The sequence below is a fragment of the Neolamprologus brichardi genome, chromosome 17, assembly GCF_056152115.1.
Source record: "Neolamprologus brichardi isolate AB-2024 chromosome 17, ASM5615211v1, whole genome shotgun sequence".
Taxonomy (NCBI): Eukaryota; Metazoa; Chordata; class Actinopteri; order Cichliformes; family Cichlidae; genus Neolamprologus; species Neolamprologus brichardi.
Window position 1 is genome coordinate 37,089,310 of NC_142120.1, and position 69,549 is coordinate 37,158,858.

General features: G+C 45.5%; 5 protein-coding genes and 1 non-coding gene across 10 annotated transcripts; 5 read left to right on the forward strand and 1 right to left on the reverse strand.

Moving 5' to 3' along the window:
• Positions 1 to 4,134: 4,134 nt before the first annotated feature.
• glt8d2 (glycosyltransferase 8 domain containing 2) lies at positions 4,135 to 14,529 on the reverse strand. 2 transcript variants are annotated; one of them, XM_087830588.1, is made up of 9 exons: positions 14,491 to 14,529; positions 12,989 to 13,081; positions 12,669 to 12,852; positions 12,426 to 12,543; positions 12,255 to 12,339; positions 10,668 to 10,780; positions 10,358 to 10,524; positions 4,614 to 4,726; positions 4,135 to 4,537 (listed from the first exon to the last, which is right to left on the reverse strand). In XM_087830588.1, exons 1-9 carry the CDS (start codon positions 14,507 to 14,509, stop codon positions 4,362 to 4,364), a joined length of 1,068 nt encoding a protein of 355 aa, XP_087686714.1. In that variant the 5' UTR covers positions 14,510 to 14,529; the 3' UTR covers positions 4,135 to 4,361. The 2 variants fall into 2 exon arrangements, with proteins under 2 accessions (XP_087686714.1, XP_087686713.1); XM_087830587.1 differs by having other exon boundaries at positions 4,135 to 4,726.
• A 3,816-nt stretch (positions 14,530 to 18,345) lies between these two features.
• ankrd16 (ankyrin repeat domain 16) lies at positions 18,346 to 24,827 on the forward strand. 2 transcript variants are annotated; one of them, XM_006806519.3, is made up of 7 exons: positions 18,346 to 18,831; positions 19,675 to 19,895; positions 19,971 to 20,013; positions 20,374 to 20,482; positions 20,586 to 20,747; positions 22,446 to 22,524; positions 24,627 to 24,827. In XM_006806519.3, exons 1-7 carry the CDS (start codon positions 18,494 to 18,496, stop codon positions 24,776 to 24,778), a joined length of 1,104 nt encoding a protein of 367 aa, XP_006806582.2. In that variant the 5' UTR covers positions 18,346 to 18,493; the 3' UTR covers positions 24,779 to 24,827. The 2 variants fall into 2 exon arrangements, with proteins under 2 accessions (XP_006806582.2, XP_006806581.2); XM_006806518.3 differs by having other exon boundaries at positions 19,675 to 20,013.
• On the forward strand, positions 18,960 to 19,047 carry trnay-gua (transfer RNA tyrosine (anticodon GUA)). The gene is given in 2 exon segments: positions 18,960 to 18,996; positions 19,012 to 19,047. It is a non-coding gene; the product is annotated as a tRNA-Tyr (tRNA).
• A 1,038-nt stretch (positions 24,828 to 25,865) lies between the features above and the next one.
• Positions 25,866 to 38,044, forward strand: gdi2 (GDP dissociation inhibitor 2). Its single transcript, XM_087830570.1, has 10 exons — positions 25,866 to 26,037; positions 31,750 to 31,857; positions 32,121 to 32,220; positions 32,334 to 32,468; positions 32,564 to 32,762; positions 32,879 to 33,010; positions 34,670 to 34,769; positions 35,268 to 35,439; positions 35,584 to 35,783; positions 36,921 to 38,044. The coding sequence occupies exons 1-10, from the start codon at positions 25,993 to 25,995 to the stop codon at positions 37,071 to 37,073; spliced, it is 1,344 nt and encodes a 447-aa protein (XP_087686696.1). The 5' UTR covers positions 25,866 to 25,992; the 3' UTR covers positions 37,074 to 38,044.
• A 724-nt stretch (positions 38,045 to 38,768) lies between these two features.
• asb13a.1 (ankyrin repeat and SOCS box containing 13a, tandem duplicate 1) lies at positions 38,769 to 40,798 on the forward strand. 3 transcript variants are annotated; one of them, XM_006806516.3, is made up of 6 exons: positions 38,769 to 38,846; positions 39,288 to 39,475; positions 39,665 to 39,821; positions 39,897 to 40,031; positions 40,246 to 40,437; positions 40,515 to 40,798. In XM_006806516.3, the coding sequence occupies exons 1-6, from the start codon at positions 38,804 to 38,806 to the stop codon at positions 40,670 to 40,672; spliced, it is 873 nt and encodes a 290-aa protein (XP_006806579.1). In that variant the 5' UTR covers positions 38,769 to 38,803; the 3' UTR covers positions 40,673 to 40,798. The 3 variants fall into 3 exon arrangements, with proteins under 3 accessions (XP_006806579.1, XP_006806580.1, XP_035770573.1); XM_006806517.3 differs by having other exon boundaries at positions 39,909 to 40,031; XM_035914680.2 differs by lacking the exon at positions 39,897 to 40,031.
• A 1,292-nt stretch (positions 40,799 to 42,090) lies between these two features.
• Positions 42,091 to 46,555, forward strand: LOC102790233 (ankyrin repeat and SOCS box protein 13). Its single transcript, XM_087830516.1, has 6 exons — positions 42,091 to 42,211; positions 44,659 to 44,846; positions 44,936 to 45,092; positions 45,164 to 45,298; positions 45,557 to 45,748; positions 45,999 to 46,555. Exons 1-6 carry the CDS (start codon positions 42,169 to 42,171, stop codon positions 46,124 to 46,126), a joined length of 843 nt encoding a protein of 280 aa, XP_087686642.1. The 5' UTR covers positions 42,091 to 42,168; the 3' UTR covers positions 46,127 to 46,555.
• The last annotated feature ends 22,994 nt before the right edge of the window (positions 46,556 to 69,549 follow it).

The window sequence follows — 69,549 nt, forward strand, 5'->3', positions numbered from 1 at the left end:
AAGATCCAGTCTTCCTGCCCTGAACCTCAAACTAACTCTGGCTGCTTTCCTCAAACTCAATAACAGAAAATCTCTTTGGGTGTCTGGAACGTTCTGTTTGACTGTTCCAGGGCTGATCCCATTATCAGAAAGGATGAGATAGATATTTGCTGTGTCAGGACCAAGAGTCACATCCACTGCATACTTCGAGGCCCTCTTCACTTCACAGTTACTGCACAGCTCGTACATTTCTGAGCGTCTCCTGCAGCTTATCAACAGTTCTCTTTCTGCCTCCACATAACGGCTCAACTTTGCCCTCGGTCCAGTTTTCGGTGGATGGAACCGACTTCGGGAATGGGAAACTGCTGTCAGTCTGTTCCTCCTGCAGCTGTTTGCATAACGTGAGCAGCAGAAATAAAAGTGCAGTTTAATGTGAAAAACAGGGACACGAGCGTCGCCGTGTAGCGTGCCGTAGTTGCTCAGAAGCTGAGTCTGCATTGGAACGGTGAACACGTCCAGACAGATGGAGCACAGACGCTGCAGGCAGGAAGCTGCTCTTACATCTATGAACAAAAGCACATGTTATTACAATATCAGCAATAAACAAGCAGACATTTAAAGTAGGGAAATGCAGAAATAAAAGCCTGGAAACTGCAACACAGATGAGAAGAGACGTGGGCAGAAAAAGGATGCGTTAGGCGTTTTTCTGACCCTGTCCTTGTGAGCGTACTCCCTGTTCTTGATTTCTCTTTGATTTCTGGTTCAGATATGCTGACTTCACTGGCTGTACTCAAAGTCTGTTTGCACTTCTTTACAGAGGATCCTGTCACTCCTCAGAGGTGATCCAGCTCTGCTATTTTATAAGTGAAGCCTGAAGCGTCCACGTCCGCTGCGTTCCTTATACGATGCAGTCGGACAGAGCTGCAGCGAGGACACAAAAATAAATGGACACACAAAACAGACAAAGCTTAACACTGAAGGAAAAGTTGGAAACGTACACATCAGTGGATCCTACACAGATCCTACAAGCAGATGAAGAGAACCAGATTAAACAAGGAAATAAAAATATTTTAGTTACTCCTCTCTTTAGGGGAAAGTGACCACGTGTGTGAGGGCGAGAGCTCAAGGACAGAGAACATAACAGTTTCTCAGCATGTCTTTATCCCGTCTTCCTTCTCTCCGGTCCCAGCAGATGGCCCCGCCCCTCCCTGAGCCTGGTCCTGCTGTTTATGAAATAAGATCACCTTCATTAGTCGCACACGTGGGAAATTTATTTTGTTACAACAGAAAGTGACAGTGCAAAGTTACATAGCAAACATTAGAGAACACAGCTGTACAGAATAGAATAATATATACTACTGAGTAAAAATACAACTTTGTTAGAAAAGAGTATTGCACGTGGGAGCAGTGGGGAGGAAAGACCTGTGAAATCTCTCCGTCCCACACTGTGGGTGCTGCAGCCCCTGAAGGAGCTGCTCAGTGCTGTCAGTCTCCTGCATGAGGGGGGAGATGTTGTCCAAGAAGAATGACAGCTTAGCCACTAGAGGTGGGAATCACCATACATCCCACGATACGATATTATTGCAATTTTTAAAAATATTTTGCGATATTCAGATTCTGTACATAAAGGTAAACTTTATCAATATTCATTTTCTCTAATATCAAAGTCTCACACTCAGTCTTTCTCTCATTTCAGTTTTATTGTTGACAAACTGAACGGTTTGTATTACAGTCTAGTCCAACTTAACTGAATCAACCATCTGGTACAATTATAGCTATTCTGAACTATGCAGTTTATGAAAACTATGCAGCCCCTTCAGCAACTGAAGAATTTGAAAGTAAATTAAAACAAAATATAATTTTACATTAAATAAAAAAGTTTTAAACTTAATTAAAATAAAACATGTCTTAAATTAAAATAAGTAAACTGTCATGTTTATTGCTGCCAAAAAAAAGTTAAACACATTTGGACAGTGAAGGAATGTCAGGATTCTTGCTCAGAAAAAGGATCAACATGCTCTGAAGTCAGAGCACAAAAACCTTTTTGTAACAAAGTATCGATTTCTGCTGTCCCTGTATCCATACATTATTAGCAAACAAAATATCACCATACTACACAGTATCGATTTTTCCCCCACCCCTATTAGCCACCGTTCTCCTGTCACTCACCACCTCCACTGGGTCCAGAGGGCGTCCTAGAACAGAGCTGGCCCTGTGGATCAGCCTGTTCAGTCTCTTCCTGTCCCCAGCTGAGATGCTGCCGCCCCAGCAGACCACACCATAAAGGATGGCTGAGGCCACCACAGAGTCATAGAAGGTCTTCAGGAGTGGGCCCTCCACTCCAAACGACCTGAGTCTCCACAGCAGGTACAGTCTGCTCTGCCCTTTCCTGTAGAGGGCGTCTGAATTATGAGACCAGTCCAGTTAAAAGGGAGTTTTTTCTTCCCACTGTCACCAAAGTATCTACCTTACAATATAAAGCACCTTGAGGCGACTGATGTTGTGACCTGGTGCTGTATAAATAAAATAAACTCATTTAAATAGAATGAGGTGCTATGGTCAGGTGTGTGTTTGTTTTTTATGTTGTTCTCAGGAGGAATCATGTGTCTGTCAAATGCTCTTCAGTCAACTGCAGCAGTGACAGTCGAGTACAGACACCAGGAGCATCACGCCCTCTGGTGGCTGTAACCAGTAACGGAGCTCATGTTGTGAAAGGCACAAATCTGGAAACTTCAGGCTGCCTTCTGCTCACACGTGACGTTTGTGGGGCTGAACAAGTCAAGCAGTGAGTGCAACATGAAGCTAAAGAGTAATAACAACAATAGAAAGTGCTCGTCCCAGAAACAAATCCACTGTGACTTCTACTTACATCCACTTCTTGCTGTGAACTTTGTCGCAGTTTCAAACACGCATGAAGTGATTTTACCTTTTACCATCATATGAACTACCCAGTGTGCCTGGATATATTTATATCTGCACTGAGCCACTTTTATAAAAGGCAAATTAAGAAAAGGAAACCTAAATGGTGATTGACTTAGTAGATGTTTGGTTCGATTGAAAATCTGACTGCACAAATGACCGCCGTATTCTGTCTGAGGAAGCATGAATGTAACGACTGTTCGCTCACAAAGGTGAGACAGAGAAAAGAGGCATGAACAGAGTCACTGGATTCATGTTTGGGAACGACGAGTGTGCCTGTTCAAGTTCACATGAAATGTGTCTGACCTGCTGGGGGCGCAAAAGAGACCAGCACAGCCGTCGTTACAGGGCGGACACAGGTTGTATCCCAATTCAGGGTCTGCAGCCTTAAAGTACGCAGCCTCAACAATCCTCAAGGGCCGCGTACTTAAAGACCGCTAAGCCCGGAAGTGCGAGGCTTGTGAAATGGGACGGGCTAGCCTCCGTCGCGCTGCCCAGGTTGCCTAGCAACCATGATACTGACAGCTGGAAACGTTTCATACAGCTTTGTTTGACAGAAATGAAGGAGAAAATCTTTTGTTCATTTGTTTGTTTGTTTCTACATGAGCTTTGATCATTCTCTGATTAAGCTCAGCTATTGAACGGCGAATATTTTAAAGTAAAGGCTTTAAAACCAAGTTAGTACAAACGTCACTAATGTCACATGACTTTGCTGACATGTGGCCAACAGTAATGTTTTAATGTTCTTCGTTATTAAACATTTGCACATAAATAAGTGACATAATATTCAGTACTTACTTAAGTTTACTCTTCGGGCGCCCCTCATCTGCCATTTTTTTCAGCAAAATTATCCACACCCACCGCCACGCTATGCATTCTGGGATATGTTGGGCCACGAAGTCTACACCGCCACGTCCTTAAAATTCAGGGAAATGAAGGACGCATTTGAGGGCCGCATTTCGAGCAGCCTTTGAATTGGGACAGCCTTCGTCGCGTCGCGGTGACGTAATCGGCCTTAAAATGCGGCCTTTAAGGCTGCAGATCGTTATTTTTGAACCACCTTTTCACAGTCCTCAGGGCTCCTGGGGTCTCTTAGCCCATCACTGGAGCTGCACACTAAATGAAACGTTATACTAATGTATCAGTAATATATCCTGGGTAGAAGAACTATACAGATATATGAAGCAGTATGGAAAACATATAAAGATAAGAAACAATCTGAAATGTTAGGTTTGAAATACAGTTTTTATGATGCGACACGTTTCACAAACACACAACAGTTCAGTCTCTTATGTTCTCTTTGAAGCCACTGCTGAAAGTAATGAGTAATATTTGTACCTGCGAGTGTTTCCAGTACAGACACTCTTTAGGTCACAGTTTGGTGTTTTTCAGTGTTACATTCATGGATTTACTCTTTCGTCACGTGACCCTCTGACAGGTCCTTGGTGCCGCCGCCACAGACCTCAGCTGTCGTCAGGACGTTCCAAAGAGAACCTTCCAGAGGGGTCTGGGATGAACCACTTCTCCCAGCGATCTAAATGCACAGCAGGGTAATTCCAGGGCTTGAACGGGCCATTCCAGTGCAGGAGGTGCGCCTCCTGGAGGAAGCTCTCTGGGTGATGGACATCCGGACTCCAGCCTGGACACACAGCGAAGCTTTTTGGAAACTGAGCTGACGCTGGCACTAATATCCCAGCTGTGTGTGAAGATCTTACCCAGGTGCCTGACGTGCCACAGAGGGTCCAGTATCGTGTATTTGTCATGAAACACGATTAGCATGGGTGGGGTTGCCACGCCCCCTGCCATGGCACTGCTGTATATGTTCTGTCTGTTGGTGAGAAGGGTTTAAAAATCAGATGCTTCAAGTGGCCAGTGAAAACAAAACAAAGAGATTTGTTATACACCAGTGAGCCTGCATCAGCTACGTCTGCAAGGCTCCGAACAAAACAGTTTACATCACATAACCTGCTAATGGGATCAATATGCTCGTGGGGGGAAGGACTTTTTAGTCCTTAAACCTAATCAATGAACAAGAACAAGTGACTGAAGACAAACAATACATGAACAAATGAAAACCACATAAACAAAGATAAAAAGATGGAACTGTGTGTCACAGCACGCATGCAAAAGGACTCTGTGCATAATTCAGACATGCCGACCACATCTGAAAGAACTCTGTAATTGGGATGAAGTAGGAAAGACTTTTGTGAGCTGAGTAAAGTTCAGTTCCACTCAGCGTGGCCACAAGCTGCATGCTCATTCATGCAAACGAATAGTTATGTCTATAACTTCTGTTCCCTGAAGGAGAGGAACGAGGTGCAACACATAATACGGGATATCACGCCCTCGCGTGTCCTGCCTGAAGAAACCTTTATTCACGCCTTTAAGGCAGATGGCGTGTGATGACACGCGCACGCCCCCACCTGCACATATAGCCGCTGTCATCACAGTCATCCCTTGATTGCCGCTCTTCACCGAGCCAAACTGCTCAGTGGGGCCACCTTGTGTTGTACCTCGTTCCTCTCCTTCAGAGAACAGAAGTTATAGACATAACTATTTGTTCCCTTTCAGTCGATTCACTCGGTACAACACAAAAGTATGGGACATATATACATGCCCCACAGAGCAGCCACCGAACCGGAATCGGACCACCACATCCTTAGTGAGCGGTAGACCCAGCAGAAAGGACAGCATGAGCCACTGAAGGGCCTGTAACGTCCAACCGATAAAACCACACAAAAGTGTGCGGTGATGCCCAAATAGCTGCCGCACAAATATCAGCTACAGGCATCCCTTTAAAAAGAGCCCATGAGGTTGCCATCCCCCTGGTGGAATGAGCTCTCACCCCGTGGGGCAAAGCAAGACCTGTGGTGCTGTACGCTGGTGAGATAGCTTCTATAATCCAGTGGGACAGCCTCTGTTTGGACAGAGCTCTGCCTCTGTTTGGATTAGCGAAGCAGACAAACAGCTGGTCACATAAACGCACATTCTGAGTGCGCTCAATGTAGGTGCGGAGCACACGCACTGGACAAAGAGAATGCATCCTCCTCTGCTCCTCAGGTGCAAAAGGAGGGGAGCAAAAGCTCAGCAACTCAAACTCCATTGAGTTATAAGATAAAATAGGCAGCATTTGGACGCAATACGACCTTGAGACCATCAGGAGACAACTGTGTGCAGGAGGGATGCACAGAGAGCGCATGAAGGTCACCCACTCGCTTTGCTGAAGCCAAAGTGAGAAGAAACGCAGTCTTATATGAAAGAAATTTCATATCCACAGACCCAATGGGTTCAAACGCCAAAGACCACCAAAGACAAGTCCCAAGCAGGGACACTGGACTTAAGCACGGGCCTCAGCCAGCAAACTCCTTTCAGAAAACGTATGGCGAGGGGATGTGCACCTGGTGTCACCCCGTCAAAGCCAATATGACAAGCAGATATAGCTGCTAAATAAACCTTAATTGTTGAAAATGAAAGGCCCTTATCCAGCAGCTCCTGCGGGAATGTCAAAACACTGAAATGGGAGAGTGTGGCGGTCCTGGCACCATTGCTCAAAGGCTCGCCATTTGTAGGCGCACAAGCCTCTAGTAGATGAGGCCCTAGCGCTCTGAATTGTCGCTATCACACTAGGTGGTGTGAGATTAGGTTAAAGAACATGACCCCCTTCGCAGTATATTCTTATAGTATGTTAGACAAAATGTCTCAGTATATTTTTGGTAGTAGGATAGACAAATGTTCAAGTATATCTCTGGGGATTAAAAGAATGTGACCATCCTTTGGGTACTGTTAGACAGGTGGGCGCCACCATTTATCTGCTGTGAATGTTTTACACTGTTTTCTTGTCATGTCAGACTGCTTAAATCATTCTCTGAGAAGGTTGCGTGTGAAGGACCTTGGTCCAGTGATAGCAAAAGCAGACAACATTCTGTGCCCCCACTCCTGTAGGAGGTAGAAAGACAGGGAGCCCGAGGTCATAACTTAGGCGCCACGACAGATAAGAGAGTGTGAATGTTTAGGTTTACGACCAGGTGGGGGCCAGTAGAAAGTATAAGAAGCTGTGTAACACATCACCATTTTGAGACTTGCTGTGACCCTCTCAGGCACCTCTCCCCATCATGATGGTTGTTATGCTCATTGTGTGAAAATTGTATGGAAATAAAAGATTGTTGATTGAGCATTTATACACCGAGTAAGTGTCCTTCCTTCAGCCCAAAGATTCAAAGAACTGGGAGATTTCAACAGTGGCAAACCCTTAGCAGTCAAGTTTAACCTTTCAGCAGGTAAGCATGAAGGTGCCACAGAGATTTGCCCCTTGCCAAATAGATCCCTAATCTGAGCCACTATTAAAGGGTGTAACCTCCATGCTCTCACCAGAGGACCCCCCTGGAGAGAAGGTCCGGCCCCAGGTTCAGGTGGCTCGGGGTATGGGTGGCTCTTAGAGAGAGAAAATGAACACCATACCAGCAGAGAGCGAGACAGCTTCAACAGGGGAGGAGTCCGTCCTGACTAAGACATGCTGGCCCTCCAGGACTGGATGGAAATGCTTTAGAGCTAAGAACACTGCTAACAGCTCGCATCTGTGGACACCACCTTGCAAACAACACCCTCCCAATCCGAGAGCCCTGATGCAGCAGCCCGGGCTCCCTCCAAGGACGGCGAGCTGGCAGCCTCCTTAACGCGGTTACCGGCAGCCTCCTCCGGAGGTGACGCGATGCAAACGGTGAGAGAGAGTCCAGCGTTGAAACACTCTCATTTTTAACAGTCCAAGTGGCACTACGGCGATCATAGATGCCATCATGCCCAACAAACGTAATATGGTCTGGAAACGCAGCTGAAACTGAGCGAGGCAGCGATGAAACGCCGCCACTCTGTGCTCTGACAAACGCACGCGGCTGGAAAGCGAGCATATTTCCAAACCGAGGAACGAAATCTGCTGACTCGGGATTAGCGAGCTCTTTTGAACGTTCACAGAGAACCCCAGTGTCTGAATGTGTGACAGAACCAGTGACAGCTGCGTCTCCGCCTGCTCTCTGGAGCAAGCTACGAGAGCCCAGTCGTCCAGGTAGGCTAAGATGCAGATGCACCTCTCTCTGAGGGGCGCTAGCGCTGCCTCGGCACATTTTGCAAAGGTGCGAGGAGCGGGCGTCAGCCCGAACGGCAGCACTAGGTACAGAGGATGTAATCTGTGGTGACTCTGACCTCGTTAAGAAGAGGTGCCAGCGGGCTGTCATCAGGAACCAGCGATCCGAGCACATTGCCTGGTACGTCTGGAGCATGGTGACGGAGCTCATGGCGCGAGCAGTGCCGGCCTGAGCCCGATAAATCTTCTGCAGCTGCGAAGCAGAGAATCTGCAGTGCTTGGACGGCAGAGTTGTGGGGCCGCCGACACCATGGTTATGGGACGGGGCCAGATAAGCAGCAAGAGACGGCTCCATAGGGCGTAGGTTAGCTATTCCATGTACTGTCCATAGCCGGGCACTGTGACGATGGTAGACAGAGGTTTGTCCCATGATGCTGTTAGCTCGCAGACAAAGTCTGGGAACATGGGAAGGCAGTTTTTGGCTGCTGCGGGCTCCGGTGGGAATAAAAAACCCGCGAACCGCGACGGCTTCTGAGCTGGTGGAGGAGAGGGCCAGTCCACCTGCAGCTTCTCAGCAGCACGGCGAAACAGGGAGAAAAGAGAGGTGTCATCGAGGCCGGGGGGCACAGCAGCGGCGGCACATTGGGCCGACAATGAGCTCTCCTGCTCATCCTCCGACAAACCATGGATGTCCAGGCCGATGACCAGCACGTCATCGTCTTCCTGGGGAGCGCTGACGGGCTTCAGACAGCGGAGCGTCCCAGCACTTTTTCCACAAACGTCACCCGTCTTTCCAGGGTCGAGCGCCGGAGCTGGCGACAAAACGCACAGGCTTCGGGCTCCGTCAACGCTCTCCTAGCGTGGACGATCCCCAGGCAGACAGGGCAGGCATTGTGCTGGTCGCTGTCGTGCAAAGAGAAACCGCATCCCTGAGGACAAGGGCGAACAGAAGGTTTCTGCTTTGCTCGCTTCTTGGAGTCCATTCCAAAATGCACAGCAAAACGCTGCACAGCAAAACTTGAAATTAGCGCTCTGCGGGCAGCCTACACACCAACTAACACTGGAGACTAACACTAGGGCTGCCACGATTAGTCGACTAGTCACGATTACGTCGACTATCAAAATCGTCGACGACTAATTTAATAATCGACGTGTCGTTTGAAGCTTTGTAAGATCCCAAAAGACGCAGGAATAAGTAGTAGGATTTAAGAGTGTAATAACGGACTGAAACAGAAGATGGCAGCACTGCATGTACAAGGATGCCAGCTGCCGTTAAACCCCGAAGAAGAAGAAGCTGTGTCCCAGAATTCATAGCGCAGCCCAGCTCAGTTTCCAGCAATGGCGGCAGCTAGTTAGTTTTAATATTACTCTTATTATTCTTTCTGGGTCACAAAATAAACGTTTAACATATTTTCAGGCGAGAATGTAGCTGTGTAAACCTCAAATATCTGCTCAGTTTATCAAGACACCACATATTTTCAAAAGCGCTCCGACGTTTTCGGAGACGTCTGTTAGCCACTAGCTCGATAGCTAGCCGGGGGCTAGGCTAACTAGAGCCGTGAGAACACCGGACTCCCGGCAAATCGTTTTCAAACCCACCGCCGTCTTTCACTACTCAGGTTAAACATGATATATAAGTCACTTAGATAACTTAAAAATGTTATTGTTTGGCTTTTTCCAGTATTTTATTTGTTCCTGAGTAAATCGGTTTGGCTGAGATTAAAGTTATAGTTTTTACACAGCTGAATAAACGTCAAGCAGACAGCTGATTATCAGAAGTGTGAGATGCTCCAGAATTTACTCCGGTGTCCTGTTATATTTTAGATAGCAAGGAGTTTATTAAACTTCACCGAAACAATCTGCAAATTTCATTAAAATTTAATAAACTATCATCTTGTCTTTATTTTTAGTTAGCACATACCATAAACACTTAAAGCTGTAAGCTAATGATAGTTATATAAGAGCAGATGCTGCTGGTGCAATAAGCTGTACGTTTTACGTCCAATGGATGATGATCGGATTAGTCGACTATCAAAATAATCGTTTGTGGCAGCCCTAGCTAACACCAGCAGGGGCAGCCCAACTCAGCAGAGGTGAAGAGCGTAAGAACTGACGACTGTGATGACAGCGGCTATATGTGCAGGCGGGTGTGCGCGTGTCATCACATGTGAATAAAGGTTTCTTCAGCCAGGACACGCGTGGGCGTGATATCCCGTACAGGTTTGCTGTGCATTGTCGACGTATAGACAGTACCGTATAGAGATCTAAAATATGTAGCATTTGACCTTTGACCTCTCTTTCAAGGTAAAATAAGATCAAACTTTCATAAACCAACTCTACTGTTCATATTGGTAACATTTGACACCAGTTTAAGGAGTTTACCTGAAATTCTCCTCCATCCACTTCTCCAGCTCTTTGGTGACCTTCTGCTTCTTCCACTCGTTCATATCTGCCACAAAGACTCCAGGGTTGAAAGAGCAGTCGCTGGGGTTGATGCCCAGGTCTTTCACTTCCTGTTTCCTGTAGTCCAGGAAGCCCATGTAGGTTGTCTAGGGGACGAGCTCAGAGGAGAGAATACCAAATAATAATGACTGAATCCCTCCCACATGTTACTATGTCAAATAAAACCTCTTTAATGTGAGATTTACACGAGGCATAAAAGTCTAAAATAACAGAAGCCGTAAAAATCCACCTGCATCCCGACGCTGCGCACCATCTCGTGTGTGGAGGGGAGGTCGCAGTCTGTGGCGAAAGCAGCCGCGTGTCCTGGCTTCAGTTGGATATTAAACAGATCCCTGATGTCACCTGAAACACAACCAGACTGCAGTGCTGTATCTGTCCCCATCCTGATACTCGTCACACTTTCATGTTTCAGATCCTAAAACTCATTTTAATAATTAACAAACAGAACCCGAGTAAAGCAAATAATGATGTATTTATTGAGAGATCTTCTGGGTGTAGTTAGTTCTCTAGGAGCCAATAAAGTAGTGATGGGTCGTTCGCGAACGAAATGGCTCTTAGAGCCGGATCTTTGACGTGAACGACGCGAGCCGGCTCCTTATTGGGAGCCGTGAGTTTTTTTTTTTCTTTCTCTCGCCCTCTCTCTCGCCCTTTTTCCCGCTAAACTCCGCACGCGCGGCCTGTACTTTGCGCTGGGCAGAGGGGGGAGGGGCGTTAGTTACACTCGCAGTAGCACAGGAACAGAGCCAGAGAAAGAGAGCGAGGGACAACAACGTCACATTAGAAAGGTATAGTAATCATCCACTATTTTCAGTTGCAGATGATAAAGGATTCAGAAATCATGCAGGCCCATATGACAGAGAATGTGCATCTTCTTTTTGTTTTAATATTTTAATTTATATTTAATTGTGTTGTGGTTTGCAGTGTTTTGTGTTGTTTCACGTTAAATTTGTTTAAAAGGAAAAAGCTGAAAATTTAAATAGTTAAAAGTTTAAAATGTAAATAGTTGTTTTTTGTATTATATGATTTATTTATTACATTTTATGTGGAGTGAATAAATAAAGTATATTTATGGTGGCCCTTAGAGACAAAACACGTACAAAAGACAACAGAAGTGCTCCAGGATGCTAGGGGGCAGTGTTGAGCTTTTGTTACCTAGTGGCTACACAAGCCAGCAAGTACCAACGACCGGATTTGGTGTGTGGTAGTAACAGGTAAATGAATTTTTTTTTAAATTATTTGAATATATATGAGTGCTTGTCTATAAATACACAAACAATACACATATGCTTTCAATTGTGTAATTTAAGTGATCTAGTAGCTCTGCTTTGGAAGTTCAGTTCATGCTAGAAATGTGTTTTGGAGTTTGTACGTGTTTTGTCTCTAGGGGGCACCGCATATATTTATATATAAACATATATAAATAAAACCACTTTTTTTTTACATTAGTAATTCCATTTCTGCATAATTTTATATTATTGTTAATGATTAAATAATTAAAGCAACAAAACAACCTGAAGAGCCGGTTCGGAGCCGAAAGAGTCGGATCTTTTTAGTGAGCCGAGCCGAAAGAGCCGGATCTCTAAAAAGAGCCGGAAATCCCATCACTACAATAAAGGGCTCCTTTGACTTCACTGGGTGTCATGTCAGGGTCGACCTCTTAATTCAGCCGTTTAATAACTCTGTGTGACGCTGCTCGTTAGCACAGTTGTGTCTAATGTAGAAGATTACACATGTGTGTAAAGATTATTTAAACACTTATTGAATCATTCAGTTTAATATGGAGTCATTTTATCAGACTGATTGTAGACATGCGTACCCTGCACGATGATGTCATCATCTAAGTATATCACCCTGGAGTGGAGGATGTCGAGCAGAGGGAGGTAAAACCGCACAAAGTTGAGCTGCAAAAACAAAGTTTTTTATTTCTTTGAGACAGAAACTCTGTGCTTGGTTCGGCTGATGGCACGGATGCAGACGCAGCACTCACGGGATGTAAGAGATCAGGTCGAGATGAATCTGGCTTCACTTTTCCAACAAGGACCATCGGGTTAAACTCCACTATCTTGTAGCGGATGCCTTTGAGTTTTGTCTTCTCTATGTACCTCCTACGTGACACAAAAGGAAGATTAGGTGAGAAATACTCACTTTGGGCAACAATACTGGGAGAAAACCACTGATGTCCACATTTGGAACAAAGTGCGGTTCATATTTTTGTAGTTCAAAGACGCACCTGGTGAGTTTGACAGCATCACGAAGAGTCACAACGTAGAAGAAAACACTGGCGTCTGTGTTGCTGATGATGCTGTTGATGGTTGCCATGGAGGCACCCATGCGCTCCTCTGATGCACAGATGACGACGGGCACGACATCATGCGCTTCTGCAGCGTGTTCCTGAGAAACTTTTTTCCTGTTCTCTGTCAGGAATCAGGAGTTTAGACTGGTTTAAGCTCAATCTCAGTGGGCTCATTTTCACTTAAAGTAACATATTTCACATTTGGAGCATTAGTGAGTATTTCTCAGATTAAGTAGTGAAGATCGACGCTGACGCACCTGAGAGTCTTGGCCGAGTGGAGGCTCGGAGCAGTGTACTGCGCAGGAGGAGGCACACCATCAGCACCAGCAGCACCAGCAGGATCCGATTGACTGAAACGCGATCAGTCAGAGTTTGAGTGCAAAACTAAAGAAGTTTGTCTCAAAGCAGATTGATGCCATAAAACAACAAAAGCTGTCTACGTTTAGAAGGAACATCATAAACCACAGACTTGTGCCTGACCTCATCTGTCAGCTTCTCCATCATCACGTCCTCCTTTGAAACGCTATCACATGCTCTCTCTACATCAGCAGAGACAGAAACTCCCTCTGACCCTCTCTATTCCTCTCCATCAGCTGATATCCTCATGTTGTCCAGGATCAACATTGGATCTGACCAATCACAGCATTGTGACATCATAGCCGTCCACTCAGGGAAACAGGTCAGGATGTGGTCAGGGCTGTGTGATGTGATGGTGTTTCCATCACTACAGTGTGATTGGTCACTTGCGATGTTGATCCAGGAACATCAGCACGGCGACATCAGATTGAGCCTCCACCAACACAGTCAAAGCAAAGTACAAGTAAGAATAATAAAAAATAAAAATGAGGCTCTTTACTTTGCGGCCGATGGCTGAGCCAGACAACAGTCTGATGTTCATTAGCTCAGGTCAGCTTAAAGAGACTGAAAGCTTTAAACCAAAGAAAGAAAAAAGACTTCACAGAGACACCGGCTGCAACAATAGGCAGGTAACTGCTACCTTTATGCTAGCAATGGTGATTCTCAGTCGCACAGCAAAGAAAGAGAATAAATCATCCCATAAATAATTAAGTGATTATCAGCTGTTACTATAAACAGTAAAACATGTCCATTTTCAAAATGCTTTGTGTATTTCTTAGTTTCCTCCAGCTGCGAGACACACCAGAGAGGAAGGAGGGTCTGCAAACACTTACAAAGCTTACTTTGGTTTTTGTGCAGCTGTATCTAGTGCTAACTGGAGTCTGCACAGCATCCTAACTCTAATTGTCCACGGATTATTGAAAGCACTTAAGGATTGCTCTCACAGTATGAGAATCCAGTTACCAGTCGATTTAAGCGTTAAAGGTTTGGCTAGTAGAAGGTGGATTTCCTGAAGGCGAGTAAAGAGGAAAATTTGCCTTTTCTGTAGAAAGAAAACAGCGTGAAAAATACTGGAGTTACTGAAATTTGCACACATGCAACTTTTACTTTTTAACAACCGCATGCAGTTCAGGGATAACTCGTTACAGCCTGCTGCCATCTGCATATCCCATTCCATAGATATTTGGTGCATGTGCACGGCTGCTTCCTCTTCCTGGGGAAAATGAGGGGACCTTTACTGGCAACAGCTGCCCAGTGGATGCACAGTGGACGTGAATGCAAAGCACATGCAGACAACACAATCTGCTAACGTTACTTCTCAGCTACAAGAACATGTCAGCTAACACTGCTGGACAACATGAATCAGTCTTTATCCATTTCATCACACTTTGGTTACACTTACTTTTTCTCAGGAGAGCCATGTTTTATATTTGCTTCCAGGGACATCTGCACACACACCAAAACAGAGAAGGAGAGAGCTATGAAGCCACTTCTGAGAAGCAAAAGATGAAATATTTTGTAATATGACTGGTCCCTCAGGGAGGGGAGCCCTGAAATGTGTTTTTATTTCTAAAGATGACAGCTCTCATACGTTTGCAGTGCAGGGAGTGTTACTGTCAAACAACCTGCTGACTGCTGTTTAGAAGCAGCGTCTTCTACAGCTGTGAATAATCTGAGGTAACAGAGTTCAGCTTTAACCCCACGAACACAAAGCAGAGAGGCCGTCTGTGCAGAACAACCAGTCCTTACGTGTTCCTCTCTCAGCTGCTCGCTTTAGGGGTCACCGCAGCGCAGCATCCGATCTCGCCCTAAACATCACTCCCACTCCTGCCCGACCTCATCAGTCTTTGGCTGCTTTTTAGTCATTTTGGGGACAGTACCTGACAATACTGGGAGGGATATTTCTTTTGTTTGACCTGTCACTCAACACTTACTATTAAAGTGTAAAAAAGGCATCTGGTCATAAAAGCTTTTCCCATTTCTTTAGTTGAATCTGCAAAAAAATGCCCAAAGACATAAAGCAGTATTTTACATAAACAAGCTGATTCCCAAAGAGCTGACACATGCTGTGTACACGTGGACGACAAATGAGTGGCAGGCCTAAAAAACTATTTGAATCAAATGAAGAGCATGAGTAAAATCCAGCAAATGCCTGACCTGAGGGCTGGATCTGGGACTTCGGCCCATCTACCATTTGTCAAAGTCTCATTAGAAACGGCCTCAATTCAAATTGTTGTCCGTATGTATGGAAGAGGTTAGGGGAGAGGTACAGCAGTGAGAGTCCAGAGTAGGGCTGCCACAAACGATTATTTTGATAGTCGACTAGTCACCGACTAATCAGATCATCATCCATTGGATGTACAGCTTATTGCACCAGCAGCATCTGCTCTTATATAACTATCATTAGCTTACAGCTTTAAGTGTGTAAGGTATGTGCTAACTAACAATAAAGACAAGATGATAGTTGATTAAATTTTAATGAAATCTGCAGATTGTTTCGGTGAAGTTTAATAAACTCCTTGCTATCTAAAATATAACAGGACACCGGAGTAAATTCTCGAGCATCTCACACTTCTGATAATCAGCTGTCTGCTTGATGTTTATTCAGCTGTGTAAAAACTATAACTTTAATCTCAGCCAAACCGATTTTCTCAGGAACAAATAAAATACTGAAAAAAGTCAAACAATAACATTTTTAAGTTATCTAAGTGACTTATATATCATGTTTAACCTGAGTAGCGAAAGACGGCGGTGGGTTTGAAAACGATTAGCGAGAGTCCGGTGTTCTCACGGCTCTAGTGAGCCTAGCTCCCGGCTAGCTATCGAGCTAGTGGGTAACAGACGTCTCCGAAAACGTCGGAGCGCTTTTGAAAATATGTGGTGTCTTGATAAACTGAGCAGATATTTGAGGTTTACACAGCTACATTCTCGCCTGAAAATATGTTAAACGTTTATTTTGTGACCCAGAAAGAATAATAAGAGTAATATTAAAACTAACCAGCTGCCACCATTGTTGGAAACTGAGCTGGGCTGCGCTATGAATTCTGGGACACAGCTTCTTCTTCTTCTTCTTCTTCAGGGTTTAACGGCAGCTGGTATCCTTGTACATGCAGTGCTGCCATCTTCTGTTTCAGTCCGTTATTACACTCTTAAATCCTACTACTTATTCCTGCGTCTTTTGTGATCTTACAAAGCTTCAAACAACGCGTCGACTATTAAATCAGTCGTCGACGATTTTGATAGTCGATGTAATCGTGACTAGTCGACTAATCTTGGCAGCCCTAGTCCAGAGGCATGTGTAAAACACGGGGGAGGCTCTGTCACGGTGTGGTGTCGGGATCGTGTCAATCTGGTGGGATTAGGAATGATAACAGTGGAATCGTAACACTAGCAGCAAGGAAGCTCGTATCTCTGAAGAGTGTGACGTAGACAATCATTCCTAAGCCAATAGGTTTGTTTCTAAGCTCAAACAAAAGCTACAGTGAAAAGTAACACAAAAATAACTTTACATGAAAGCAGAGTGATGTGACCAGACACAGATTCAGTGAGACAATGGCTGACACGTGGCTGAGTCCAAAGTATTTCCTTCCTTTTTGGTGCCGGCTCCATCAGGGCATGTGTTTGCCTACCAGCCTTTCAAACCTTTATACAAATACAACAAATGCTCACACAGTGAATGGAGGGGGTGAAATCTCCCCTGTCATGAGACAAATAAGGGATTCTTACTAACACCCCATTAATTATGCTTTAAGTTTAAAATGTAAAATCTGCCCAGAGAGGATGGCAGCTTGATTAGCTCATAATGACGCCTACTCTGCAGCCTTTCACCAGAGCTGCTGTCAGCTGAAATACAACAGGACTTGCAGTTTGTGTCCTGCATTTGTTTCTGGTTTATTTGCTGCTCTTCAGAGAATTCAGAAACATCTGGAACTGCTTAGCTTTAGCTGGGAAGAGCAGAGCTGCCCAACAGCTGGGCTGCATTTGAACAACTCATCATTTACAGAAATTACACTTTAGTATTCTTGTATGTAATATGTCCTCCTAATGCATCTCAGTGCAGTTTCACATTGTCAGTGTCAGTTTATACCAGTGCCACAAAATAGTCTAACAAGTGAGTGATATTAGATTTAGAAAACCACGTTTTCATCATCAGCACAAAGTCCTCACAGTGTGTGAATGTGTGATGGTGCAGTGCAGAAACCATCCCTCTGAAAACAGTTTGTGTTTGTCCAAAAAGACCCATTAATGTAGAGAAGTAACCGATCCCACTGAAACAGACGCTTTCATCGAGCGCTGAGAGCTGAAGTTAAAATCTTCGATGGAAATCTTTAAGCAGAGCACGTTAGTGTAAAATGACAAAAAGTTCTATTGTTTACTTAAACCCTTACACATTACAACAGCATTCAACCATAACAGACATAAAACTGTAGAACAAAAAAGAAGAAAAAAAGCTCTTCTAGATGGCAAAGCATGAAGGTGTGTCAGTGCTGCTTTGATACGACAGCCATCATTTGTACAAAGTCAAATGTCTGAAACACACTCACCAGCAAGAACAGCGTGGAGGTTACAGCTAGTCCCATTCGTGGAGCTGATGGTCCGTGTCCTCTGAGGACTGAGACTCTTTTCTCTCCCCCCACCTTTTCCTCCAGATGTGACTCGTCTTGTTGGTCTTCTTCTTGTTAGCCAGATGCTGGATTATCTCGTTTAAAAGACCAGTGATGGCAATATCTGATCCACTTTTGGTATTTTGTGAGAGAGAAAAAGAAAGTCTGTGATAATTACCCTCATGAGATGTGTTAACATTATGCCAGTAATCATTTATTAACCTAAATTTTATTTATTATTTAACTACATTAAAGACAATTTAGACTCTAAACGACCAAAATTGTCTTTAATGTAAAGAGCAAAGTGATTTGCAACGTGAACTCTCTAAAGTTTAGAGAGCCAAATCACGTTGCTACAACAACTACATCTCCCACTATCCACATGGCCACGCCCTCCTATAAGGGCAACGATGTTCTTTCTTTCCTAATCCAAGTGACGGCATTCTAACCTTGTTTTGACTGTTGTATAAAAGGTTTCTCATCAAATTGTAGCAATATGTACACACTGTATAATTCAGGTCATTTTAATCTAAAATTGCAAAAAAAAAAATCTATTAGTGCTCATAATAATATTTAGAATTTTGATCAAGATATAAGTACGTAAAAAACCAAACACTTGCGTGCTTTATGTTGGTTTCAGAGGTACAGGGTTAGGTCATGGTTGGCCACGTGATTTTAAGCAGCTCAACCAGGAATCGCGCTGGTAAACAGGCCAGCGTGAGTTCTTCAACACTTCAGAGTAACTGTTCTTATTTTGGCCCGTAGGCCAGTTTCTGCTCCAGCATTTAACTTCCACCCAGCATGGATGAAAACACTTTGAAGCTGCTAGTGAAGCTCACTCAGGACGGACAGTTAGCCGCGCTGGAGAAACACATAACATTAGGCGGCTCGACTGCGGCGCAAACTGTCAGTAGCAAACACTTCGGCAAGTCGGGAGACACCTTGCTGCACTACGCCGCAAGGCATGGACACCTGAACGTTGTGAAGTACCTGACAAAGAGGGTTGGCTTGGATGTAGAGGTGTACAACAACGACTACAAGAGGCCGCTACACGAAGCTGCCTCCATGAGCCACAAGGACTGTGTTAGCTACCTGCTCCAAGAAGGCGCCAAAGTGGACAGTCTGAAGAAGGCTGACTGGTGAGAAAGAACCTGTTAACATGTTACTACATTACTGTAACCCTACTGTAAAAGGAAGGAGGAAGAAGTAAGCGCCATATTTCTTGGGTTCACTTTAAAGCTGGCTTCGCTGTGGGAGGAGTTACCGCCCTTCGATAGCTCAGTTGGTAGAGCGGAGGACTGTAGAGGCTGAATGCTGATATCCTTAGGTCGCTGGTTCGAATCCGGCTCGAAGGAGTGACGTTTTTTAACTCGACAGAACAGGACAACTATAAACAAATGGCGTAATATTAGCTAAATATACCTGAAGGAACTGCTTTACTTTTTTTTAATATACTTCAATAAATTTGTGTTTCTAGTTGGAAATCGAAGGGGCTAAAAATAGCCGACAATACAATACGTTATTACAAATTAAATGTACATTATTTCAAATTCAGGCTTTACTTGAGATTTGACACGTGAAAGTCACGATACAGTCCAGCTCTATTAAACACTGACTGTTCTACAGTGGTGCTCAGACTGTATCTGTGTGCTCCTTTGGGGTGTATTCAGTACGGTCGTTTAAAATTAACATGAAAGAAATTGTAATATTATTTTTTTCATAAGCTACTCTTAAAATGTGAAGATATTACACGTTGTATAATATGTTCCATGATTGTAGCGCAGGAAACAAATAAAAACAGGTCAGTAGGACAGCATCAGCACATTATCTTTCCAACTTCACTCCATATTTCCCCTGGTTATCCACGCCCCCTAGTGGCTCTATTAGTAAGTACGGGACAGATCTTCTACAAAGAGTGTATGAATATATCCACCAATTGCAGTAAGTTTGTTTGTCAGATGAGATTTGTGTCTCTGTCTCAGGACTCCGCTGATGATGGCGTGCACTCGGAGGAACCTGGACGTGATCCAGGAGCTGCTTTGCCACGGTGCCGACCCCGCACTGAGAAACAAGGACGGCTGGAACTGCTTCCACATCGCCTGCAGAGAGGGAGACCCTGTGGTCATACAGCACCTGCTCCTTGTTGCACCAGACGTCTGGAGGACGGAGAGCAGGACACGCAGGACGCCACTACACACCGCAGGTGTCTGTACTTACAGTATGTGGAGATGTGACGTGAGGGGAAATCATATAACTTGCACTTTCTCTGTTCATCCAGCAATGCATGGATGTGAGGAGGTGGTTAAGGTCTTGCTGGACAGGTATGTTGAAATTTTACATAGAGACCAATTCTGCTGCATATTTAACGCCAAATCCAGTCAACTCTGGATGTTGTCTGACTTTAGTTGTCAGCAGTTCTTACATATAACGCCCATATCAACTCAAAATGCCCTAAATTGACAAATTCACAGTATAAAAATGTATTTAAATGTGACGCAGAAGTCAAAGGATAGATAGATCTTATAAAATTTAAGTTGTTTTTTATGACACTGAAAATTTCTGCACTCTTAAATTTATGCGACTTCTTTTGGCACAAATGCAGCTCCACCTGCTTGATGCTGATTCGCAGCTCACAGATAACTTTGTCTGACTGATCCTTACATTTACTGGTGTTTTTCCAGATGTGGCTACACGCCTGACAGCACTGACAGCTGTGGAGTCACGCCTTTCATGGACGCCATCAGGAATGGACACATCTCTGTGGCCAGGCTTCTTTTAGACGAGCACCAGGTGGAGCAAAGCAGTCCCCTGCAGTAATGTTTCTGCACTGACGTAGTTATATGTAGTGTCTCCACCTGACCTGTGTGTGTGTGTGTGTGTGTGCGCGCCACAGGCATCTGCAGCAGCTGCTGACATACTCGGGGCTCAGCCAGTGCACCAGGTAGCCGTCACAGGCCAGGATGAGGCTCTGCGGTTTCTGGTGAAGGACTTGAATGTCGAGGTGAACCAGAGGGCGACCAGCATCCAGCTCACCGCCCTGCATTACGCTGCCAAGGTCAGATTTCCCTCTGGTCTCCTTCAGCAGTCTGGTGGGAAGTTTCGGAATGGTTGGGAAAGATAAATAAATAAACGGGCAGCGTAGGAATGTAAGGAAAGGGACCAAGATGGGAAGACTTGAGAAGTTTCAGGTATTTTGCTGTGTTGTTGTGTGGAGTGGTTAATATTTACTAACAGCAGAGCCTCGTCATGGCTCAGCTGGTGGAGCGGAGGATGTGGAGGCGTGACGCTGAAATTCATGGGTCGCTGGTTTGAAGGAGGAATAGTTTCATCCTTAAGGAATATTACATACAAACATGTGGCCCGAGAGCCGGAATCGGCCCGGCAAACACTCTGATCGGGCCCACTGCACAGCTTTGGAAAAAGTGCAGAAGTGTTTTTACTGTATTTTCATTAGTTTTACAGCTTTTGAACTGATAAAGACCCATCTCCACGCCTGACCTTCATGCTATACAAATTAAATAACGTTTTTCCACTGTGTGGGAAAACTGTGGAAAAACGTTACTGCAGTCAGTTTACATTTACACATTGTATTAGAGTTTATTTGCTAAGTGTCCAACAATGTTTGATTCACTGATATTTAATGTTAGCTAACAGCAGCTAACAGCAGCTAAAGCAGCTAACAGCAGCTAAAGCAGCTAACAGCAGCTAAAGCAGCTAAAGCAGCTAACAGCAGCTAAATCAGCTAACGCAGCTAACAGCAGCTAAAGCAGCTAACAACAGCTAAAGCAGCTAACAGCAGCTAAAGCAGCTAACAACAGCTAAATCAGCTAACAGCAGCTAACAGGAGCTAAATCAGCTAACAGCAGCTAACAGCAGCTAAAGCAGCTAACAGCAGCTAAATCAGCTAACAGCAGCTAAAGCAGCTAACAGCAGCTAAAGCAGCTAAAGCAGCTAAATCAGCTAACAGCAGCTAACAGCAGCTAAAGCAGCTAACAACAGCTAAAGCAGCTAACAGCAGCTAAAGCAGCTAACAACAGCTAAATCAGCTAACAGCAGCTAACAGGAGCTAAATCAGCTAACAGCAGCTAACAGCAGCTAAAGCAGCTAACAACAGCTAAAGCAGCTAACAGCAGCTAAAGCAGTGCTTACTGATAGAAAAGTTGAGGATATCAGTATCACTGTAAACGAGAGCACTGACATAGATATTGACAGTGGAGGTAAATCGTGGACTGACAGCGTCTCTTCACTACAGTCAAACAGTGGCTTGTTTGTCCTACAGTGGCCATCATATCTGGAATTATGCACATGGATTTGGAGGGATGAGAAAATAAAACATGTCTGTAACGTTGGTATATCACACCAGTTTGTGTTTCCTTTTTGCACGTGGTTCCTATAGCACAGTGGTTCCCAAACTTTTTTTGCTTGCCCCTCTTTGTTTTACAAGAAAAATGTTTGCACATATTTGGCGATGCTTCATCTCCTGCTTTGCGTTTGTGTGGGAGCCTCGTCACAAACCTGCCCGTTATGCTAGCAGTGTCCATACCCCCCTGCAATGGCTGTGCTCTCCATTACAAGAATTACAGGAGGCTGTTTTATGTCGTCTGTGGTTGTAGCCATGAAGAGTGAATAAACAGTTTTCTCAGACTGCTGATACAAGACTCACATACCGAACATAACAAGAGAATAAAAGCCTGGAGGCAAAGCACGAGCTACAGATCCTTCTCACACTGACACTGACATGCATCTCTTTCAGGAGGGCCACACGTCCACTATAAACACACTGGTGGAGCTGGGAGCGGATCCTCATGCCCGGGACAAAAAGGGGAGGACTGGTAGGATGACCTTCTCAGTGCCTTTATGTAAAGTTATTTTCTCTGACCATGCAGCTTATTCAGAGATAATTATTATCTGTGATTATTTAACAAACAACGACGTCCATGAACTGTCCAGTGTGCCGTGTGCTCTGCAGCTGAAAACATAATACGGATCATGTGACGCGGGGAAATAACACGTGATCTTTTCTGGCTTCACGCACACTAACAGTCAGGATACTTGGTACACAGTGATGGACGTCAGCTGGTTACTTGAACACTGCGTTTATCAGTCTGGTGATGAGTGAAGTTTTCATGGAGGAGGCAACAGGTCCACAGGCAGCAGAGCAACTGATTTTAAATGAAAATAATAGAAACATATGAACAGTTTAAACACAATACAAGCTGAAAGCAGCAGTGTGAGTGTGTGAGCTTTGACACGTCGCTCCACTTTATTAATAAAGTTTGCCTGTTTGATGTCACGAGGAATAAAGGCTCAGAGTCGCAGCTGTGTCATTAAGACAGAAATGAATGTTTAGATTAATGCTTTGTTTTTTTGAGTAATTTTATTTCATGATTCTTGTCGATGCTCATCAGAGAAGACTTTAAGAAACCTTAGACCTTCCTACTGTCCATGCACGGAGTTCTGTGGGAGCTTCCAGGAACGATGGTGCTATATTCCAGAGAGCTGATTGGTCAGTAGGCGGTAATCTCGTACCTACTGATTTGTCAAAGGAGCTTGCAAAGAAAAGCGTCTGGACTTCTTTAAGGTTCTTTAAGGTATCAGAGAAACTCAGGAGGGTTTTCTCCAAGCATGACTTTCCGGTGCATTTCAGACCCAGCAACACACTCAGACAAAAACTGGTTCACCCGAAAGACAAAACTCCAAAACACAGACTTAACAATGTGGTGTATGCTGTACAGTGCAGCGAGGAATGCCCAGACCTCTACATTGGAGAGACCAAACAGCCACTTCACAAGCGCATGGCACAACACAGAAGAGCGACCTCCACAGGACAAGACTCAGCTGTTCATCTGCATCTAAAGGTCAAAGGTCACTCTTTCGAGGATGCCAATGTTCACATTTTGGACAGAGAGGACAGATGGTTTGAAAGAGGAGTGAAAGAAGCATCTATGTCCACTGTGAGCGGCCATCTTTGAACAGAGGCGGTGGTTTACGACACCAACTCTCTGCCATCTATAATCCAGTTTTGAGATCCCTCCCAGACGCCTTAACGCCCACTCACACCCTGGGCCATCTGACCTCAGGAATTCGCATGATAAGGTGGGGCCAGGTTTCACAATGAACTCACCTGAAACTCTGGCTGATTGGGACCCACACCCAGTTCCACACCTTGGCTCAGGCGATTAGAGGATCATCAGGGGGTCCTTTTGTCCCTCTGTGGGGGGAAACTCCCACTAGGTTTATATCTGGGACTCTCCACCATTTGACCTTAGAACTGAAGAAGCCTCTCGGATGAGGGTGAAACGTCTTCAAGTAACTTAAAGAAGTCCAGACGCTTTTCTTTGCAAGCTCCTTTGTCTACGATGACCTGGATGACTGAGAACCTTCACAGACATACCTACTGATTCCTTATCTCATACACATCTTGCACTGGAGCAGGTTATAGGGATGCAGCATCATTTTCCACGCCATGCATCGCTGCAGCAAGTGAACCAACATAAAAAATCCACCATTTTTAGTTTACAGGCTTCATTAACTTTTGGTTGGACTCTTTGAAATAACGTGAAAGCTGCACAGTTAATATTGTGACGGCTTTACTTCTGCTTTTGTCACTAACATCAAACAAAGAAAGAGCTGTTCCTGTGTTTTGCATACACCTGTGCACGTCGCTCGTTTGCATTCATTCAGTCTGAAAACCTGCAGAGACTCATCAGCGCAGTGCTCCATAGTGACCTGTAACATCTTCAGTGTTATAGAAACAGCACCAAGCTTCTGAAATGGGAGAGTCATCTGTTGGCTCATAAAACTCATTTACAGGAAATATGTTGGAAATAGGAACAGAGTTAGTTTGTCTTTTCATTGTCATATGGTGATAATGTCACCACCAAACTCAGTTATTACAGGAAGCAGATTTTTACTGCTGTTTCTCTTCTCCCAGCTCTTCACATGGCGTGCATTGGGCAGCACGCAGACACAGCCAGGACGCTACTGCAGCTCGGCCTCAAAGATTCTGAGGATGCGTCCGGCACAACCGCCAGGCAGCTGGCCAGGAAACCCCACGTAGTGCAAGTGTTTGAACGTGACCTGTAATCAATCCTTGAGACATTGAGTTCTTAATTTATTGAAATAAAGAAAAGCTGAAGCCTAATAGTGTGATTCAAGTTATTTTGCACAGATTGTGTGGATTACAATAAACACTGTCACCCTTGTGTTTGCTAAAAGACGCAGGTTTAGACACGATCATGCTAACAGCAATCTCACTTTACCTGATAAACTCTGCATCCTGCCAGGACAGTTCCTGGGAACGCTGACACAACACAAAAATGCAGCTTTCATCGTCAGCCACTACATTTGACACTGTTTGACAATCTGCTTGGCTGCCTGTTGTTTCTACTTAAATATGTTGGTCTTGGTGACTGTCTATATGAGCTCAAAGCAGCCCACACACCGATGTAGGACTTGGGACTTTTCTGTTTGCCAAACAGGTGTGTCATGCATATATGTTGTTGCAGCAGTTGAGCATGTTGCCCACGCTATGCTCAACAGGCAAAGTTGCAAATCACTAAAAAGTTCTGTAAATTTTTGCGACTGTGATGGAAACTATCACAAAGAAAATGAAGCCACAGCGTTTGTTTGCTGTAGTTTTTTTGTTGAGTTTCACACAAGCGAATGAAATGACACAGTATGTGTGTCAAATGTCTGTAATGATTGGCAATCAATTGCTATAATTGACAAGTAAGGCATAAAACCAATGGATGCAGTCTTGCTAGAACCCTATGATTACAAGACAAAATAACTATTAACTACTGGTGTAGAAACATGGACTATAATAAAGCCTAACTCAGTGGACCAGAAATACATATGTTATCCTTATTGTACTTTATGCTTAATGAGTGAGTCACATTTAAATATATTTGGCCGTATTGCGTTAAAAGAGTTTATGAGATTGTTATTTAGCTGTGGATATGTCACACTACCTGCCGGCACTGGTAAGGTTTCCCACATCAACACAGTGTTTGGCCCGTAGCTACTCTGTCGGGTTCTGGTCACCCTACCTGATTCGGCTGTAATGCACAGGTGCAACACTGTGCTTTGTGAAGCAGTGCGTCCACACCATTGGCCCACACAGGTACCCGGTACGACGCTTCTTCACGCCTCTTCCTGCAGTGACTGACAGGCTGAGAAGCCCCGCCCCGAAGGCGCCTGACGCTGAGCCGCAGCCCCTTCTCACTTGTAGCCCCGCAGATCTCCATTTTCTTCTTTCCTCATATTCCGGAGCGGAAGAGCAAAGACTTTTGGAAAAAATGGATGAAGAATACGACGTTATCGTTCTGGGCACCGGGCTTACGGTGAGCGAGAAAAACATACAACGCGTGGGCGTGATTTGCAACCTGTTAACATCGCGGTTAACGCTGGAGAAGACGGGGCCTAATCAGCAGGGTTAATGCTAAGTAGCTAGCTTAGCCGCTAACCGAGCGTGAGCGTTTACGTGTTAAGCAATGGAAACTAAATGAAGACGCTAACCCCAACTACTAGCTCTGTGCTATCGGCAGCTGCTTTCAGTGTCTGAAAAAGATTAACGATAGCAACTGTTAACTCGCTCGAGATAAGTTGAAACGCTCAAACTGTTTTGTATCCTTAATAGGTATTGTAGTACCGCTTGAGTTTAATTAGCGCAGTTCATTGTCTGGATATGCAGAAACTGAGCGCCAATTAAGGCAGCTTTTCTCAGTCAAGATAAGATTAGACTACGGATGAGTAGTCTGTTAACGTTAGCTGACCTACATTAAGCTATTTTATTAGCCTGCTAACGACGGAGTACAGTCCTGTTGTAGCGGTGTCATCGAATGTATTCTTGGGGTCGGAACTGTCCCCACCGCCGCTCGCCTGCTGGAAGCAGTTCTACGGCTGTAGCTATGTTGAGCTCGTTGAAGTGTCCTTTCAGCGCTGTTCTGTGCGGCAGTACAACTACACTACAAACTGAACAGCACTATGAAGAAATCTCAGCAGATTCTCGTGTTTAATAAAACGAGAAGCTATTTGGCATAGAGGCGCATTGGGACACGTTAATGTAACTGCAGTCGCAAACTTCACCAGCAGGTTGAAGTTATATATCCTGTCCGACTTTCAGTTCGCTTTTACACCCGCCGCCCCCCAACAACTAACGTACCGAGTGGAGTGTGTGGGATTGGGGATGTGTAGGCTTTGTTTCAACGGACTCTCTTTGCTGGTCGTACTTTTAAATAAAACGACTCCCTCGGACAGACTTCCTGACTTTGTTGTTTAAACATGTCGATAAACCAGTGGTTAGTTTGGGGCTTAATCACAAGCCAACTTGCTGCTTGTACCATTGTCGTCACCACCTTGTTGAGTCGCTGTACAGTGACGTGTTTTGACAGCAAGCATCGAGTTGCTTCAGCCCAGGACTTCATGCTGGGCAGCAGAGCAGGCGCACAGCGGGTTAACTTTGAGGACTGATACTGGGTGTGGTTCCAGCAAGGCTGAGGAACTGAAAGTACACTGCCAGAAGTCTGCCAGCCAGTTTAGTTAGAGCTGGTGGCCAACCACTCAGAACCACTGCAGACTTAAAGACTGAGGTGGCATAGTGTAGTTTCACACGGAAGTAGTTCAGTCTGCAAATAAATGACTTCACTTCTGTATTCTGCCACCTTCCCCTTCTCCTTTTCTGCTACAACACAGACAAAGGTGTTGCTATGTTTACTAACTGAGCAGGTTATGCAGGAATCTGTGCAAGCCCCGCCTCCAGGAAACTTCATCTGACTTTGTTTCCTGTCTCTGGGGCAGATGCTTAACTAGAAAGGGATAGCTGTGTTGTACATGGCAACAATTAGTCTTAAAACGTTTGTAAGTGCACGGTAACAGCTGTCACTGTGAAGTGCACTCTGTGCTCTAGGTCTTAAATGGAAATTGTTAGGCAGGCCTTCTTGGATTTTGGGAGGTTTATTATGCGGGGGGCAGGGGGACGGGGTTCCCCATCTGTCCACTACTGACGACACATTAGAGGAGTGGCTTGGCACAAGATGCCAAACTCTAAGTGTGGCCCGGTTCTCATTATGATGCTGGTAGTTGGAGTAAGAAGCTTTTAGACTCCAGCCAGGAGATGTGAGTAGGACAGCATTTAGTTATTGAGAAGTATAGAGATTGTTGTGACAGCTCTACAAGTTGATTGGCCCAATTAAGCCAGTGACAGTGTTTCTATCAATGGATGAATTGATGCTCAATTTGTGGGTTTTCTTACAGTTTATAGTTTGACATTAAAACCCTTCATCAAACCAGCAGTCCTGATAGTTTAAACATAAGAGTGTTATCATCATGGTGATAAAGGATGGAGAATCTAGACTACGGATGACTAAAAGGCGTTTTGTTGAAAAGACTGAGGCATAATAATGATAATAAATGTTATTTAAAAGCACCCAAGGACACTTAACAATGGAGTAAAACACATAGAACAACGACAACCACGAACAGTAAAAGCAAAAAGCACAAGATAAAAGAAACAATTAGTTTACAGTGAATATGCAGATTTGAACAGATGGGCATAAAAAGTTAGGCATGTTTTTCCTTCGATTCACTCGAGCTGTCCCTGGCTGCTCTCTGGCTCAGTGGGTGGGGCTCAGGCATCTCCTCCTCACAAAGCAAACCACGTGTTACCTGAGGCTAAAATGTGTGCGTGTTTTTATGTCTTTTTCTTCCCAATGAGTGAATAACTGAAAAAGAACGAATACAAGTGACTTGGTAGCAAAGATGCTGACACATCTCAGGTGTAGAAACATTTCAGGTGGGAGCTGAAGAAGAGATGGGAAATCCCATTAACTGCACAGTAACCTCATACTGGAAGGAAGTGTGTTACAAACTCAATGACACTATTCATCCTTTTCAGTTACGTGACCAGTGCAGAGCCCAGAGGACAAAACCAGCAGTTAAACTAGGGCTGGGCGACATATCGAGTATACTCGATGTAAATGTCAAGTATAAATTGGCATGGCAATATTAACCCCCTGTGGCCTACTGCACTCTGTGTTTATATACCACCAGATAGGGAAAAATATGGCGGGAGCTTCAGACGAGCAAGGGAATGAGACTCGCTGCCGTTTGGATTTCACGAGGAGGATGCAGAACACAGTGCGGTCAAAACATGCCGTAAAACTGTTGCTGCTAAAGGTAGCAGTACTACGAAATTATTCCACCAGCTTAAAAGTCATCTGCTGCAAAATGAAGACCATTTTAAACTTGAGGCATGTCAGCGTCTCCCCACACACCAAAGAACACGTTAAATAAACCAGCTGTGACTGCTCTAAGTCAGTCGTTTCTATAGTCACTATCTAGACTTTTGTTTCTGTAATTTGAGGTCAGCAAAATGTTTTTATTCCCATTGTCAGGTAAAGCATTTCTCCATTTTAAATAACCCACTATTAACTATCTGAGTTGATGTGTAGGAGGAATCTGCAGTGTTTGCAGAAGTGCTTTACTTTGAAAGATTGATACTTAAAGTGCAGTAAAAGTACTCGGTCACAATAATGACTGCAGGTAACTTTAGTGCAGAGGCATGATGGAACACAAGACTCCACTTATGAAAAGTAGCGTAGAAGTTAAAATAAGAGAGTTTGAAGCACTGCTGATAATCTTAATGAGTTATGGAATTGATACAAGATGTTCGGGCTATGACCCTCAAGAAGAAGATGAAATTCAGGCTAGAAAAAGAGGAGGGATTCTCTTCTGCGAGGAGTACACCGCTGCAGGCGAGACAAAATTACTGAATACAAAACCAGGAAACTGACTCAACAAAAAAGGAAGCAACAAAGGGACTTACTGAAAGGCACCAGTTAGTTTGTGGCTAAACAAACTTAAAGCAGAGATGACTTGATGGGTAAATGAAAAGCCTTAAATATAATCCAGAGTCAAGGCTCTGCTAAAAGTCCGATGTAAAAACCAAAGGCGTTACACTCTGCATGTGCTGCTGTAAAATGTGTCATAAAGGAGAGATCCTGTGGATGTGGCACTTTCCTTTCTCATTTTATAAGCCCGTCACATGTTTGCATGTAGACCTTTAATCTGCCCATGGCTGTGCTGCAGTGCAGTTTATTACTATAGAGTATAGCTTTATTTTTGTCTTAATCTGCATTTGTAGGTGATCAGATTGGTTTTAAATTCTGATAGTAAAAATGCCTGAAACAAATCTTCAAACTGTCTTGTTTTATCCAGCTGGCAGGCTCATTAACGGTCACATGACATGAAGAAAAGCACAGAAATCAGTCTTATATCCACAACTGACACCAACTTTGTACATTTGTAGATCTTCAGTTAACTTCTTTACATTATTAGTAAATTAAAAGTCAGGTTATATTTGAGACATGTGACTATGATGTTTGAGAAAGCCATCCAGATGGAGTCTTTGTTGTCCCCGACTATCCCTTCCCTTCTCATATTTGTGGGTTTCGTGTGTTAAATATTGAGCTGGGACTTTGTCACTGCTTGTGTTGTTTTGTGTTGGTGTAATGTTTTGCCTGACAGTACGGTGAACTGGCACGATTTCCCCTCTGTCAGCATGAATCCTGCCGCTGACAGTCCTCCGGGCCTCTCTCAAAGTCGCGGTTTTTATAGGCAGCAGCAGGTTGGCTTCAGTCACGTCTCCTCAGAGGAGTGGCTGTGCCACATTACAGCAACTCTGGCCCACATATTTTATTTAATTTATTTGGTGTGTCTGCGTGAGGCTTTGAGCAGTCGTCACGATCCAGTTCACTGGAGCAAATGAAACTTTCTTTGGACAAACGTGGACAGTGTTGCAGAAATGATGCAGAGATGAGTGAGTGAGCTAGTAGCAGGGCGTTTATAGTTTTGCATGTGTTAAATTTTCATTTTGTTTATCCAGTTTTTGTATCTTTTTTTTTAAATTAAAGCGCAACATTGTTTCCATTTTTTCTTTTTCTTAGATTGTAGTTTTTATATTCAGTTTATTTGTATTTTTAACTGTTTTTTTTTTTAACAGCTAGTTTTTGTGCAGTGGATATTTTGATGGGAAAGGTGGTTTACCAGTAAGCTGTAGTATTGTGTGTACTGGCACAGGTGCAAGTTGACAGTAAGCGTTAGGTGGCATCAGTCAGTGCTGCCTTAGTTTGGTTGTTATGTAAGAAACATTCTCCTGAGCCTTTCATTCAGTAGAACAACTTGCTTTAGAGTAAAATCCACAGTCACATGATGCTCACACTGGTGGCTAACTTCTACAAGTCCTCAGCTCTAATCTTATTGAGTTTGGGTGGGAATTCCACTGTGGCGATTCTTATCATGTCCAACCCTCTGAAGCCCAGTGGAAGCAGCACTCATCCTCTCAGCTCTGCACAGACATGTCAGACATGCGTGCTATACTGTTCGGTCAAAGTGGGTCTTGTGGCAAATTGAAAGTCATGGAAACAGTAACATGTGGACATTGTAAAGTGCAAATGACCGAATCACGCAGTGAATTAACAGAACAGAAACACTGCTTTTGTTTAAAATAAAAAAAGCTGCAGTTTAACCGTACGAGTGTGATGTAGACGACCTGACCTACTGAGTCACTTCACACTTTACAGACTGTTGCTAAAAGTATCGAGACCGACAGGAAGTGATGGGAGGCAAAACTGACATGCACAAGGTTAGCTGCAGAATCAGGGAGGTTACACTTGCGTGGTATGTGTTACCGTCAGGATGAAGGCGTAAATCTATTGTTGTCTGACAAAAGTTCACTTCCTGAATTGGCTGCAGTTTTAAAAAACAGATTTGTTGGTGTAACTGTGTAGATCTTAGCGTTTCTGCATGTGTATAAACATAACAGCACGTGCTGCACTGCAGTAATCGAGTTCTGAACCACCAATGAAGTGATGTTTCACTGCATGCAGTTGAGCTGACCCTGGTAAATACAGCTATTCCTGTTGAGTAAATCATTTTTATTATTAGTGTTTTTGTCATTATTATTATTATATCCTATAACTCGTGTGTGAGGAAAGCACTCTGAAGAGCTCTGTGGTTGACTTGAGTCTAACTTCTGTACTTGCCTCTCCCAACAGGAATGTATTTTATCAGGCATTATGTCAGTGAATGGGAAAAAGGTTCTGCACATGGATCGCAACTCCTACTACGGAGGTGATAGCGCCTCCATCACGCCTCTTGAAGACGTAAGTTGACCTCTTACATCTCTGAGTTGGTTGTTCACCACAGTGATGTGGAGTTAGGATGAACGTTTGTATTTTAAGGCTGGTAATGGCTTCTTTTAACATAGATGCATTTTGTTCTTAAACACCACACGTTCCTCTTCTACCCAGCAGAGGTGGTGATGATAGAATTAGCATATTTCATTTTGTGAAAGTAGGAAATTAAGATGCCTCTGTGAAAGTGGAAGCTGTTGCCTGTGGGTCAGATGTTATGTGTCTCACTACAGCTCTACAAGCGCTTCAACCTTCCCGGAAGCCCTCCTGAGTCAATGGGAAAAGGCCGGGATTGGAACGTGGACCTTGTCCCTAAATTCCTCATGGCCAACGGTATAGTTTCCCTGATCTTTGGTAGACAAGAAACGATATAATATAATATAATAATGGGCAACGATTAAAAGGATCCTTAGAAGTGATGATGATGAACGTTTCCTTTGTTGCAGGTCAGCTGGTCCGCATGCTGCTGATCACACAGGTGACTCGCTACCTGGATTTCAAAGTGGTTGAAGGCAGTTTTGTGTACAAGAAGCCCAAAATCCATAAAGTTCCCTCTACGGAGACGGAGGCCCTGGCATCCAGTGAGTCTAGTTAGATACTGAACAGTTTAGTGGAAGGTTGTTTTGTTGCTCTAGTTATGGATCTCCTCCTTTTCTAAACTCGCTCTCACTCAAAGGTCTGATGGGGCTGTTTGAGAAGCGGCGCTTCAGAAAGTTCCTGGTCTTTGTTGCCAACTTTGATGAGAATGACCCCAAGACTATGGAGGGTGTCGACCCAAAGAAGACGACGATGAGGGAAATATACAAGAAGTTTGACCTGGGCCAGGAAGTCATGGACTTCACCGGCCACTCCCTTGCCCTCTACCGTACAGATGAGTTAGTAGCCTTCTTTTGTCTTAACAGTGTCTGTAATTGGACATGACTATGATGGCCTCTGCTGTGAAACGCTGCAGCTTGTAGCATTTAGATTGTTCTTATTGTTCTGCCCTTAGTTACCTGGATCAACCCTGCATGGAAGCAGTCAACAGGATAAAGCTTTACAGTGAGTCTCTGGCCCGATATGGCAAGAGCCCATATCTGTACCCGCTGTACGGCCTGGGAGAACTGCCACAAGGCTTTGCCAGGTAGGGGACTCTTTCCATCGTTGGACACGTGTGATGAATATTTTGTTTGTACCAAAAATAATCATCGTGAAGATGTTAACTGTGGTTTAGGGTTGGATGTTCTGCTTCGTAGTCTGATTGTCCCCTATCTACCCGAACAAAGTTGTCACACTGTTTTTAGGTTTTGGTTTCATTTACCTTCCTACAGTGAGTTCTGAAAATTTAATAAGCTACAGTATAGGTTGGCACTAGGGCTGCCACAAACGATTATTTTGATAGTCGACTAGTCACCGATTATTTCTGCGATTAGTCGACTAATCAGATCATCATCCATTGGACGTAAAACGTACAGCTTATTGCACCAGCAGCATCTGCTCTTATATAACTATCATTAGCTTACAGCTTTAAGCGTTTAAGGTATGTGCTAACTAAAAATAAAGACAAGATGATAGTTTATTAAATTTTAATGAAATTTGCAGATTGTTTTAGTGAAGTTTAATAAACTCCTTGCTATCTAAAATATAACAGGACACCGGAGTAAATTCTCCAGCATCTCACACTTCTGATAATCAGCTGTCTGCTTGATGTTTATTCAGCTGTGTAAAAACTATAACTTTAATCTCAGCCAAACCGATTTACTCAGGAACAAATAAAATACTGAAAAAAAGCCAAACAATATCATTTTTAAGTTATCTAAGTGACTTATATATCATGTTTAACCTGAGTAGTGAAAGACGGCGGTGGGTTTGAAAACGATTAGCCGGGAGTCCGGTGTTCTCACGGCTCTAGTTAGCCTAGCCCCCGGCTAGCTATCGAGCTAGTGGCTAACAGACGTCTCCGAAAACGTCGGAGCGCTTTTGAAAATATGTGGTGTCTTGATGAACTGAGCAGATATTTGAGGTTTACACAGCTACATTCTCGCCTGAAAATATGTTAAACGTTTATTTTGTGACCCAGAAAGAATAATAAGAGTAATATTAAAACTAACTAGCTGCCGCCATTGCTGGAAACTGAGCTGGGCTGCGCTATGAATTCTGGGACACAGCTGCTTCTTCTTCGGGGTTTAACGCAGCTGGCATCCTTGTACATGCAGTGCTGCCATCTTCTGTTTCAGTCCGTTATTACACTCTTAAATTCTACTACTTATTCCTGTGTCTTTTGTGATCTTACAAAGCTTCAAACGACGCGTCGACTATTAAATCAGTCGTCGACGATTTTAATAGTCGACGTAATCGTGGCAACCCTAGTTGGCACAGCAGGTGGCACTACGTTTTCAATCTTGTAGTTTGGCAAACCATTAGATCCTAGTTCACCAGTCCTAGATTTAAACAGAGCACTTGTTTTTACTCTAACCTTTCTCATCTTTACGGTGAGGTCATTGTAATATACGCAGCCTTTCTCTTTGCAGCAGTTATTGTATGCACACAGCCCGGTCACATACTTCCAGTGTGTGAATGGGTGGATGACTGGATGTGTAAAGTGCTTTGAGGTCCTTAGGGACTAGTAAAGCGCTTTACAAATACAGGCCATTTACCATTTGTAAGCTGCTTCAGAATATATTGTGATGACTAATAATCCACATGTTGGACTTTTTGTTTGAGGACGTTTTCTTTAACTGGACTTTGTTACATTTTGAGGTCGGGTGTGGTTTTGACTCTTGAATTGTGACTCAATTTCCAGGCTTAGCGCCATCTACGGTGGGACGTACATGCTGAACAAGCCAATAGAAGAGATTGTGATGGAGAATGGGAAGGTGGTGGGAGTCAAGTCTGAGGGGGAGGTGAGTAACGCCGGTCCCAGTAGTGCTGAAGGCACTGCCAGACTGGTTCCTCCTTTTATTATCTTCACCTGTCCTTAAGAGTAGAAAAGCGCTGTATTAGAACCAGCATCTGCAAAGACTGTGATGTCTCAGGGCGATCGTGGCTCAACAGCTGGCAGTTCGTCTTGTAATCGGAAGGTTGCCGGTTCGAGCCCCGGGTCAGACAGTCTCGGTCGTTGTGTCCTTGGGCAAGACACTTCACCCGTTGCCTACTGGTGGTGGTCAGAGGGCCCGGGGGCGCCAGTGTCCAGCAGCCTCGCCTCTGTCAGTGCGCCCCAGGGTGGCTGTGGGGTGAAATACAGACCATTTACCACGTTTTGCTCTGATGGAGAAATCGCAGTGACAGTGATTGGTGGCCAGTTGAACTATGTAATGACGTTTTACCATTTTAATGTCCCTGCAGTGTCCCTTTGGTGTTGTTCACTACTTTAACTTTTTGAACATGTTTGCAAATCACAGATTGCAAGGTGCAAGCAGCTGATCTGCGACCCCAGCTACATTATGGATCGTGTCACCAAAGTGGGTCAGGTGATCAGAGCCATCTGCATCATGAGTCATCCTATAGCCAACACTGGCGACGTAAACTCGTGCCAGATCATCATCCCGCAGAATCAGGTCAACAGGAAACACGGTGAGCAGTCAGCGTTCTCGAGATGCACGTCAGGTTTTAGTTAAGGCTCAGATCTGATGCAGGGTTTAAAACGTCCAACATCAAAACGTTGAGCACTGGCACTAAATGACAACATTGACACTAACTTGAGTTTTTCTTTTGCAGACATCTATGTTTGTATGATCTCCTTTGCACACAATGTGGCTGCGCAGGGTAAATACATCGCCATCGTTAGCACCACAGTGGAGACGGGCGAGCCAGAGAAGGAGATCAAGCCAGCCCTGGACTTACTGGAGCCCATCGAGCAGAAGTTTGTCAGCATTAGCGACCAGTATGCACCCACTGACATTGGGACTGAAAGTCAGGTATGAAGATGAAATATTGTTCATACTGTTACACAGTTTGTGTTCTTGACAGTGGCCTCTTCAACGTGACACGGTGACCTGCCAGAAACACTTCTGTTGAGTTTGTTTCCTTTTTCCAGTGTTTTGTGTGCTTTCACACCATTTTTCTATGTGCTGGTGTTTTCTTCAGTTTCACTTGACCTCCGACCTCCCAGTATTGCTGCTGTTGCCAAATACCCACAGAGGAAAAACATGTCATTTCAGGATTTTTCATGCATATGTCCGTATCCCTCATCTTCATCTGTATTTCCCATCAAGTTATCAATCTCTGAACTTGTGGAGATGTTTTTTTGTGTGAATGTTTTAACCTCTCAGTGCTAACACAGTGGGAGCTGATGTCACAGTTAAACCTGACTAGAAGTATTAAAGAAAATGGTCTTTTAGTTTTATAGAATTAGCAGCACTGAAGTCAGATCCAGCCTGGGCTGAAGTCTGTTTCTGTCAGGCAAATATGGCATATTTAACATGGCTAAAGTCAGCGATGTAGCTAATGAAGCACACAGCGTTGGTGTCTTATAGATGGATTTAGTGACTAACACACGTGCTGTCTTACAGGCCGTATTTATCACATGATAAAGGCAGACTTGGTTTAATCTCTGTGCAGTTGAGCTGATTCGTCAGAGTGCACATCTTCAACAACTGCATGTTCTCCTTCTGTCGTTAGCTTTAGCTTGTAAATCTAAAGCTAAAAACCAGTCAGCAGATATTGTTATTAAATGTCCTGGACATGACTGCAAAGTTCTGACACATATCTGTGTGCACTGCAGTTTCTTTGCTTTAATGCTGGGTTTTTACACAAAATGTGCTCGATCAGCTCCGCCCACAAAGGTTCACAAAGCCATTGAACGCTCCTCTGTGACCACAGAAGTAAAAGGATACTTTTGTAACTAATGATTTGTAGTGTACGTAGTTCTGCTCTTACTGCCACCTGGTGAACAGTTACAGTTGAACATCTCGGGCGCTTTGATTGGACTTTCTTTTAGTTCTTGGAGACTTTGCTCTGTTGTTGCTTCTACTTTGTACGGATGATTGTTTTGGTTATTTCACGATGTTTGCTCTGTGACATTAAGGCACACTTGGACTTTTGTTTCCCTCTAGATCTTCATCTCTCGGTCCTACGATGCAACGACTCACTTTGAGACCACCTGTGATGACATCAAGGACATCTACAAGAGGATGACAGGCTCAGAGTTTGACTTTGCTGAGATGGAGCGCAAGAAGAAAGACACCTTTGGTGACGATGACTCGTAGAGGCAGCCAGTCCTGCAACACTCTGATAATCAAAGACAACGGAAATCTTATAAAAAATAGAAAACTTACACAAAAAAGTAAAGACCAGTGGGCTGACTGATTACTCGAGTACACAGTTTGCCCACTGAAGAAGTTGATGATGCATAGAGAGGCGGTATAGTTTTGTTGGATAGGGTTCAGGGAGAGCGCTATGCTTCTTCACATCATTCTGGTGGGTGTTGCACTAAATACTGGTTATATCTAATAGACAGTTAATACCCTACATTTTTCTAATTCATCATGCTAAGACGATGCGTAGTCCAAAGATGCCAAATGAAACGATTCATAATCAATAGTATCTGGAAAAGATGTACACTATATACTCGGCTGATATTTTGTATATGCAGGTATTCTTTTCGTGTCACGTTCTGTGAGTTGTGGCTTGGCATCGTGTGTCTGTATTCAGTTGTGGTGTGTTGAGCTGAGTGTTCCTCACAGGATGTGGCAGTTCCTGCACTTTCAGGCCGGTAACAGCAGAGCGCCGTGCGAGGCAGCACCTCAGCATCCACATCATATGGTCCGGTTTTGTAAAAGTGCTTTAGTGGTGTATGGGCTAGGTCTCTTTTCTTTGTTCGATCCCCTGATTGTGCGACAGCATACAGTAAGTGATGTCACCGGCACGACTGTAGCTCAACATAAACCTCCTGAACCGGTTTCAACACTTTGAGTTACTATAATGCATCTGAGAAAAATGTATTAGTTCCCGTATTACCCCAAATAATCAAAGACCCGAGCATTAACAGCAGATTGATGACACGTGTAATTGCTTAAGAAGGACCAAATGTGTACTGCAGCAGTATTGAACTGATGGGAGCCTTGTGATATCTGGTTTTGAACAACTGTTGTTAAAAAAGGAAGAAAAAAACTATCTTGGGGCTCAAATGATTTCTGTACTGCAAAGTAAAAAAAGAAAAACTTTGTCAAAATCCAAAGCTGTGTGAGATTTATTTATTTTAGTAGTTTCAAGTATGCAGCCGGCTTTGTAATGTCTGCTTCTACACATCCTTACCCTGACAACATTTGGTAGTGCACCATAATGGATGAAAGCTGAAACTTGTAATACTGGGTCATCAGGTAAAACACATTTCATGGATCTAACGCACAAACACATGCTGATTCGTGCCAAGCTGAAGAAACTGAAACACGAGCTTCTTGGACGCACAGCAAGTCTGTTTTCTTATGAAGTCATCTGTGGGACAAACGTGGTGAGCAGAAGGAAAGCTGAAGCTGTCCGAGCACCACTGTAGCCTCGAATCGTCACACCTCGTTTGTTTCACTGTAAACGAACCTTTCATACCTTTGTGGCGAGAATAAGGCACGGCGGGACCACGGAGTATCATTCAGAGCCATCTTTTATTTACATCTCACCACAACACACACCTGAGCCCCCGTGTTTTAACCTGGCGGGCGTGATTACGGATGCCGTGCAGGTGCGTCCGCCCGCCCTGCACGCCACCGCAGACCACGCCCCACCACAACCTTAAAGGTAGGTAGTCTGATTACTGACTCGCTTTAAGAAGAAAGATTGTTCCAGGTGACCAAACTAGGAAATGGATTTCGACACTTCCGCGTTCGCTTCATGAGCTCTGCAGAATCCTCAGTTCGTCTTCAGATCGCTACTACAATTCCCACAATGCCGCGCTGGCTTTCCGTTCGACTCTGTAGAGCACCGTGTGTGGTAACCTGTAATCATGGAGGTGACAGCAGCCCGCCGCTCGTTTCTGTGCGACATCGGTAAGCATGAAGCATCGTCAGCAGTTAACGGTTTACACCTCAGCTCACGGCTGACGTCTGATTATAAGACCGTGTGTTTGCTGCCAAAAGCGGGGTTTAACCGGGAAATGTAGGCGGAGAATAACAGAGTCCCGTCAGTGTCGAGAAAGTTCAGCTACACAGACCAAGTCATTTGGTAGCTAACTGGCTTACAGCTAGATAACATGCTCGGAGTTCCTCTGTAACTGAAGAGAGAATGCGACGTTTACAAGACTAATGGACGTATGTACTAAACATGATGAATGAGGGCCCTTGTTCATATATTAGTAATGGACACTGATGGATATTGACAGAATAGACTTATTCCACCCAGTACTGCTGCCATGTTTACTGGGTTTACACATAAGGGAACTGGTTGATGGCAGCTGTTAATGTGTGTGTGTGTGTGTGTGTGTGTGTGAGGCTTCTGGGCAGACCGCACTGCTCTGCACGAAGCAGCATCCCACGGCAGGACTTTGCAGTTGAAGCAGCTGATAGAAAACGGAGCGTCTGTCAACATGGTGACTGTGGATAACATCACTCCTCTACACGAAGCCTGCATCCAGGCTCATCCAAGCTGTGCTCGTCTGCTGCTGGAGGCAGGAGCCCAGGTGAGGCACAGCTTCATCTACAAGCCGGTGCAGAGTCTGGGAGTCGCGCACCTTAACACAGCGGGTACAAAGTGATGCTCTCTGGTGCAGAATCCCTCTGTGACAGCCTCACAAACAATAAATGTTGTTCAGGTCTTAACGTGGCCCTACAATTTTGTAGATTACCTCAAGTTCTTCTGTTTGTTCCAGGTGGACGTACGCACCATCCACGGTAGCACGCCTCTTTGTAATGCTTGTGCTGCTGGCAGCCTGGACTGTGTCGAGCTGTTGTTGGACTATGGAGCCAAGGTGAACCCGTCCCTCACAGCTCTCACTGCCTCACCGCTCCACGAGGCCTGCATACAAGGTAAACCTTCAGCAGGAACAACGCTGTCATGCTATCACATGTCTCCCTATGAACAACGCTTCACATTCCTCTCAGGTAACCCCCAAGTTGTGAGACTGCTGATAGCCAGCGGTGCCAAGCTGGAGGCATTTGACGTCCACTTTGGGCCTCCCCTTCACATAGCATGTGCTAAAGAACATCTGAATTGTGTCAAGGAGCTGCTAACTGCAGGTGTGTTAAAGGTGCAATGTATGGTTGTTTTATTTTGAAAGTTCAGTTGGTGATAGCCAATTTCCTACAGAGAGTGCTGCAGCCAATCAAAGCTGTCAGAGGGCGAGGGGCGGGGTTCATTGTGGATCACAGGGCTGAGACAGACAGCTGTTCACTCACACTAACCTGTGCATGTCTTTGGACTAAGACCTTTACATGATTGTGAATCATGCAGGTGCTAATGTGAATTCAGTGAAGTTCCATGAGATAGCGTTGCATCACGCAGCTCGCGTCGGTATGGTGGAAATGATTGAGCTGCTGGTGGAGTTTGGGGCCAATGTGTACGCCAGCGACAACCTGGGAAGAAAGCCTATAGACTACACGACACCTGCATCTCCCTCGTACACCTGCCTCAGGTTTTATGAAAGTAAGGTTCTGTGTTGTTCTTGCTCTTTTTTTGCTTTTGAGGCCTGATCGTCTTGTTAAAACATTTGTTGTTGACAGGTAATCCTTTGAGCCTGCAGCAGCTTTGCAGGATTGCTGTGAGGAGGATGCTGGGTACCAGAGCATCAGAGGTCCTGAGCCAGCTGAATATATCCCACCGCATCAACAGCTACCTCCAGTACTGTGATCGTCCCATATCCCTACAGACTTACACATGAACATTTAGTAGACAAGGTTTAAAATGTCCCCTGAAAAATGTTTGCCATTCAGATGAAACACATGTAACCAGGATGGACATCTCTGTGTGGAGTCAGTTCAACACTGTATGTCAAATTAAACCAGTTCATTGCTGAATGAGAACAAGTATAATCTATATAAAGCTCTGTTTCAACACATTTATAACACATAAGACAATTTCCTTTATCGGCTCAGCTGTGATGGCCGGGGTCTGTCAGCTCTCTCCACTCCACATTACGCGACACTGGCCAGACTACCAAAGTTACTCCAAGAGCACATCAGTGACTCAGGTCAAGTTATTTTACCCTGCTGGGATAATAAGCTGGCCAAAGGAGGAGATAGACGTCAGTGACCTCAAGACGAGGAAGCTCCTGACCACGCATGGAGGGTCACGTCCAGAACCCTGACTGGCTGTGTGCTAAGCAGAAGGAAGGAGGCCGGGGACTGGTGAGCGTCAGCACCACAGTCCAGGATGAGACAACGAACATCCACAGATACATCAGGAAGATGCCTGTAACCAACTGCATGCTCAGTGAATACCTCAAGCACCAGAAACCTGAGGAAGAGGAGGAACCATCATGGAAGGACAGGCCCCTGCATCTCCAGATAGAGGAAGTGGCTGACATCCAGAAGTCCTACCAGTGGCTGGATACAGCTCGACTGAAGACAGCACAGAGGCGCTGATCATGGCAGCACAGGAACAAGCTCTGAGGCTGGGGTCTGTCACACCAGGCAAGACCCCAGGCTGTGTAAAGATGCCCCTGAGGCGGTCGATGAATGGCTGTGCTGTTTGGGCGTTGGTCACCAGGAGATGCTACAGTTGTTTTGTGCACTGTGATGGATTTAGAGTGAAGAACAGTGTGTGACTGGTGCACAGAGGTGCTCGTGATCAGAATTAGATTACATCAAGGGTAGCTGATGACACTTAGATTAATTCACTGAATTCATGCCAACTTTATACCATCTGGTGTGAGAACAGCATAAACAGTGTCAGTGTGGGGAATGGAAATCAGCCGAGCAAGCGTGTCAAATAAAACTGTTGACTTCAGTGAAACCTCAGAGCAGCTGATCAAAGCCTGTTCACAGAAAATCTGCAGCAGCTCTCAACAGAAATTATTGTGAGTGGGAAATCTTCCTGACCTGCAGGGCAGCTCCTCTGTGGATCCAACACGAGCTGCTGTGGGTTAAATACACCAGATTGCAGCTTTGATCGTGACCAGGCGTTTTGTTCAGCACAGGCTGTTTACACCCCGCAGGGATATTATTTAACCTGAGTTAGAATAAATATTAGTTGCACTCTCCACGCGTGAAACGGTTTCATTTGGGGTAAAAACTACAAAGTCCAACATGCCAGCGGAGGTCGGGTTTTGTCACGTGACTCCTGCCGCACGTAGAGCGCGAGGACGCGACTGTTTACAAACAGCCGTAACCGCGTTTCATGTGAGCCCAGCTCGTTCTGCGGGGAAGTAGTCGGAGGATGGACACGGAGAAGTCTCGGCCCTATTTCTTTGGCGACATCGGTGAGTACGAGAGCAGAGCGCAGACAACGACGAGACGTCAACATGTTTGACGTCAGCTCGGCGGGACTGGCAGCCGTAGTCCTTGTTCTGTAGCTAGCAGGTAACGACAGCTGTCATGTTATTACACAGAATTTATTCACCTGGAAAACGTGACGATGGCGTGAGAGACACCTTCGCTGCTGCACGCGCACACACCGAGCAGTGGCACGCGGTAAAAAATGAAAACGATCTTCCTTATTGAACTCACGCACTGAGCCGTGAACCATAAACTCGATCACAACCACTGATCAAAGACCATTGATCGCTGATCAGTGGTCAGTCTTGACAATTAGCACATTGTAGGTCAGCGGTGCCGGTTTGAGTCATCGTGTAAATGCCCCGTTTATAAGGTTGGGGACACCTGCAGTCAGCTGGGACTGAAGACGTCACTGCATGATGACGAAACGTTTCTCGCTACGTCCAGATGAACAGAATCAACCTTTTCCTTACCTGGAGGATTAAGCACGCATCGAGTCATTTGACTTTGTCGCTGTAGAGGATGTGATGTTAAATGAACTATGCAAAGATGCAAGAAGCTTTATGACAGCGCGGTCTGAGATGAACATCCTTTGGCATGTTTTAATTTATGTCCACTTTTAGATTCGACTAGGCAGCTCGTACTGACAGAAGGCCACTGGCACACAGTATGTGTGTATGTGAAATGGATTGATTATGGATTGTGGGAGGAAGTCCATGCACCCCCACAAAGAGCAAATAAACCTGGTACAAAGGGTGCCAGGAAACTCAAGCCTGGCCTTTTGGAGTGTGATGACCGTTCTAATCACTGTACCATTCTGTCACCACACAGGCCCCCTTTAATGGGCGGTTGGACTTGGCCCCAGGTGTGGATGCAAGCTAAGTAAACACAGGAAAAGGTTAATGCGGCTCTTAGAATTACACACACTGACCATCACGCATTGGTCACCGAGTGGTAGTAACGCTTGAAAAGTACTGATTCCATATATGTTGATATATGTCCACTTTATTTATAGAGCAAATACACCAAAATACACCAGGACACCAACATAGAGGGAACTGCAGTAATCTGGGAGAGTTGATATAAAAACATGGCTCAATCTGTCAAAATCCTTAGGAAGAAAATAAAGCTTCACCTTAGCAAGAAGTCATAGCTGAATAAAGCTTATAAAGCTTATTTGCTTTGTGAATTTAAAGGAGCTGTCAAAGAATATGCCAGGATACCTGACAGAGGAGTGAACAACAAAGCGCTCAAGAATGGTTTTGGAAAGATCTGATCTAAATACCATAACCTCCATTTTGCTGTTGTTAAGGTGGAGGAAGTTTGAGTCCATCCAGACTTTTATATCAGGAAGACAGTCAGATAACAGTTTCACAGAGCTGTCTTCATGCATGTCATGCTCAGTCATCCAGGTAAGTAAATCCCAAAAAGCTGATTCTGTTCAACCTTTTGGGATCCAGCGTCACTTGGATGAGTGATGAAACGTTTCTCCCACTGAAAACGCTGCGTCCAAGACTTGTTTTTTCTTTTTTTATGAATGTCATCAGCAAAGCAGTGGAAAGAGATATTATATTTAAAATAAAACTAGACCCTAAAGCCAACATATATAAGGAAAATAAGAGTGGCCCTAGGATGGATCCTTGAGGAACTCCACAAGTAAGAGGTGCTGCAGCTGAGGAAGAATCTATCTGGACTGAGAAGCTCCTATTCATGAAGTAAGACTTAAACCACTGTGGAGCAGGTCCCTTAATGGCCACAAAGCTCGAGCCTTCATAACAGGATACTGTGATCTACATGTCAGCTACAAGCATCAGAAAAACGGGTTCCCAAAGATGCGCGGTGAGAGCTAAAGTACACGGCGTGAATGCTGATTGGCCCGAAGAAGGCCAAGAGAAAGATGATTGGACTAGAATAGTGATGTCACAAACAGCTTGCGAGCGTGGGAAAGTGGAAGTGATGTGAAGTTTAGATTTAGCCGGCAACACCTGGGAGCAGACGGATGCGAGCTTCCTTATTGGACCTACACGTCCGCTTCATTTAACACGGACAAAGACACAGGCTCACACTGGTTTACAGCAGCTGGGAACGATGGATAGGAAGACACTCCCAGTAGGGATCAGTACCTCAAATCTGATATGTTTCCTGTAGAAACTGTTGAAATCTTTCACAAAGTATTTTGGAAGCTGTGGAGGTGAATGAGTGGGAGGTTTTTAAATGACAGCATGTTGATGTTTATGTAAACAGTCCTTCAAGATTCCTAAGGACACTCAGGTTTGTCTTTTTCCATCGCCTCTGCGTTCAGCCCCGGGTCTGCGGGTGTACAGGTGTTCACAGGTAACATGCAGACTGAGAAACCTCAGAACAGCTGCTATAAATGAGACGGTGCAAATGTGATGAGGCTTCAGCTCTTATTGGATGTGCTCCTCTGCAGGCTGCTGGGCGGAGCGAACAGAGGTGCACAAGGCAGCGTCGCTCGGCCAGGCCTCCCAACTGGAGGAGCTCATTCAGGGCGGAGCCTCGGTCAACATGGTGGCCGTGGATTCCATCACAGCGCTGCACGAGGCGTGCCTCCACGGACAGGCCAGGTGTGTGCAGCTGCTGCTCGAGGCTGGAGCTCAGGTGAGTCACAGACACAGAAATGTGATCCACAGTCTGTCAAACTGTAGATCGAACAGGTAGAAACACTCTGTTCCCCATGACGCTGTCAGGTGGATGCAAGGAATGTGGACGGGAGCACCCCGCTGTGTGATGCCTGTTCAGCTGGGAGTTTGGAGTGTGTGAGGCTTTTGCTGCAGTACGGAGCCAAGGCGAACCCTGCCCTCACCTCCCGCACAGCCTCCCCCCTGCACGAGGCCTGCATGGGAGGTGAGAGTGTCACGCGTTGTGCTTCTGTGTTTTTGGAAAATAAAAGTTAATTTTATATGTTTGTATTTCAGGAAACTCTGAGTGTGTGAAGCTGCTGATCTCCATGGGAGCTTGTCTCGAGGCGTATGACCTTTACTACGGCACCCCGCTGCACGTGGCCTGTGCTAACGAGCACACGGCCTGTGTTAGAGAGCTGCTCAATGCAGGTGAGGGTCTGCACAGTAGCATGAATCAAACACAATGTCAGCTACCTTACAGTCAGCGTGCTAACTGTAGACCTGCAGCTCGCTGTCTAAGGAGCAGAGTTGCGTGCTGCAGAAAGAGCAAAAAGCACCACCGTCAGTAATGTTTGCCCCCCTGAGAAACTGAGCTTTGTGTTGAGGCGCAGCACGAACCGCCGCGGTGCAACGATGTGTGTTAAATAGCCATGGCGACGTCTTCCTTCATGTTTCTGTTCTGCGTAGGCGCTAAAGTGAACGCCGCCAGGCTGCACGAGACTCCGCTGCACCACGCTGCTAAAAGCATGCGGGTGGAGACGATCGAGATGCTGGTGGAGTTTGGAGCCAACATCTACGCTCGAGATCAGCACGAGAGGAGACCCGTGGACTACACCACGCCGGGCTCTCCCTCTGCAGCCTGCCTACAGTCTTATGACAGTAAGTTTGATGAGTGTGCAGCACCAGCAGGAGGCACGAGAGGATCACTTTCACAAGGCGCCAGAAAGACGACACCTGTAACATAATATTCTGATGCACAGATCTCAGCGCTCTTTCACGTCTCCAGCTTTACTCTGACAGTGAATCAGTGTTCTAGAGGCTGACACGTCATTTTGTTCTTGTGAAAAATGTCATGTTATCATTTGCATGTGTTATGAACAGAGATTTGACATGTTTTCCCCGTGTTCAGCCTCTCCCCTGAGTCTGCAGCAGCTCAGCAGGTTGGCGGTGAGGAGGAAGCTCGGCACCAGGGCTCTAAATGTCATAGGCCAGCTGGAGGTCCCTAAACTCATCATCAGCTACCTCTGCTATCAGTGAGCGCCACCTGCAGGAGGAGCCGAGCGGTGCTCAAAGGACTGGAAACTGCACAGCTCTGGAGCTGCTGCCTGATTCACTTAGTTTAAGAACCCTGCCATGCAGACACTGCAGCAGCTATTGCACTCAGCGCTTTCAGGCTGTGTGATCGCATTAGTGCTGCTGTAAGATGAGATGTTTTAACTTTTTAAAGAGAGCAGAGTAACACTGATTTCACTTGGCTTGCTCTCTAACGCACACACACACACACACACACACACACACACACACACACACACACGTTCTTTGTTTCTGTCTCGTTTGCAAAGCTAGCTTAAAGGCTAACATGTGTGTTGAACAGTGTTGGTCAAGTTACTTGAAAAAAGTAATCAGTAACTAATTACTGATTACTTCCCCAAAAAAGTAATCCAGATACTTTACTGATTACTTATTTTCAAAAGTAATTAGTTACTTAGTTACTTTTTAAAAACACGATTTACAACCTGAATAGGTGATAAAGTGATAGATCTTTCAGCCCAATTCTACTTTTTCTACATAATCATCATACAAAATGTAATCAAATGGAAAAGTCTCTTTTTAAAACTTGTTTTATTAGTTTTAATCTTTTAACTTTATGCATCAAGCAAAAATTTAATTATCTGCAACATTCTCTGACTGGAAGAAATTAGTTTAACCTTTAAACCTATTTTCTGCACATTCCAGCTCATAAAATAAAATATTTTTTGTGTGTGTTTACACTCAGTCTTTCAAATAGATGCAAGTAAAACACAGCAGAAAATAAATAAAGTCAAAGACTAGCGGTGCTGTTGCTCTATTTTCACCTGTAAAGCAGGAGTGGGGTAGGCGGAGGTTTACCCTGGTGCAGGTGTGCAGCGGTCAGTGGAAGAATCCGCGAGTTTCTCTGTGAGTTTCCCATTACGTCGTAGCTACTCGGTGCTTGTTTGGAAGTTTAGGGGTTTTTTCGCTGTAAAAAGAAGTTTTCTTCCCACGCACAACGGACACTAATGTTTTTGTCACTTTTTATGGAATCAAACTCAAAGTAAGGTCAGTACTTCCACGCTTTAAACGCTGCACGCTCATACTCTCTCTGCACTCGATATATGATCCATTGTTGATCTGCACACAGCTGTTGTCACGAACGTCGCACTCGCTTACGTCACTGTCATGAGACATTCTCGCAAATAATCACGGTTTTAGTAACGCAGTAACGCAGCGTTCCTACGGGAAAGTAACGGTGATCTAATTACCGTTTTTGCAATAGTAATCCCTTACTTTACTTGTTACCTGAAAAAAGTAATCGGATTACAGTAACGCGTTACTGCCCATCTCTGGTGTTGAATGTGGACAAAATATGTGGATGTTGACTCTGATGTTGTGACATCACCACCTGTTAACAGGAAGTGTTTAAATGCACAGTGTCTGTGCTGTAAATGCCTTTAATGGTGTTGAAAACACACGATACACATTTAATGTTTCGTTTCTATGCTGGTCGATAGTTTGAGTCTGAGAGGAAGCACAAAGCAGGAAAACACTGCTGCGCTGCACATCTTTGGGTATGAGCTCGAGTCGGGAGGAAACGAGAGTGACGTTAGTCCTGCAGCTACTTTAAAATAAGCTCAGCTCTTCACTCTCTGCATGCGATACGTTTAGTCGGCTCGCAGTGACAGCGAGTGGAAACATAAGCAGCACTGACAGACTCGTCTCCTCTACAGTAGCTTCTGTTATCAGAGACGGCGGCTCTCACACCTTCTCTTTGACTTTGTTAGTTAGATGATGGGTGACTTGTTTGCCAGCGACTAATCTAAATCTCAGCTTCATAAACAGTCTGTCTGACACCAGAGCAGAGTGTGCTTCTGATCCATGACTGTGTGAGGCTGTTTATTTTTAACTGGAAACGAAGCTGAGGAAGACGAGGACGACATGTTGCTTTTGGAAGCAGAGGCGTCGTCAGCAGCTGATGGTTTCTGGATCAAACGCTGGATTTGCTGGGACAGCGCAGCCTCAAAGTATGAAATGATGAAGTGGGGCATGGCGTGCAAATACCTTCAAGTCTGCTGTCAGAGCTGCAGTGAGAAACTCTGCAGATGCTCCCTGTTGGAGCAGTTCCAGGAGACGCTGATCCTGGTCACTTATTTATAGCCTTGTGACATTTATGCCATTAAATCTGCTTCATAGGCGACACACTGAGCCCTGTCAGCTCTTAATATTTTTAACAAGAGGCACAGGTAGCTGGTATGAATTCCTTAAAGTTCTTTATATTGTTTCTTTTTCCCTGTCTGGCAGTTACTAACTGATTTATCCTTGGAAAGGGAGTCAGGCCTCTTTATCACACTCCTCTCTTTATCAGTGTTACTGGATCATGTGTCTGTAAATACCTGAAGCACATTCTTTATAGAACAAACCAGCATCTGACCTGTTTTAAAGCATCGCCCATTTTTATTCATTTTAATCTATTTTTCCCAAATTGACCCACATTTGTCTTAATGATCAGCCAAACGTCTCAGGAACCAGGAAACACTTCTGGGTCGCTGTGTTTGAGATGGATCATAGCTTTTCACAGCAGTTAAACTGCAGAGACGGTTTCTGATGAAGCAGTCGTTGTTTTTAACACCACTGCTGATCTCAGAAAGACACCATACTCACAAATCACACCTTCCACTGACTCGTGCTCAGGTTACATCACCTACACAGAGAGTGGACGCACATCTGTGAACTGCTGCAGAAGTGCTTTACAGCTGGGTTCTGTTGAATGACCACTGGGTGGTACTGAGTCTCACTCTTTGCTCCTGTCCACACTGAGGCGCCGTTTTCGCTCAAGGAAAACGCAGCATTTTGAAAACGGTGCTTTGCGTCGCAGTGTGGACAGCAAAAACGTAGACTTTCCAAAACAATGACGCATTTAAACTCTGTGAAAACGCTGGTGTGGACGCAGAGCGTTGTCAAACCTATCTGGGCTAATGTGGGCGTGGCCTTAGTACAAACTTTCATGTGTGGGCTCAGGGACGTCTCAGTTTCACAGGCTGGTACACTCCTCTCGTCACATTCACCAGCAAACGACGTCTTTGTGACTGGGTAATAATGGTGGCTCCGTCCTTTATAGTTTCCATACTTGCAACTATTCCATGTGAAAAGAACAGCAGCAGCAAGCCTGAGTCACACAGGTCGCTCTGCAAACTCCCGTTTACCAGGGGAAGTGTGGATCCCACACCCAGCTGCCGAGTAGTCGCTAGTGTGAAATTGGCTGCAAAGATAGCTAGTTAGCTAGCTAGATAGTTAGTTAGCTAGCTAGTTAGCTAGCTAGATAGTTAGTTAGTTAGCTAGCTAGATAGTTAGTTAGCTAGCTAGTTAGCTAGCTAGATAGTTAGTTAGCTAGCTAGTTAGCTAGCTAGATAGTTAGCTAGCTAGCAAATGTTGTCAAAGGAGCTTGCAAAGAAAAGCGTCTGGACTTCTTTAAGTTACTTGAAGATGTTTCACCTTCATCCGAGAGGCTTCTTCAGTTCTAAGGTCAAATGGTGGAGAGTCCCAGATATAAACCTGGTGGGAGTGTCCCCCCACAGAGGGACAAAAGGACCCCCTGATGATCCTCTAATCGCCTGAGCCAAGGTGTGGAACTGGGTGTGGGTCCCAATCAGCCAGAGTTTCGGGTGAGTTCATTGTGAAACCTGGCCCCACCTTATCATGCGAATTCCTGAGGTCAGATGGCCCAGGGTGTGAGTGGGCGTTAAGGCATCTGGGAAGGGATCTCAAAACTGGATTATAGATGGCAGAGAGTTGGTGTCGTAAACCACCGCCTCTGTTCAAAGATGGTCGCTCACAGTGGACATAGATGCTTCTTTCACTCCTCTTTCAAACCATCTGTCCTCTCTGTCCAAAATGTGAACATTGGCATCCTCGAAAGAGTGACCTTTATCCTTTAGATGCAGATGGACAGCTGAGTCTTGTCCTGTGGAGGTGGCTCTTCTGTGTTGTGCCATGCGCTTGTGAAGTGGCTGTTTGGTCTCTCCAATGTAGAGGTCTGGGCATTCCTCGCTGCTGTACAGCATACACCACATTGTTAAGTCTGTGTTTTGGTGTTTTGTCTTTCGGGTGAACCAGTTTTTGTCTGAGTGTGTTGCTGGGTCTGAAGTACACCGGGATGTCATGCTTGGAGAAAACCCTCCTGAGTTTCTCTGATACACCGGCTACATAGGGGATGACAATGTTGTTGCGTCTGTCCTTCTTATCCTCTCTCGCTGGTGTCTGATCTTCTTTTCTGTGCCTCTTTGCTGACTTAAGTCATCCCCTATGTAGCCGGTGTATCAGAGAAACTCAGGAGGGTTTTCTCCAAGCATGACATCCCGGTGTACTTCAGACCCAGCAACACACTCAGACAAAAACTGGTTCACCCGAAAGACAAAACACCAAAACACAGACTTAACAATGTGGTGTTTGCTGTACAGCAGCGAGGAATGCCCAGACCTCTACATTGGAGAGACCAAACAGCCACTTCACAAGCGCATGGCACAACACAGAAGAGCCACCTCCACAGGACAAGACTCAGCTGTCCATCTGCATCTTAAGGATAAAGGTCACTCTTTCGAGGATGCCAATGTTCACATTTTGGACAGAGAGGACAGATGGTTTGAAAGAGGAGTGAAAGAAGCCATCTATGTCCACTGTGAGCGACCATCTTTGAACAGAGGCGGTGGTTTACGACACCAACTCTCTGCCATCTATAATCCAGTTTTGAGATCCCTTCCCAGATGCCTTAACGCCCACTCACACCCTGGGCCATCTGACCTCAGGAATTCGCATGATAAGGTGGGGCCAGGTTTCACAATGAACTCACCTGAAACTCTGGCTGATTGGGACCCACACCCAGTTCCACACCTTGGCTCAGGCGATTAGAGGATCATCAGGGGGTCCTTTTGTCCCTCTGTGGGGGGAAACTCCCACCAGGTTTATATCTGGGACTCTCCACCATTTGACCTTAGAACTGAAGAAGCCTCTCGGATGAAGGTGAAACGTCTTCAAGCAACTTAAAGAAGTCCAGACGCTTTTCTTTGCAAGCTCCTTTGACTACGATGACCTGGATGACTGAGAACCTTCACAGACATACTAGCAAATGTTGGTATTTTCCATCCAAACTACAAGGAAGTTCTTGGTGGAGCCTCCATCACAAACCCAACAACCACCCGTGAGCTGGTTGGAGAATCTTTTATTGAGGAGAAAACAACCAGACGGTTTCACACTGAGGTTTATGTTGTGTGTAAGAAGCAACTCGACCACATACATTAGATTGGCTCCTGTAAAGCCTCCTTTCACTAACATTAAGAATTTATTAGACACATGTTATCGCCTGAAAGTGAACCACGAGAACTCTCCTCCTTTCGTCCTCTCACATCTGATGATATGAAGGATCAACTCTGTGCACGTGCGGCCTGCTGACATCACTCTTTAGTGTTTTAACTTCTCCTCGCCGCTCTCTTCAGCTGCCAGCGGGCACAGTTACCTCTCCTAGCTTTAAAGAGCACGGGGCGTCTGTCAGTGCTCGTGGAGATCAGCACCTGCTGTGTTGACTGCTGGTCTGACAGAACTTCAGCAAGAATTCAGAACCAATATTTCATAGTTCATGCTTCATCCAAATCTCTCAGTTCACTCCCTCGTTTGGCTCTCACCCCAAACGTGAGCGGGCTTCACGATGCTGGCCTGCTGTCAAGCTGTAAAAAGTTAATCACAATCTAGATTCCTACAAACTTACCATGTCAGGCTGTTACTCATGTGAAAGAAATGCAGCCGGGGTCGTTGTAATGTTAGCCTGTAAATGGTTTGGAAGCACAGCTCTCACGGAGCGCTGCCTTCAACAACAAATCAAATCCTCTGCTTGAGGCTGAAAATAACTGCTATGAAATGTTTGGTTTCAAAGCCTTGGGCTGAAGACACGAGGGCAGCGCCCAGCTATTGAAGATAAGAAGCGTCTCTCAGTCATAACAGAGCTTTGAATCAAAGCTTCCTGTAGACAGTATTTCTTTTCTGCTGATTGAACAGATGCAGCTCTCTCTCATGTTTGGAGCACTTGTTAAAATCCTGATCAATAACACACAATGTGTCCTCAGTATCCATGTTGTTAAACTGCTCTGCATGTGATGAATAAACTTAAAGTGCACTAACGATGTGTTTGCTGACCTTTTTTCCTGCATGAATTAACCAATGACTGAGTCCAAAAGTCTCAAACAACCAAACATGACGCACTAAAGCACAACAAGGTGTTTATAGATGAAACACATCTGTAAAACTGCAGGTATTAAAGATGCATGTGTACACAAATATGTTGGCTGTCTTGTACAGAGCACTCATCATGATCACACGACAGGTAAATGGATCACATATAATAAAGCACACTGGCTGCTTCTCCCTGAGCCTGGTTCAAAGGGAGTTCTTCCTTCCCACTGTCACCAAGTACTTGCTCACAGGTGGCTGTTTGATTATTGGGGATTCCTCTGTATTATTCTTTACAATATGAAACAATCCCAGCGACCACAGGACTGACACACACAGACACACAACCATTTGGATTCAAACCAACAAACCTAACCCTGCGTGTCCGAAGACTGTGGGAGCAGCAGACGCAGGGGAACATGCAAACTCCACAGAAAGGCAGGAGGAGTCAAACACAGCACCTTCCTGCTGTGAAGCAACAGTGCTAACCACCACACCAACATGGAGATGTGTTTATATATGACTTGATTGGTTCAGGGTTGTGTGTGACGTGTGGGTCAGAGGAAAGCTCATGTTTATCTAATGTGCTGAATTCAAGCAGCTGCCATTCACAGCTACTAACGATGTTATTACCTCAGTTTGCTGCCCGTAGCTGCCACAGCAGCACCTCCTGTGCTCTCAGCTGTACTCAGAGTAGGACGTGTGCTCTTCTGTAAGTAGTTCACATGAGTTACTGCTGCCTTCCTGTCAGCTCAAAGCAGTCTGGCCATCCTTCTCTCTGGCATCAGAGAGCTGCTACTTCCTGGATCTCTCCTCTGTTCAAACCATTCTCTGTAAACCCCAATGACTCTGGGGTGGAAAGATCCCAGTAGATCACCAGTTACTGAATTTCTCAGACCAGTCCATGTACCAAGGATAACCACACCATGTTCAAAGCCACCTTAATCCCTCTCTCCTAGTTTGAACTTTAGCATCTCTTCATGTTAAGTCAGTATATCCTAATGCTGCCATGTGATTGGCTTATAGCAGGTGTATCTATGGCAGCAGCAGGTGAGCGCATGTGACTGCAGTGACAAAATGTGGACGCTCAGGAGGAAGAGGACAGGACATGCACTTCCTGTTTAAAGTCAAGAAAATTAGATGCTTTGTAACTTTCACACTTTATATTTCACTTAGATTTCATTGACTGTAGTCTTGTGATTGCTGTCAGAATCAGTGCTGTGGTTGCTGCCGACATGATTTTAGCTCATGCAGCAGTCCGCTCAGTTCCCCTCATTTGCCACTAGGTCGCGCCATGGACAAAGAAATGCTTTGTCATGCAAACAGTTGGTGTATAACGTTGGTGGGCATGAAACAGGCTGTGTCAGCATGTGTTCAGACCCCGAGGGAGAAGACGAGATGAGCTTCTGTGGCCACTCTCCAGCTTGTGGCTAAATAATTTGGCCCAGCTGATTCCCTCACATCCCTCCCTCTGCCTCCTGAGGACCACATCTGTCATTAGGCCGTAAACAGATGGGGCATCGCATCTTGGCGGTAAAAGAGGAGCAGGGGAAAATCAAACGGAGCCAAGCAGATTGTGGATTGGAGCGTCTGAGCAGACAGGAACTGGGAGGTTTTTGTTGAGAGTCAGAGATAAACACAGAGCTGGATGCTGTGATGGTCCAGTGCTTCGCTCCTTCAACAGACACTGCAGCCTGGAAATCACCAGCCTCAAATGAGCAGCAGATGTGATCACTGCGCTGAAGGCTAGCGTCACATTTGCAGGCCAGCATGCATGTGCACTAAAAGTTCACATCCAGATGTTCATTAAAGTGGGTGATGTCTAGGAAGAGCAACTGGAAGCTTGAGTTCAGTGACCGATGGGGGATATGATGACCTGTAGAGCAGGATGTCAGGTCGACAGGTTTGGATCTGCAGACAAAGCCGGGCTAGCTGTTTCAGGGTCGGGTCAGATGAGCAGGGCTGCACTGTTGGATATCTGACATTAATGAACTTGAGATTCCCTTAGAGAGCAGAACCACTGGTGGGAAATACGAACTGGACGTTTCTGTGTCAAACATGCAGCGTGCCTGAACGTGCAGCTTGTTTCTCTTCTTTCCGTCCGTGGCCTCACGCTCACTTTTCTGTCTCCCGTATTGATGTTCTGTGCCTGGGCTGAGATGGACGACTGCGCTGCCGGATCAGAGTTTTTCTGCAGAAAGGCCACGTCAGTGACGGAGCAGCTGGTGGTGCATCCATTCTTTGGTGCATCCATGTCAGAATAAAAGCTTCATAGGAAGAAAGAAAATAATAATTATTGTGTGGTGTAACACTGTTGTTGCTGTTACAGATTCACACATTTAAAAGAAGAGGAACAGCGCTCTCACTGGCAGCTGTCGCCTTGTCCTGCAGCGCTTTTATACTGAAGGTGCAACGTTTTAAAGGATTGACAGCTGTTTCACAGGAACGTCATTATGATGGCTGAGAGTCGAATGATTAACAGACTCGTACACGTGCAAACGATGGTGCAACAATGAACAGCGTGTTCATCAGAAATGAGCATATATAAGCATTGTAGTCTAAAACCGTGTGTTGGACTAAACACGGCTGTTTCTATAATGTGACATCCATGATGTGACTCGTGTTGTACGGCACACAGCATGCTGGGACAGCAGCACACACACTCGTGTTGCTCAGAGAGCCCAGACTGTCATTTCTCCTCAGTCACACGAAGCTGAAACACTCTTCTTGTCCTTAGCGGGCGACCAGCAGCGGTGGTCTGCCGCGCAACCAGTACGCTGCTGTAGGTGCCGCAGGTTCTCTTGCTTGACCAACGATTATCTTCCACGCTTTTCGATCTAAGGCGATGGTTCTTCCTGCTCGAGGTCAAGTCGAAGGGCCTTCAGATCATCCTGGATTTGTTTCATCCATGTCTTCTTTGGTGCATTTCGATGCACCCTGCAATCGGTGGGGCGGGTCAACCAGAGTAGGCCATGGGGGTAGTGGATTAGGTCGCCGATCGTCGGTTGGCTGCCGCAGCTGGTGAGGATGGTGTCATTCGAATGACGGTCGCGAAGGGAAACGCCGAGAACGCATCTAAGGCAACGCATTTGGAAAACTTCGAGCTTGCTCAGGTCGTGTTGGAGCGTTGTCCACGTCTCTGCGCCGTAAAGTAGATTGGGCAGGATCAGGGTTCGGTAAAGGCGGATCTTTGTCGCCAGTGAGATGTTGTTCTTCTTCCAGACGCACCAGCACAGGGAAGCGAAGTGTGTGTGTGTGTAAACACAGTACATGGCAGTGTTTTCACAGAGGAAAGTAGCTGGTGTGTTTCAGGCAGACGTGTCCAGCATCATCACTTAATGAGGCTGTTCTGGTGCACTGAGTATCACCAGCAGTGTGTCAGCAAACCTGCGTGAGAGGTTCTCATCAACATGAATCTTCTAAAGAACAAACATCTTAAAAACGTTCATGCTGCACACTGGTGTGTTGCTAAAGGGAACTACAGCTGACTCCCTCTGCGAGGCAGTCCGATCCTTCCTGTCCTCCATCAGGAGCACAGAGTCTCGGTGGGTGGACGCTGAGAAATCCCACAGACACCACCCAGCAAGCAACAAGAAAAACACAACAGTGACACAAATCCAGCAAACATCCATCTTGTAAATTACAACATGAGGCAAAACCAGCAGCGATGCTGGAAACAGATATAGACGATTAACGCTTTAATTATAACCATTTATTGATTACAACGGTAGATTAAAGGCTGCTTAATTGTTTTCAGCTCCACGCTGGCCTCCGCCCTCACGTCTGCTCCCACACTCACACACTGCTTTGGTCTGGTCACGTGTGTCTGGATCACGGCGCTCGGGGTTATACGCACGCACGCTCACGAGCGCACGAGCGCACGGGGACACTTCAAACGCAGCGCGATGGTGGAGACATCTGGTAGTAGTTTCTGAAGGGAGTCCCCCGTCACAGAGTTTCCAACCTCAAATAAAGCTGCCTCGGTGAATGAAGTCAGCAGAGTTTCCTTCCCAGACGCTTTTCCTCTCAGTCTTTGTTTTTCAGCGGCTGATGCAGTGACGCGTGAGAGGCCTCGGCACGACGACCGGCTGACCTTCTGCAGAGTTCCTTTACTTCATGGGGAAGCTGAATGATCTGCCCTCGTTAGCTGCTGCTGCCCAGGACGAATAAACGGGCCCAAACACAGCAGAGGTCTCTCCCACAGCAGGTGGTAACTCTAAGCAGCTGTGTGACAGAAGAGTCGGGGCGGTCACAATCAGTTTGGCCTCAGAGGGTCAAATGTTTCCTTACTGCAGATGCAGCACCGACTGAGACTGTTATGTTTCTAAAAATGTCCCCTCATGGTGAGGAACAGCACCAGCCACCTGTGAGCCAGTGAAGGACAACAACAACGTGTCTGACCGTTACCATTCAGTATCACATGACAGGTCCTTCCTGAGATCACTGACTGTTCATCCTCAGCCCAGATCTGAACTGAGTCATGACCACAGAGCTGCTGCTGAGCAGATTCTTCACGTGTGTCCTGACCAAAGGCCGACGAAGCTGGAGAACCAATCAGAAACATCTTTCAAAGCTCTATAAAGCTCTGAATGGTTTAGGACCTAAATACATCAGTGACCTCCTGACCCAGTGTGAACCTTCCAGATCCCTCAGGTCATCTGGATCCGGTCTTTTATCAGCTCCCAGAGTCAGAACCAGACACGGAGAAGCTGCATTCAGCTTTTATGCTCCATATATCTGAAACAAACTCCCAGAAAGCCTCAGATCAGCTGAAACACTTTATTTAAATCCAGGTTGAAGACTCACCTGTTCTCAGCTGCATTTGAATAAAGCACCAAATCCACACTTAAGCTTAAATTTCAAAACTTACATTTAACTACTGATTTTATCTACTGTTCTGATTTTATCTGTTTTGTTTGTTTGTTTGCTTGTTTTAATCAATTTTAAATCATGCTTTTTATTTGTTTTTGTTTCTAATGTCTCTGTAAAGCACTTTGCATCACCTTGTTGTTGACTTGTGCTGTACAAATACAAATAAACTTGCCTTCAATACTAAACAGGTGAGTTCAGCCTTCCAGCGTCACACGCTGAGAAAGAGCACACCCGTCACTCTGTGAACACCTGAGGATGACACTAGTAGCTGCCCTCCCTGATCAGACTATTACACCTGTCTGTTTACGCTTCATGTTCAACGGGGCAGCTCCCATTAAAAACAAATATTCACATACCAACACACCAGGTCACGGTGAGGTTGTGTAACGAACCTGAAGAACTGTTAAATCATTTGAAGAATGCTGACACACATGGCTGCCAGTCGAAACTGAGCAAATGCAAAGTTTCAGTTTTCTTGTTCCTTACATGAGCTCAGCGTGAGCTGTGTGCAGGCCTCTGCTGTTCGATGCCCGCCTGCTCCCGTCCGTGCAGGACGCCGACCACGAGTGTGTCGCAGAGAGAAAACACACCGAAAGAGCAGAGAAGGAGTGTTTGTGTGAGCAGTTACCTGTGGATGAAAGCTGCACGCGTGATTGTTGATGAGCCTGCTCTTTGTGCCACACAGACACAGTGCTGCACACGAGCGATCGTGGCTCAAGAGTTGGGAGTTCGCCTTGTAATCGGAAGCTTGTTGGTTCGAGCCCCGGCTTGGACAGTCTCGGTCGTTGTGTCCTTGGGCAAGACACTTCACCCGTTGCCTACTGGTGGTGGTCAGAGGGCCCGGTGGTGCCAGTGTCCGGCAGCCTCGCCTCTGTCAGTGCGCCCCAGCTGTGGCTACAATGTAGCTGCCATCACCAGTGTGTGGATGTGTAAAGCGCTATATAAATACAGGCCATTTACCATTAAACAAAGATGTTCACACAGCAAATGCTCGTGTGTCACTTTTCTATCCACAGTTTGTTTCGTTGACTTTGAAGCGACACACGAGCACATTTCTGTTTCACAGATTCAACGACTTCACGTACGTGAACATGTCTTTAAAGCAGGTCAGCAGGATGTTTCAAGCCTTTTATTAATCAGCTAAAGATGGAAACAACTTTAACTGGTTACTTTAAACTTACAGTTTTTATTGATAGCCTTCACTCATTGTTCCAGCAACAGTCCTGTTATTGTTAATACTGTGAATCAGAGAGTGTGTCTGTTAAAATCATTATCATAACAACATTTATCAGTATTACACAATGATAGTGTTTGCAGCTGGGCCCGATCATGTCAGAGTTCACACTGTAGAGGTTTTTATGAACAACTGAAGTTGGACTGAAATGATCTGAACGCCGTCTGACGAGTGATAAATGTTGGTATGAGGGCGGCTCTGTCTGTGTGAGCTGATTATGTCACCTGAAAACCAAATGTGGAGAACAGAATGTGCTGAAGCTGCTGTTTGGTTTTCAGATTGTGTTTCTCTCGCTGACAGCTGCTAATTACACGTTCTCACCTCAGTGTGCACACGCTGATTGTAATGGCTGATTGCCGGGTTGTAAATACTTTGGCACGATGTGTGTGTCGCTGCTTTGTGTGCTGACATTCTTGTGCTTGTTATGTACTGAATGCCACATAAATATGCTAAATATATGATGACCCCATTCTTCTGTAATAACAGCGGTGAAGCAGTTTTGGCAGAGACAAGTCAGGTTACCTAACTCGTTGGCTCCAGTTCCAACACCAGTCGTATCCTGACCCTGTGGGAGACCTCAGACTGGGCCCACCGCGCTGGACCCGTGTTATATGCTCACTTCATACACTTGATGATTAAGATGACACGAAACAATTAAATCTGAACAAAATTATTAGCAACACCCTGCAATCCCTGTGTGGAGCTGAACAAGGACACATCAGATGTCAAAGGTCAGTCGTGGTAAAAATGCAGGAGATGAAAGCACAGGTCGTTCAGAGACACGGTGGCAGGTGAGCGATGGACGCAGCTGTTCCAGCTGTTCCAGCTGTTCCAGCTGTCACTGCTGCGTCACCACCGTTACGATTCATCTGCCAACAAACACGCAGATTAAAAAAGACTTTTTGTTTTAAACATACAAACGTGTGATTACCAGTGTCATCTGCAGGAAACAGCTGAGTAAAATTCAGTTAGTGATGTTTCTAACATCAGGGTCAAAGAACATGTCGATGAGTAACTGTGCACACAGTATGTTGCTGCCAAGCCTGAAACAGGAACAAACATTTGGGCCTCTTTGCAGCAGGAACAGCAGAGTCTGTGAGGAACGTCCGCCTCCAAAGCTCGATCAAGTTTGATAAAGTCTGATTGATTACAGCTGCAAAGCTGCCTGGAAACAGCAGCAGAGTAGTTGGAGTATCTGAGTCTGAGTGAACAGTCGGTTTAATGGCAGCTAAGTGATGGTGTCTTTGCTTCAGCTGCATCTTTGGAAAAGCCTCCACGCTTCTACTCGTGCCTCAGACTCTATCCAATCCTTCCAATCGAGATGGAAAGCGTACTTCTTTAACCTGGTTCTCAGTTTAAACCTTTTTAAACCTGTAATAAAGTTTATTGCTGGTTTTTGCTTTCATGAGCTGACCTCCTGGATTGAGCATAACTACTTTACTCTCCCGGTCTGTCACTACCTTCAGACTGTGCCCGAGCTGTAATGAATTGATGCTGAGTCTCTGTATCATTGTGAGCACTTTGGTGTCTTTGGGTTTTTCACTGTGTATATAAATAAAACTGTGTTGTAAGTGTGTGCATGTTTGTGTAACCCTCGCTGTGTTTGCTGTAGGTGCGTCTGTGTGTCTGTGGCTTCAGCAATAAAACAAAGACTCAACCAAACATCCCCTGCAGCTTTAAATCGCTGCTTCTCTCTAAACTTTAATAATAGTTCATTGAAAGATGAGATGAGCCAACAAATCAGCCTGGCGCCTGAAAGGAGAACAGTTTGAACCTGCAGCCGTCCTGCTTTCAAAGCTCACACGCTTCTGATGCTTCTGTCCTCGTCTGTGTGTTTATCCTCTGCTACTGAAGCTGAACGCTCACAGCTCAGTGACATTCATCCAATTTGTGCTTTTCTCACAGCCATGAGCTGTCCATGCTTTTCTGGTTCCTTGTGTCCAGCAGACGAGTGCTGACATGAGGGTCTGCAGGCCGTCGGTGATGAAGAGTTTCGCTGCTCACAGCAGACGTCCAAACTTCACTCTACAAAGTTTTCACTTCTTTTTAACACATTATTATTATAAAATACTTCATTAGAAACTAAATGCTTCCTATAGAAACACCAGCATCTGTTTTCTTCTGCTCGTCCTGTTCAGACTGCTGTGAAACATGACGAAGCATCTCTGCTTCATACCTGCAGTTAGTCCGACTCCACACATAAAGGCTCCGATGGATTTGAAGCCAGGACATTCTTCCTGTGAGGAAAACATGTTTGTGTCCATGATGCCAGCACGTAGATTCCTTTTTTATTACTTCCTCACACTTTGATATTAGTTGATGACACCAAAGCTGCTCTAACCCTGCAGTTTTGCCCACTGAGACGCCGTTTTCACTCACGGCAAACGCAGCGTTTTCAAAACGCTCTCCAAGCGGAAACATTTGAGAACGCAGTTTTCGTGTCACAGCGTGGTCAGTGAACCCGGAGCCTTTCTAAAACGATGATGCGTGTTAGTCATGTGATGCAGTCATGTGACCAATTAAACACAGATAGCAGAGGGCAGCAGCTGTTTTGTTTGACAGCCCTGTTAAAGATTAACATCAGTCTGTACGTGCTACAAAGTCTTTAATTCTCACTCACTTTTGCAACTTTGTACTTTTGTGTTACTCACAGCAACAACTCCACCTCATTGTTCGTCCATTTAACAAACTCGCTGCTTTTCCTCGACGTTCTGTCGCCACGTTTCAAAGAGCTGGAGAGTAAATAAGCGGCAGACAGAAATGAGGCAGGTTGAATCTTCACGCATGCGCAGGACTGGAACGTGAGCGTTTACGGCCGTTTCAATGTGGACGCACAACTCTGAGAACGACTGAAAACACTAGTGTGGACGCGGAGGCGAAAACGCCGTTTTCACATTTCTCCGGATTAGTGTGGACGTAGCTGCAGAGCGCACTGCTGTGGAGCTGTGAGTCACTGTCATACAAACACAAACATGTCCCAGCTCAGCAGCTCATGGTGGAGCAGCGTCTGAGTGAAAGCAGGATGATGGATCTGCAGTTCCAGATGTGTCTGAAATCCAGATGTGCAGATCTTGGAAGCGTGTTGGTCGTGTTCACATGTTTCTGGTGTGTTTCTGTAGTTCTCAGGTGAATATCTCCTTCATAGAGCAGGCCTTGTGCAGCGTCTCTGACCTCTGACCTCTGACGATGAGCTCCTGACCTTCCCTCTCTGCACCTCCACCCCTCCCTTCTCCGTCACCTCTCGTGCTGACGCAGCATTTTTCTTTTCTCTTCACGTCTCCACGCTTCTACACGCTCTCGTCGCTCCAAAGCCTGATTACCACGCCGACACTGGAGCTTTCCACAGGAAATGCTTACTCACACTTTCCAGGCTCGCTTGTGAAAACTGGAAAATCAGCAACGGATCAGAGAGCAGGGATGGGGACGAGTGTTATTCCTGGACACGGTCCACACCACCACACCTCCACCACGGCCGCCTGCGGCGCCACTAACCCGGTTGTGGTGGAGGTGTGGTGGGAGGGTAAAGGTAAAAGGGCAGCAGGTTTGCAGCGTGAGGTGGCGTGAGAGGCTGACACACTGATTACTACAGCCTACTACTACTCTGTCACTTCCACCCGTCGCTCTCCTCACATTATTCATGTGATAGAGGCATTAAAAGCACCTCGGACCATTAATCTTGATTCATAATGACACAATAACCTGAAAGACCACATCTGAGGAGCTTTTCTGTTCAGGGAGACATTTCACTGACATCCAGTGAAGCAAAAACCAAAGACAGTAAAACGTATAGTGATGAGTCTACGTGACTTTTACACAGCAAGTGATTGCTTGTGTTTTATAGAAAATACACGATGGCACATGTTCAGCATTAACACTGGCTGAGGAACTTATCATATCTCAGGCCTGCATCCTCTGAACATCACAGGTTTAAGAGGCCTAACTGTTAACATCCTCTGTTTTCCAGCACACGTCCACTTGTGTTTCCAAAGCGACGCCCCGACAAACCTCCCACGTCTCTAACGAGATATCCCCTCGACCCTCTCGGGATATTTCGTCACGTCTGGATTCCTCACACCGTGGCTGTGAAGCTCAGCGCAGACGTCTGCTGAGGCATTTGATGTGACGCTGGGACCGGCCCGGCCAAAATACGAGCTGCTGATGCGAGTGAAGTTTTCCATCGGAGCGCTGAATGTCTGCAACCAGGGGCCAAGCGGTAGGAAAGCAGACACACGAGCGGTGTTTTTCATCGTGTTTGGAGCTCAGCTGGAGCCTTTTCTTCCAGAGGATATTCCTGCATTTACTGCTTTAATGATGGGCTGTCTCCACCGTCCTCCACAGGTGTAACCAGCCAGCTGGGATGCTTTCTCCACTAAGCTGCATATAACCCCTCACACTGGGCATGCTGGCAGCAATGATGCCCTGTGTGCCCTGCATACGTCTGCATGTATGCAGACCCCTGTAAGTTTTTCCAGTCGGCAGCGTGAAATGCTGCGAGTTTATTGGTGAGTGTCGGCTTTCCGAAGGAAAACCCTCTTGGAATATTTTACAAGACAGTTAAAATTCTTCAGGGTCCTTCGAGCAGAAATTCATCCGCTCAGTGAGAGACTGTTGACACAGATACTCTGCAGCTGTGTGTGTGTGTGTGTTCGGTCGCTTTCAGGGTGGCAGGCAGGTGCACTGTCAGGCTTTTAGGCCCTGTGACAAAAGGTCAAAGGTCAGATTCTTATGAGGGAGCTAAGCAGGAGCACATTTGTCAGTAAGAGGCCGACTGTGGATGGAGGACGTGGACCTGCAGTGAAAACATGGTGTGTAAAGAATAAAATGACACCAGTGATCCCAGCATGACCTACAGGTGAGTCAGTAAGACTGGAAACAACACACACATATGTGTGAGCACACGTCATTACATAACAACTGTGCTGCCATTGCCTGCTGCTGGGTTTTCCCTTTAATTAAGTGACTTGCATGGATCCACTCTGCAGAGAGGGACTATTTTCCTTATGTAACAAACCCACATCAGCTCCGACTCTGTTTGGTGCCTGTAATGGTTTTTAAAGGAGATGAGGTTGGGTTACGGCTGCAGTGACACAGCCACATCCATCTTTTGTTACACTCGTTATATAATCCTGCTGCAGACGCTGTGGCAGAGACTGCTGTCTCGATTTCTGTCAGTGTGCATTAATGTTTGCAGATTAGCGGCTTTGTGCTGCGTCACATGACCTGCTTTATTTGGACTGTAATTACAGGTGAACGGGAACATTTCCACGCAGGTAGAATTCGTCAGACGGACTTAAGAGATCAAGTATAATCAGCTGACTCCCACACACCTGCTGTGACACCACATCGTAACCAGCTCCACAGACTGTGTGGCTTTGAAGCTGCTGAGCTGAAGACAGAAATAGTTTCATTGTTACTATTAATTGGTTCTTTGATGAATGAGCACAGAGTGGGACATCATTTCTGTGAGTGTGGATTAGCACAAGGATGCGCCACAAACAAGACTCAGTGATGCTGCTGTGACTCACAGATGAGGTCAAAACAACATCGTGATCTACAGTGAGAGCAGGCGGCGGGTGGAGGAATGAACGTGAGCGGGAGGAAGTGAATGAGAGGGTGTGGGGTGCAGTAGTGAAGGAGCGAGGACGTGATGTCGTACCCGGGCCAGTGCACAAAAGTCATGCAGAAGAGAGCACAAACAGAGTGTGGAGCATCAGTCTGGTTTCCTGGATGATCACAGTGGAAACCTGGACAACACTTTAGACTTTCCTCCAGAAACCACGCGCATGAGGTTCAAGCAGGACTGGCAAGGATACACCTCGAGGGTGAACTCCCGCGCCGACTGAGGAATGAGCTGCTACTTCATAAATCAGCCAGTAATGGCCTCCAGACGCTAAGTGCACATTGATTAAAGGCCCAGCGCACTCAGCTTGTGTACAGCTGGTGTAAATCTAATCAAAGTACATTTAACTTTTGGATTGTTTTGAGGAGATGGAGCACGCTGTGATCCCGTCATCCATCGCTGTGGTGAGCAGCACAGTCTTTGCAGCCAAACACAACAATGCAAACAGCTGAGCTAGTTTGTGGATGCAGAAGTAAGCGTGTAAATTCCTGCTTGTTTATGTTGACACTGAACTCACCACCTCTCCTGCTTGGACTTTGCTTCCTTCCACACACTTGTCTGAACTAGTATTTCCAAAGACCTCGCCCCCTTTCACCTCGTCAACACCTAAAATATGGAAAACAGCTGCCTTCAGCTGGATTTCCCAGCATGCCATTGCATTTGTAGTGCTCCCCTGGTCCTCCTGACCTCACCTGCAGTTTTAAACACTCGGCTGTCTGCACGGAAACACTGACAAAACTCAAACGTTCCACTGCTGTCCACAGCTTCTGATCCACAGCAGCTAATACCAGAAACATGCTCACGCACGCCCACAGCAGAGCTTCTGCACCCAGACGATCCCCATGTCACCGTTAGCTCTGATAGCACGTGTGCCATCAAAGCCATAACAGAGTTTCCCAGCCCCGCCATTGTGCCACGCTGCATGAATTGTTGCGTAACATGATGAAATGTACTGATTAATCCAGATTATTCACACAGGCCAGGCACACTTTTAGATGTGCAGAGGCTCGCTGTGAAATCTAACACCTACCTAAGCTGCAGCTGCAAACATCTGGAGGAACAGTAACTGCTGCTAAATTGCTGTATGGATGCAGACTGACATGCTCAACACCTCATTTTTGCTCCTTCACCGTTTAATCTTTTCATCTTCTCTCTCTCTCTCTCTCTCACACACACACACACGCACACACACACACACACACACACCGGCCTCTATCCAACATCTGCTTTGGCGAGACGTTCAATTTAGCTCTGACTGCCAGTAGGAGCCATTAGAAGCTGCGAGACAAAGGAGGCTTTTCACCATCAGGCTGACTGACTGCAGTTTAACGTCACAGGATCACTGATGTGCAGAACATTCACACAGAAAGAGAATTAGGACATGGGGTGAATGTCAGGATGTTATTTTACTGTTTAATGATGCAGGTTCAGTAACAGCTGGAGTTGGTGGAGGCTAACCAGGACATTTAACACAAAGAGGAAAGTACAGAAAGCAAATAAATACAGTAATAATCCCATTATTGATCCTTCAGTATGACACTGATCACAACATGTGGCTCCATGCTGGGAGCTTCATCAGCATCCTTTCCAAGAAACCAGTCAAAATGAAACAAGTGGAGATGATGATGACCTGTGACGTGAGGAGTCATCATCTACCTCCAGGAGTGGATCACAGCTCAAAGGCATTGAGACTGAAATGTGTTTCCAATACAGATCTACATCCACAGGATGCTTCAGCAGGTACACCTCGCTGCACAGCCACGTTGCAGAGCGTGTCGTCTGCACAGCCATGTTGCATTTTACTGACCTGATGACGGAGCATGCATCAAGACATTTATAATTACATGCACATTACAGCCTCTGTCTTTAGGCTTTGTTTGATTGGGGTGTGTTACAGATAACGTGATAAAGCCCACTCTGCTGTGGAGCACAGTGTGCTGTGTTGCTGTGTTCAGCATATTTTAAACCAAAGGCCTGTTTTACACGATCAGTGTGACGTTGGAAGGTAACGACCTTGAGCTGAGCTGAGCTGGCTCAGCCTTGCTGAAATGCCTCCAGTTTAGCCAACCATCATGAATTAAGAGGCATCCATGAGACTGTTTCCAGCGCTGACAAAAGCATATTTTCATCATATAATTACGATGTGATTTTCTGTGGGAAGAGCCAGAGCCAGCCAGTTAGACATGCTCTCATGGAAGCAAACTCATAGGCTTTGGCCAAGATCCTGAGTTATCACTGATGCATTCATGGCACTGTGAGTGTGTGGGAGGGTTAGAATAAAAGGACGGGTATTGTAAAGTACTTTGAGAGCTCAGTTAGAGGTTGTTCCAGCGGTGTCTACCTCCAGACCTCGAGGGCCGTGTCCTTGATCCATCACAGCTGATTCAAATGGCCTCGTCAACATGTCCTGAAGTTCTCCAGAGACCTGGTAAAAAACTAGTCATGTGATTCAGGTGTGTTGACCCAGGGTGAGATCTAAAACCTGCAGGACCTCGAGGCCTGGAGTAGAACAACAATATACAGGTCACCAGTCAGCATACTGGGCCAGTCTGGGCGCCATCCCAGTCAGATGCCTGGCTCTTTTCTCAGCTCTACTCTGAGCTCGTCACCTGTAAAAACATGAAGAGAATCTTTTTATTTGTTTATGGTTTATAAATATGTTTATGACATCAAACTGTGTTTTCAGACACTGAGCCAAACGAAGGGTTTCAGTTTAGATTGCTATACGAGCAAATGTGACATTACCTGGGCATCTGTCAGGTGTTCGTTTTGACTTGCTTTGCAGAGCTGCAGCTCCTTCACTGATCACAGACTCTCGTGTTAAAATGTCCAAATAAACAGAGTTAAAAAGCTACTGTCTGCTACAAACAGTCCGTTTGGCCTGTGGATAGTTTGTGGAAGCAGCTGATCGGTGGGGATGTTTCGGCATTACAGATGACGCTTCATTGACGTGTCCTCACTGACCTCACTGACCGCTCTACCCTGTGACCTAAATATGACCTCTGCTGGCTCCCAAAGCACGAGCGTCACAGCGTCACAAAAAGAGTTCAGCACGATGATGCCACAGCGGCTCCAGCTCACAGTGAGGATGTCCATCAAAAACACAAGACATTAATGCACAGAGCTAACACTAACTCTCTCTGTGCACCATCACTCATCTGATTGTGCTCAGTGTGTCTGCAGCAGCGTAAATAAGATCCTTAATATCCACTCAGCATTGCTGCTGTTTGACACTGTGTTGATCAGCAGCCACCATCACAGTATGAAGACTTTTATGGCTCTGGCTGTCATTGGGCACGTGACGCCAACTGATGTTGGAACAAGAGCATTCTGGGTAGGACGTGGCGCAAAGCCGTGGGCGTGGGGGGCTTTGTGCCGCCAGACCGAACTGGAGCTGGAGCTGGAAAAATCCTGGTTGGTAGAAGCGGGTGAAAGCTCTGAACGATGGTCATGGCGCGGCATGTAACTGTGTTACAAGATGAAGAAAGGCCTGCGTGTGTGTGTGCATGTGTGTGCATGTGTGTGTGTGCGTGCATGTGTGTGCATGTGTGTGTGTGCGTGCATGTGTGTGCATGTGTGTGTGCGTGCACACGCCACATATGTGGGCTCGTTAGTTGCTCTCAGAGGAGCAGGAAACCCGATCTTTTCATGGCTGCTCTCAGTCGTTTGACTATGTGGAGCTGCCAGGGCTTTTAAACCTGTCTGCTGCACACATCAGGAACGAGGCTGGATAAATAAGCCCCGAGCTGACCGTGTGTGCGTGCCTCTGTGGTTTCCCTGCATAGGAAAAGAAAGACCAATCAAAGTGGGCTGTGTCAGGGTTATTAGTGCACATTGTGTTTATACAAGGAGAGCTGGGAGGAAGAAAAACAGAAAGGAGTGTGAAAAAGAGCAGAAATCAGCAGCAGCACGGAGGCAGTTTCACACACTCGTGTGTACGTACAGGACGCTCACAGAGACACGGCGGCATAAAAAGTAAAAGACCGTAAGGCGCAAATGGGAAAGCCATTGTTACGGCCATCTCTGGAAATGAGAGACAACACTGATGCTTAGATGGCCATGAAGTAGTTCCAGTTTGAGGCTCTGTGTCCTGTGTTTAAATGTAACCAAAGCACATTTCTCCCACAGAAACCCTCTCCTCTTTTATTTATACAGCACCAAATCAGACAGTGGGAAGGAAAATCTCCCTTTTAACAGGAAGAAACCTCGGCAGAGCGGGAGGCGGTTATATGTGGTGTGATGGTGTTTCCAGAACGCTATGACATCACTGCAATGTTAAACAACATGAGGACCATGATGATTGAAGTTTGTTGTCAGTCCAGAGCTGCTGATTGGCCCTCATTTCCATCTTCCTCACGACGTGTGTTACAGTCAGTGTTGGGAAGGTTACTTTTAAAATGTATTCCATTACAGATTACAGATTACACGCCCCAAAATGTATTCTGTAACGTATTCCGTTACGTTACTCAATGAGAGTAACGTATTCTGAATACTTTGGATTACTTAATATATTATCATGCTGTTTACAACTACATGAATGTACTATTGCTGTGATTTATTACTGTTACTGAAGGTCCGCGGCTCCGAACCGTAGTAAAGGACCTCTGGCTAATACGGTGGGTTCTGTGTCGGCTCGTAGCCGAAAACTAGCTTTACTTTGTTGTCTGGGTCAACTTTGCTAGCGAGAGACAGAGAGAGGCGTTGAAAGGCTGCTCCAACAGAACTTATTGTTTTGGAGGAAAACACGAACACGGTGTACAGTCGAGTCTTAATAGCTTACTTACAACTGGGCTCGTCAGGCTCTCTTCTTGGCTGCAGTGGTTATTATTATATTTACATGCTTCCAGCTCCCGTTTCTGCTCGATGACAGCTCGTACTTTTCCTTTTTCTCCCTCCCTCGCTCACAGACACATAACGTGTATGGCAGTCCATTCTCCCTGCAGCACGGACTACACTGCCCATGATGCTACATTCTTTAGAGCTATACCTGTAGCATTCTGCCTGTTAGCTTAGCACAACAACAAAAAGGCCTCTCTCACCCAGGAAACACGCAGAGAGAGAGCGTCACCCTGTAACCATGGCAACCGTAATGCTGCCTGGAACAACAGAACGTAGCTGTCAAACAAAACCCAAACAGTCCTGACCCGCCACAATATGAAACAGGGAAGTACCGCCGTGTAATCCATTTATTTCAACAAAGTAACTGTATTCTAAATACCACCTTTTTAAACGGTAACTGTAACGGAATACAGTTACTCATATTTTGTATTTTAAATACGTAACGGCGGTACATGTACTCCGTTACTCCCCAACACTGGTTACAGTCCACTTCCTCCGGTCTCACTGGTAACTTCTCTGAACAACAACATTGTAACAAATACAGACGACTTTCTTTTATTTAACAAAACAAACCCAAAACTCCAGAATGGCTGCAACACATGAGCAGCCAAACACATCGTAGAACATGTGCTCGTATATAAAAACTAAAAACGGCTCCATCCT

Excerpts from the sequence above, each read along its gene's own strand:
- ankrd16 (XM_006806518.3), top strand. The coding sequence starts at position 18,494 with ATGGATGAAAACACTTTGAAGCTGCTAGTGAAGCTCACTCAGGACGGA. Across the intron at positions 20,014-20,373 it reads GTTAAGGTCTTGCTGGACAG|ATGTGGCTACACGCCTGACA; the intron begins GTATGTTGAAAT and ends GTGTTTTTCCAG. Across the intron at positions 22,525-24,626 it reads GGACAAAAAGGGGAGGACTG|CTCTTCACATGGCGTGCATT; the intron begins GTAGGATGACCT and ends CTCTTCTCCCAG.
- gdi2 (XM_087830570.1), top strand. The coding sequence starts at position 25,993 with ATGGATGAAGAATACGACGTTATCGTTCTGGGCACCGGGCTTACG. Across the intron at positions 26,038-31,749 it reads TTCTGGGCACCGGGCTTACG|GAATGTATTTTATCAGGCAT; the intron begins GTGAGCGAGAAA and ends CTCTCCCAACAG. Across the intron at positions 31,858-32,120 it reads CCATCACGCCTCTTGAAGAC|CTCTACAAGCGCTTCAACCT; the intron begins GTAAGTTGACCT and ends GTCTCACTACAG.
- glt8d2 (XM_087830587.1), bottom strand. Across the intron at positions 12,340-12,425 it reads GACCTGATCTCTTACATCCC|CTCAACTTTGTGCGGTTTTA; the intron begins GTGAGTGCTGCG and ends TTGTTTTTGCAG. Across the intron at positions 4,727-10,357 it reads TGGATGGAGGAGAATTTCAG|ACAGAACATATACAGCAGTG; the intron begins GTAAACTCCTTA and ends TCTCACCAACAG.
- LOC102790233 (XM_087830516.1), top strand. The coding sequence starts at position 42,169 with ATGGACACGGAGAAGTCTCGGCCCTATTTCTTTGGCGACATCG. Across the intron at positions 45,093-45,163 it reads GCACGAGGCCTGCATGGGAG|GAAACTCTGAGTGTGTGAAG; the intron begins GTGAGAGTGTCA and ends TTTGTATTTCAG. Across the intron at positions 45,299-45,556 it reads TAGAGAGCTGCTCAATGCAG|GCGCTAAAGTGAACGCCGCC; the intron begins GTGAGGGTCTGC and ends TGTTCTGCGTAG.
- asb13a.1 (XM_006806516.3), top strand. The coding sequence starts at position 38,804 with ATGGAGGTGACAGCAGCCCGCCGCTCGTTTCTGTGCGACATCG. Across the intron at positions 39,476-39,664 it reads TGCTGGAGGCAGGAGCCCAG|GTGGACGTACGCACCATCCA; the intron begins GTGAGGCACAGC and ends TGTTTGTTCCAG. Across the intron at positions 39,822-39,896 it reads CCACGAGGCCTGCATACAAG|GTAACCCCCAAGTTGTGAGA; the intron begins GTAAACCTTCAG and ends CATTCCTCTCAG.